This window comes from Schistocerca gregaria, chromosome 4 (genome assembly GCF_023897955.1).
Source record: "Schistocerca gregaria isolate iqSchGreg1 chromosome 4, iqSchGreg1.2, whole genome shotgun sequence".
Classification (NCBI taxonomy): Eukaryota; Metazoa; Arthropoda; class Insecta; order Orthoptera; family Acrididae; genus Schistocerca; species Schistocerca gregaria.
The window spans coordinates 177,536,656-177,608,744 of record NC_064923.1 but is presented as its reverse complement, the minus strand read 5'-3'; the positions used below and the strand labels follow the sequence as shown (position 1 = coordinate 177,608,744).

Sequence of the window (72,089 nt, the reverse complement as noted above, 5' to 3'; positions counted from 1 at the left end):
CTCAGTCCCCTACAACTTAGAACTACTTAAACCTAACTAACCTAAGGACAGCACACAAAACCCAGCCATCACGAGGCAGAGAAAATCCATGACCCCGCCGGGAATCGAACCCGGGAACCCGGGCGTGAGAAGTGAGAAAGCTACTGCACGACCACTAGATGCGGGCTGAGGAGTGGGATAATCTGGACCAACAGTGCCTTGATGAACTTGTTGATAGTATGCCACGTCGAATAAAGACATTCATCAATGGAAGAGGACGTACTACTGGGTATTAGAGGTACCAGTGTGAACAGCAATCTGGACCACCAACTCTGAAGGTGTCGCTATATGTTTTTACAACATGCAATGTGTGGTTTTCATGAGCAATAAAAAGGAGAAAATGATGTTTATGTTGATCTCTAGTACAATTTTCTATACAGGCCCTGAAACTCTTGGAACCGAGGCGATGAAAAACTTTTTTTATGCCTACCTTGTGAAAAGTACATAGCATTTTTCACTCAGAATTGAACCTCAAGGCTAGCAAGGAATCTCTAACTATGGGGTTTATTTTTAGAAGCTGCCAAAATAAATGTGGAATTAAGTTCAAATGAGAGGACATAACTGCAAAAAAGGAATACTACGTTAGGATTTTAGAGAAGAATGAAATCTGAGAATCAATGATTTACTTATATGGAACACACAGCGACAGTGACAGTGCAGAAGAGTACTGTTGAATAAAACTTCCATTTTATTGCTGTGCTTGCGGGCGGGTGTTATTGTTTTCATGCAGGGTTTACTTCTTACATACGACTCAAAAACCAAAATGCCTGTGATACGGTTGTTACTAGGTTTCTACTTGCATGGGGGACGAACCGTACAGTAACACTGGGTTCGGTGTGGCGGTGTGGGGCGGCGGTGGGGTGGGTGGTCTGCTGTGGCCTGTTGCGGGGTTGTGAACCACTGAGGGCTATGGTGAGACGAAGCCTCTTCGTCGTTTTTAGACCACCGGTTCAGTATACACACACACACACACACACACACACACACACACACAATAGTGGCAGCCGTAGGTCCATAGATAGGCTGCCCAGTGGTTCTGGCGCACACGGATACTACTCGGTTCCGGTTCTTCATCCTATATAGCGACCTATCACTGTCCGTTACGTTGTCCGATGTAACCAAGCTCGAGTTTATTTACCTGTCACTCAAGCGGTGCTGCACATACGTCTAACAACATGTGTCTGAGTTACCTGCCCGTAGTCTAATTATTGCCATAAACACACAGACTGTAATAAACACAGGACACCTGCACCTGAACACATAAATAATGAAGATTAACAGAAGATTAACGGAGGACTACGGTAAGGGTGCGACCTTTTACCTATTACGTACAGTAAATACTTACATGGCATTTCCACCAAATAATTACTCAGAATTCAGAAAATGAACAGTTTGCAATAAATCGTATATTTCTACATCTACATTTATACTCCGCAAGCCACCCAACGGTGTGTGGCGGAGGGCACTTTACGTGCCACTGTCATTACCTCCCTTTTCTGTTGCAGTCGCGTATTGTTCGATTGTCTGAAAGCCTCCGTGCGCACTCGAATCTCTCTAATTTTACATTCGTGATCTCCTCGGGAGGTATAAGTAGGGGGAAGCAATGTATTTGATACCTCATCCAGAAACGCACCCTCTCGAAACCTGGCGAGCAAACAACACCGCGATGCAGAGCGCCTCTCTTGCAGAGTCTGCCACTTGAGTTTGCTAAACATCTCCGTAACGCTATCACGGTTACCAAATAACCCTGTGACGAAACGTGCCGCTCTTCTTTGGATCTTCTCTATCTCCTCCGTCAACCCAATCTGGTACGGATCCCACACTGATGAGCAATGCTCAAGTATAGGCCGAACGAGTGTTTTGCAAGCCACCTCCTTTGTTGATGGACTACATTTTCGAAGGACTCTCCCAATGAATCTCAACGCGCCTTACCAACAATTAATTTTATATGATCATTCAAATCGTTCCGCACGCATAATCCCAGATATTTTACAAAAGTAACTGCTACTAGTGTTTGTCCCGCTATCATATAATCGTACAATAAAGGATCCTTCTTTCTAAGTATTCGCAATACATTACATTTGTCTATGTTAACGGTCAGTTGCCACTCCCTGCACCAAGTGCCTATTCGCTGCAGATCTTCCTGCGCTTCGCTACAATTTTCTAATGCTGCAACTTCTCTGTATACTACAGCATTATCCGCGAAAAGCCGCATGGAACTTCCGACACTATCTACTAGGTCATTTATAAATATTGTGAAAAGCAATGGTCCCATAACACTCCCCTGTAGCACGCCAGAGGTTACTTTAACGTCTGTAGACGTCTCTTCATTGAGAACAACATGCTGTGTTCTGTTTGGTAAAAACTCTTCAATCCAGCCACACAGCTGGTCTGATATTCCGTAGGCTCCTACTTTATCAGGCGACAGTGCGGAACTGTATCTAACGCCTTCCGGAAGTCAAGGAAAATAGCATCTACCTGGGAGCCTGTATTTATTATTCTGGGTCTCATGAACAAATAAAGCGAGTTGGGTCTCACACGATCTCTGTTTCCGGAATCCATGTTGATTCCTACAGAATAGATTCTGGGTTTCCAAAAACGAAATGACACGCGAGCAAAAACCATGTTCTAAAATTCTACAACAGATCGACGTCACAAATATAGGTCTATAGTTTTGCGCATCTGCTCGACGACCCTTCTTGAAGACTGGGACTACCTGTTCTCTTTTCCAATCATTTGGAACCTTCCGTTCCTCTAGAGACTTGCGGTACACGGCTGTTATAAGGGGGGCAAGTTCTTTCGCGTACTCTGTGTAGAAACGAATTGGTATCCCGTCAGCTCCAGTGGACTTTGAACTGTTGAGTGATTCCTGTTGCTTTTCTATTCCTTGGACACTCATTTCGATGTCAGCCATTTTTTCGTTTGTGCGAGGGTTCAGAGAAGGAACTGCAGTGCTGTCTTCCTCTGTGAAATAGCTTTGGAAAAAGGTGTTTAGTATTTCAGCTTTACGCGTGTCATCCTCTGTTTCAATGCCATCATCATCCCGGAGTGTCTGGATCTGCTGTTTCTAGCCAATTACTAATTTATCGTAAGACCAGAACTTCTTAATAGAACTGCCATTTCAAAATTATTTCATTACAGAAGCCAAAGTACCGGTCATCACAGAGAAATTTCAGGTTCGCTCCAACGTAATAATAGATTAACACAAAATAAAAGAGGTGTTACAATTTCAGCTGTTGGACTGCAATATTAGTTATGAATATGGAAAAGATGTCCCTTGAGATTTTTTATATATAAAATACATCTGTTTTTCTATATAAAATATAGATGGTTTTGTTATTGGCATTAAGGGTAGAGCCTGGCTCTAGTACATGCATGCACCTTTCCATCTTTAATTACGTATAAACAAATTTCGGTGAAATCTATATTCTGAAACACAGGTATCCTATGAAAGATGCCAGCGATCTGCATGTCAAGTTAGAACTTTCTAGGCACTTAGAGACATGTGGTATTCGTTTGTTAACACAAAAAGTATAATAGTAATTCTTTTGTTTTATGCGTTCTGCAAGTGTTCGCCTGTGCACGTATATTTTCTACTGGCTTTAAATAATATTAAACTTGAGAGTGACCTATTATGTTGTTGTTGTTGTTGTCTTCAGTCCTGGGACTGGTTTGATGCAGCTCTCCATGCCACTCTATCCTGTGCAAGCATCTTCATCTCCCAGTACCTACTGCAATCTACATCCTTCTGAATCTGCTTAGTGTATTCATCTCTTGGTCTCCCTCTACGATTTTTATCCTCCACGCTGCCCTCCAGTACTAAATTCGTGATCCCTTGATGCCTCACACCATGTCCTACCAACCGATCCCTTCTTCTAGTCAAGTTGTGCCACAAACTTCTCTTCTCCCCAATCCTATTCAATACCTCCTCGTTAGTTATGTGATCTACCCATCTAATCTTCAGCATTCTTCTGTAGCACCACATTTCGAAAGCTTCGATTCTCTTCTTGTCCAAACTATTTATTGTCCATGTTTCACTTCCATACATGGCTACACTCCATACAAATACTTTCAGAAATGACTTCCAGACACTTAAATCTATACTCGATGTTAACAAATTTCTCTTCTTCAGAAACGGTTTCCTTGCCATTGCCAGTCTACATTTTATTACCTCTCTACTTCGACCATCATCAGTTATTTTGCTCCCCAAATAGCAAAACTCCTTTACTACTTTAAGTGTCTCATTTCCTAATCTAATTCCCTCAGCATCACCCGACTTAATTTTACTACATTGCATTATCCTCGTTTTGCTTTTGTTGATGTTCATCTTATACCCTCCATTCAAGACACTGTCCATTCCGTTCAACTGCTCTTCCAAGTACTTTGCTGTCTCTGACAGAATTACAATGTCAGCGGCGAACCTCAAAGTTTTTATTTCTTCTCCCTGGATTTTAATACCTACTCCGAATTTATTTATAGAATCCTTTCCTCGAATTTTGGGTATGTATTCATTGACTGTTTTTCAGAATATTAAACGGCTGGAACAATGAAGTCAACAACAAATTGTTGGGAGACGTACAGTGTTCATTCATTAATTTGTCTTTGAACAAAATACAACGCAGCACTGAGATACATTATGGACCTGTACAGTATCTAGCAGTAATTTTTGTTCAAGATATACTGACAAAGTTTTGCTCACTGATCTCCAATCAGCGTTGTCGATCTTCAGCACCAGTCAGACACAGGCCCCGCTGAACTATTTTTAATCGATAGTGGTATAAAAAAGGAGTAGTGTTCTTATACAGTACTTGGTACTGAACAAATCACTTACTCGCACTTTCTTTTCGAAGCACGAACCACGTGCGATAACTGACTCACTAACCACTATAAAACGAAGTGCTGTTCTCCCGTGGCGATTGTTGTCTGCATCTGTTCCAGGCATGCAATTTCGTTTGATTAATTCAATTGAATCTTCTCTCTAAAAACTATCACTACTTGAGAGAAAGCAGACACTGGTAACACTGAGATGTTGTGTGGTTCAGAACAGTGAACTACAAAACAACGCAGACTACAAAAATTTTCACAAAGGAATGGCTACCAGTATTCCAACGTATGTAAGCGAATCTACGCCGTTAACTTAGAAATACAGACGGAGAATAGAATTGTTAAGGGAAGTTGAGGGCCGTATCCTCAGATGTGAAATACAAAACCATATAGTAAGAAAAGGACTTTATAAGGTATAAATGGAAGAAGAGTACAAGGGAGCTTAAAATGGCAACAACATATTAACAGAATTGGGGAAAACAGATTAGTTAAACAAACTATCAGTTGTCAAGACTGCAGGAAAAGAGATGTGGGACAACCGATGAGCAGATGACTTTGGTGAAGGAACAAGCTTTAAGCCCACTGCTTTTCTCACAGGCACCCGTTACACGTACACAGTTCTACCGAGACGAGTTACCGCTTGCAGTTGATCTGGCCGAAAGTCGCACTTGGAATCCTTCCAGGTCTGAACTTTGTGTCTCGCCAGGCTGCGCAAGAATTCACGTTACAGAGATGCAGCGCAAGAGTGTCTTCCACAAGTATGCGACATCCAGAGCACGGGAAACATGCTGGGGAGTGGTTTCTCAGTACCTTCATGTCACTGGTTTCTCACTACTAGATACACTATACTCACATTTCTTTCTTATTTTTTTCAAATTTTCCTATGGTTTATTTACAACTGCGTAAGTTATATAAGAAGCCTGTCTATATTTTTGTACGTTGGCAGTGCTATAGACTGTATTAATATAGCTGACAGCGCTCTGTGGTTGGACGGACTTCCAGTTAGCAGTTAGCGAGAGGACGATTTGGACGTGTGTCCTATGTGGAGACTCAATATTGGTAGGACATGCATTGTAAAATGAGGATGGACGTAGTTGGTAACGTTTGGGTAGTGGAATTATCGACAACCATATAATTTTTGGAACTGGATGTCCCATGAATAAGGTAAAATCTGCTAAATACATTGTTTACTCCTCAACAAAATCTTTCTTTTGCTAACCATAGGCATCCTAGTAGTTAGAGCCTATAGTAGTTAGATACTTTTTATTTAGCTGTCTGTAGTTGTTGGTTTCTGTAATTGCTACTGTTCGTGTTATGAAGATTTTCTGTGAGGTAAGTGACGTGTGAAAAGTGTGGGTTAATGTTAAGATTTCTTTCAATTCAGGGTTAATTATTTGAAGCCATATTGTTATTCTATAGCAGTTATATTGCGTTGGGCTTGTATATTGTGTGCAATAAATGAATATTTTTAATTTTTTTAATTTTACTGATTTATTCAACCTGGCAACGTTTTGCCTCTCTTACATCTAACAAGGAATTTTACTTATTTTACTTTCATATGTTTTAGTAGGCATGTTAAATTACCTATAGTGCGAAAAGTCAAATAAACAATTACGAAGGCACACTTGGAAAAATATATACATGTACAGTTTATATTCGTAGATGATAAGTACTGCTATAATTAGACATTATGAAAGAGAGAGGTTGTGGATAATAGTGCTAGCAGCAGGGAGTATGAGGTAGACTGGTGGTGAAGGGAGGAGAAGAATAGACACATAGTGAAACATAATTAAGGAAACATATAGGAAAAGAAGATTGAGTGGCTGATAGAAATAGACGAAGAGGAAGAAGAGAAAGGAGCAAGATACGAGACACTAACTTTGCTATTTGACAGAGGGGAGGATTGGCCTTGTACGTTAATTTTGTGGAAAACGTTATGAAGATGACTGTAGGAAATACTTCACCTTCTTCTTAAAAGCAGCATGGGATTGAATTTTGCGCAAGGTAAGGGACAGTTTGTTCCAGATGCTGACAGCAGCAGCTGAGAAGGAGTTTGCAAAAGTTTTTGTTTTGTGAATGGGCACATTTAGGATACCAAATAACAGTGACCTAATGTTTCGAATATGATGGCATGAAAGGTGTTTAATCTCTGAAGCAAGGTACTGGGTTACTTGCGCGACGGGCAGTCGGTGAAGTAGACATAGAGTGTGGCCGCAGCTACCCTAGCTGGTAGTATGAAGCACTAACATCATATTGTCGAATGTTGCAGGTGTAACCCACACAGGCATTCATGGTTCGTTCCAACCGTCTTTTGTTTTCACTTCTCATACCTTGTTGAATTACATCACTGTAGTGGAGGTTCGGTAGAACGAGTGCTTGCACGAGCTGGCGTTTCACGTACTGTGGAAATACGTTCCGAAACGTCTTCCGGCACAGTGCGACTGTATTCACTGCCCAGTTGAGATGCTCATCCAAAGTTACACCCAAGTTCTTAACTGTTATCTGGTATGGTACTGGAAAACCATCGAGCAGAATAAGAGGCAGCTGTTCGCGGAAATCTGAGCTTATTAATTTCTGATGGGCTATTAAGATTACTTGTGTCTTGTATGCATTTTGTTTAAGCCCCAGGCTTTTCACCCATGTCACTACTGAAGACAGATCATCATTCATCTGAGCGATTGGAGTATTTATATCTTCAGGTCTGACGCTTAGGTAGAGCTGGAAGTCGTCGGTATAGAAATTATATTTACAGGAGAAAAAAACCGACGAAATATTGTTGACACATAAAGAAAAGAAAGCGGTGCTAAGACTGATCCTTGTGGCATTCCCGAGGAGACATGTTTCCAGGAAGATTTTTCATTTACGCAGACAACACATTGGTGTCTGTCTTTTAAATAGCTTTCAAACCATCTCATTGTACTATCTTAGAAATTAATCTGTTGCACTTTTTGAGCAATATGTCAAAGTTAACAGTGTCAGAAGGTTTGCTGAAGTCTAGTAGGTCAATATTGTGGCCTTTCGGCTGTCGATGGCATATTTCAGATCATCAGTTACTTTAATTGATCAGTGTTTGCGCTGTGGTGTTTACGGAAACGGGATTGAAATTTGTCATGTAGGCTGAATCCATGCAGGTGTTCAGTGATTTGATCATGAACAATATATTTAAGAGCTTTGGAAACAGCAGGCAATATGTTAATTGGTAGGTAGTCACTAGGTAGTTGCGCGTCTTCGATCTTAGGGATGGGTCGAATTATATTTCTTTTCCATGCAGTGGGGAATATTACGGTCACCAGGGAAAAATTAAATGTTTCAGTTAAGACAGGAACTAAGATATCGGCAACGTTCGTAATCATGGTTATACTGATACTGTTATTGTCTATCGCATCTGATTCTCATTATTACTTTTCTTGCCGTATTTATGGTTACGTGTTTTAGATGGAAAGTATCGTTGTTAGTTATCCAGTTAGGGGATTCTTGTGGACGGTAATTATCAGCCGTATGGATATTCAGAGGTGCACAGAAGAATTCATTTAATTCGTGAGCTGACACATGATAATCAGTTTCCGATTTTGCTTTTCCGACCCCCAAGCTACGGAGATTCTTCCATAGAGTCGTGGGCGTCAGATTCCTGCACACAAGGGAGCGAGGTGCCTGATTTTAGCATCACGAATGCATTGTTTCACTCTGTTCCGTAGCTTTCTATATTCTTCGAAACGCTCGGGTTTCGGATCTGCCTTGGAACGCCCGTGGGCAGCATCCCTATTATTCATTATTTGAAGTAAAATAAAGCGTCAATCATGGAGCAAGATATTTTCTTACACGTATTGTGGATACAGGTGCATGTTTGCCATAGAGGGCACTGAGTTTATCACCAAGTTCATTAATTTTGCCATGGATTGTAGGTTCTCTAATTATTTGATGCCATGAGATTTCTGAGCAATCGGTTGCTAGAGCGTCAAGATCAATACGTTTCATGCTCCTACAAGTTATGTAAAGCGATTTGATCTTTGGGGTCGGCACAGAGTAGGCCAGGAATATTACATCATGTGCTGAGAAGCCTGGGGCCGAGGTTGGACCAATAACTCTTACTTTGTCAGTGTGTTTCGCTGCGATTACGTCCATAACAGTTTGACTGTGTGCCGTATGGTGTGTAGGTTGTTATGTAAGAATGCTCATGCTATTGGAACTAAGCTATCTTCTTAGGTTTATTGCGGAGGGAGTGTCTCTTAGCAGGTCTACACCCATTACGACGACATGTTCGTATTGACACTGAAGTGAATGTAATTCCGACTGAAAGGAACTCGAGGCTATTTTTGGCGGCTTGTAAAGTTTGTGTTGTCTTTGTCAGGGAAAATTTGGTAGGTCAGTGTTGAAATGATAAAAATAAGTCAAGAGACAGTAGGTTCAGTTTCACTCAGTAATTTCACCATAAATTTCATCTGGCAATAAAGAACAGAAGTTTCACTCAATAGCAGCAGTTTCAGTCAGTAGTTTCACTGACTCAAATACGTTTCACCTGTCAACCCGTCGTCAAGAATACTTCACCGGAATTTTCCGATTTTTCTTGTAGTTTGAATAATTAGTGCATGATTAGAAATTATTGTTTACTGTTAGCGCATAATTGTTTAAATGGAATTTCTTTTGTAGTTGTAGTTTCTATTGTTGTACAGTACCGTCATGAGCAAATTAGTTGTGGCATGCATGTGGATTTGCGCTAAGTATCTCGCAGTCGCTTTTGCAATTAATTAGATATTATTTTCAGTGCTATTTTAGAGTGTTTTCCTATTTTTGCTTTCCAAATTGTTATTTGTGCGTCATTTTGCAAAATAGTGTGATCATCATGGCGAGTGAAAAGCGTAAAACTAGGCTGCAAACCAAATTGGAAAACGACAGTGACGACTAGCGTAGCTGGTTAGCACCTTTTAGTAACGAACTAACAAATGTTCAAGACGATAATTTGGTAATAGTACATAGGGACACGCACGAGACAGTAAATAACGGTGTAGTAATTGAAGCAATCAGTGAATAGGGAACTATTCCCGATCGATCGATCGGTAACAATTCGCCTCAGGAATGTGAAATAAACAGAACAAAATCTAGCAAATACCGTTGGTTCAGGTTTTGCATCAATACACTTTTCTCAATCAAGTCGAGATACATTCTCTGCTTTTCAAAATACGAATATTGCGACGAAAAATACAAAGGAACAAGTTTCAGTCACTAATGAATTGTTATTGCAATTAATTCAAAAATTTGATCAAACAGAGAATAAAACACAGCAACAAATGGAACAAATTCAGGAACGAATACAGCAACAACTTCAAAAAGATACAATTACGAAATTAAACAAACAGTTGAACAAACACGTGAAGGTTTAAAGGCTGAGATACCTAAAATCGTATCGGAATATCAAAAAAATTCTGAAGATGTACAAACAAAAATTTGTGAGCATTTTGAACCTATTTTTTAGCGACATGCAAACACATGATTATGAAGCAGACACCTCGTAGGCTAAAACTGACTCTGCTGCATCTACCGATACGCTCGCGCAACTTGTAAAAAATCAGGAAAACTTAAAGGACACAGTAGATAAGATTACGACACAAATGGAAACTCTAAAACTTGGTTCAGAATAACACACGGAGGAAATCAGCACATTATCGGAAAAAGTAACCGAACTTTCATATCAGTTAATAATTTATCTACGAAGGTAGATGATGATTTGAATGAAACAAGACCGGTAACCTTTTCTGACACAGAGGAGTACAAAGAAATTAGGAAATCCAGAGTCAGAAACAAATTAATATGCAAGACAAAAGAGAAATGCGGGAAGTACAAGATCAGTTGGCACAGGTGATACAAGAATTACGTATTTCAGAGGATACTCGCGCTCCGACACGGGAAGAGGGATGAAATACAGAAAAGTTACAAAGTAATAACACATGGTATTTCGGAGATTTTGAAAGGAGTCGGCGGGGTGCACCGAGCCTTGAGATAGAACCGCCGACATGACGTAACAATGACCGATTTGCGACTCGGCGTCACGATGACTTTGACTATAAGCTCTTCATCACAACGCGTAAATTTAAAACATTCAAGAATTCTAGTAATGACATTCATCCAGAAGCCTGGCTTCATCCTCCTAACTGGTCATTAGAACATAGATAAGAATTTATGTGTGGCTGTTCACAAAATGAACCAGCTGTAAGAATGCGATCGGTTATTTGCGACTGTCGCTGTGGAGCCCGCCTTCTCAGCTGAGTGGCAACATGCTTGCTTCCCATGCAGCGGCCCCGGGCTCGATTCCTGGCCGGGTTGGGGATTTTCTCCGCTCGTGGACTGAGTGTTCTGTTGTCCTCATCATCATTTCATCCTAATCACCGGCACGTAAGTAGCCCAATGTGGCGTCGGCCGAAATAAGACTTGCACTTGTGGGCGGAACTTCCCCGAAAGGGGCCTCCCGCCCAACAATGTCATACAATCATTTCATTTGTCACAGTGAAGGAAATTTTTATCATGACTTCCTATCTGCATATTGTTCTCAGTCTACTCAAGATCGGGTAAAACACAGTATTATAGTGATGAAGCATTTCGAAAAGTCAGCCCTGTCAAATACGTTTAAGATATGTTACACAAAAATAAATATTTGCCAAACCAGTACAGCCCCTCGGAACTTATTCGCATTTGCTTAATTAATTTTCCTGAACACTTAAGACATATCATTTGGCTGGTCGTTGTAAAGATGATATCGAAGCTTTTCTGGACTTTTGCAAGAATTGGAAATCGACACGGACAATAGCATGACGCGAACACAGGAAGACAACAACAAATACAGGTCACATCCATCACAATTTCATAACGACAGAAATAATAACAGGACACGACAAGGCTACAGTTATAACGCATATCGTGACCAAAGCAGTCATCACCCGTATGACACCCATTGGCATAATAACTATACTGACAGAGAAAGATCACATTTCCGTGGTAATGGCTATGACAGACAAAACCATAGAAATAGACAACAAGGGAACCAGAATAATTATTATCAAGGAAGACAAAATGACTTCAGACGCAACAGTCCACTTCGTAATTACGATTCTTGGAGATATTCTCCTCCGCTTAATCGACAAGAAAAAAATTACAGAAATTACGTATAAGACGACAGACGCTATAGTCATGAAAACAGACCTGAATTTAATCAGAACTGGCGTGACTCAAATAGGGCACGGTCCTCTCGACAAGCTGAAATTTTAGAAATTACACCTCCGAATCCCAGCAACGACAGGCGACAACAAAGAGATAGTAGACAATGACTCCCACAGCAGGCAGCCACAAAACGTACTTATAAGAGGACAACGTAGATGACATGATTGTCAGTTACGTGAAAATGGAAGACAATAAGGATATTTTACGCCAAGAACATGACATGAACTAGAGCAATACTGCGTATCCTGTAATTCAAACCACAGCAAATGACATAAAATTTACGGCAGTACTTGACTCTGGCAGTCCTATTTCGGTAATTAGTGAAACAGCTTTCAGTAAGTGCAACAAATCGAACGAATGCCCCACACTTCATTTACGTAAAATTAAATTACGAGGTGCAATTTTTTGACAAAGTGTAGATGTACGCCAAAAAACTAACTTAGTATACTTTTGCTAAAGCCACAAATTTATAATGAATTTTCTTATTATTCTATTATTGTTGACGGAGATTATATTAAGTGTAGACTTTTTGAATGAGTACAAAGCAATTTTAAACTCTCACGTCACTGAAATAAGTTTAGAAAAATTAGGTAAGTCAATAGCTTTGAAATATGAAGATTGGCTTTCAAATCATCAGAAAGAAAGCAGTCGGCTTTACCTTCTGTCAGACCACAGTTTGGAATCTTTGGCGGAACTTGAGACTGATAATCATTTTGCAAGTACTAACATGGATGATATTGGTGACATATTACATAATAACCTTTTAATTCACAAAAAATTCAAACAATTGGAAACTGTAATAAGACTGATATCCAGGACCTTTTTGACATCTTGCAAGCATGTTCCACAATTTTTACTCACAAAACAGGAACAATTAAAGGATTTCAATACTAATTTCGTGTTTGTGAGCATACTAAATTTTGCGTCAGAGCACAAGTAATTCCGGCACATTATAGGGACCTTCTTAGAACGGAAATACTATGTATGCTCGACGAGGGCATTATTGAACCAGCGGTAAGCTCATACAATAATCTATTACATGTTGTTGACAAGACAAACGGATCGATCAGGCTAGTCTTAGATTCCTGACAAATAAATACCAGAATCATTCCTGAAACAGACAGACCGCAAACGTTGGAACAACTACAAAATTTCAGGGCTGAAAAATTATTGTCTTCTGTTGATCTCACATCTAGCTTTTATCAAACTGAACTTCATCCAGAATGTAGAAAAAATTCGGCTTTTCTTTGTTTCGGTGTTGGTTATTAATTTCGGAAACTTCCTTTTGGTTTGAATATTTCTTCAGCAGCATTCATTAGTGGGCTAAATTCTTAAAACGACACATCACCTCGTATGTGGACCAAATTTCAATAGCAGAAGCCTCTTGAGAACAACAGCATCGTATCCTCAACAGTTCGTGATGTATTTTTGCTGAATCGGGAATTACAATCAACTTGGAAAAATCTTAATTCGGTAGGACAAAGGTGAAGTTTTTGGGTAACATTATTTATGCTGAGGGCATTCAGACGGATCTGAAAAAGTTGAAAGCAATCAGAGTCATTCCTGTTCCATCCACAAAAAGACAATTCGCAGTTTTGTAGGTCTCGTGAGTTTCTACCGTAGTTTTCTGGATATGCAAAATCTAGTAACTCCCAAACTTTGTTCTCTTACTGACAAAAACACTATTTGGAAGTGGGACGAACAGGCACAGTTGGAATTTGATTCCTTGAAAGAAGAGCTTCTTAACACGTCAGTCTCAGCTCACCCAGATCTGTCACAAGATTTCTGCTTTAGCACGGATTCTCCTAAAATTGATCTTGGTGCCCATTTATTTCAAGAAGTTACAGAAAATGACATTACTGTTCAGAAAACCATAGCTTTTGCTAGCCGCGTCCTAACAAAATCAGAGAAAAATTATTCCGTCACTGAATTGGAAGCTTTAGCTATCTTTTGCGCATTTGACAAATCTCGCATCTTTCTTTCTGGAAAATATGTAAAAGTTTATAGTGATCATCGTGCATTACAATTTCTTATATCTTCAAAATTAAATCATGACAGATTGAAACGTTGGGCATTGTTTCTGTAAGAATTCTGCTTCACAATAATTTACATTCCTTTCACGGAAAACATTGTTGCGGACACACTGTCACGTACACCGGCTGGCCTTGAGAAAAGCAACACGGAAGCTAATCTTGAGAAAAATTTCTGCATTTTTTACATTCAAAAAGTAGCCTTTGAAATCCTCGTCACTGCATCTTCAAAGGACATTGCTCGTGAGCAAGACAAGGATCCGATTTGGAAAGATATTAAAAGTAAATGGCATGAAAAGACACACACCCTGATTAGTCATTATTATCTGGTTTAAAGTAACATGCCCTTCATACGTTGCACTGTTGATGACAAGCTGTGGGTACTTTTTATTCCTAACGACTATGTTAATAAGCTCACCTCGTACATTCATTTCAGATACGCACATTTTGGTCCATGAATGTGTTATCATATTATTCGGACGAGTTGTTATTTTAACAACATGAAAAAGAGAATTAGGAGAGTCTTGTCTATTTGTAATCTTTGTCAAAAAAATAAAAGGTCTACCATCTCACGTCATGCTCCATTGTATCCTATTATTCCTACTAGATTAAAGAAATTAGCTGCTGTTAGTCTTCTGGGACTCCTAGCGAAAACATTGAATGGATTATCGTATGTTCTCGTCGCTGTTGGACTTACTTCAAAATTTGTTTCTTTCACTCCTTTGCGCAAAATTCACTGAACGTTCTGTATCCAAAACCTTAGTTAAAAATTTCTTACGTGAAATTGTACACCTTGGCAAGGTAATTTCAGATAAAGGACCACAATTCAGAAGTGCTATTTGGTCACTCATGCTTCGGAATCGTAAAATCAAACCTGTTTTTATTTCATTGTACTCTCCACATTGTAACCCGTCTGAATTATGAAAGAAATTGCAAACTTCATTGTCACAGAAAGCATCACTATTGGGACAGATACAGTTATTTCAAAATGTACTGAATGAAATGCCTCATGACTCCGCTGCTTTGCCACCTATTCTTATAGTGAAGAATGAGCAATCGCCGAACAGAATCAGAGAGCTTGTACCTTTTCTGAGTACACGTAAACTTCAACATAAAGACTTAATTGATCTGGCTGTTAAAAATATACGTTATGTTACAGACAAAAGGAGGAAACTACACCGTAAGACAAATGCAAAGAAACTACGACATTTATACATATAGCATTTTACTTTTGTATATGACAAGGTAAGTACATTGATTTTTGGAGAACGTTGCTTATGAATGACGACAACTACGACACTTGGCACATTTTTACCGTTAAGAAATGACAGATCTTTTCTTACAGCAAGAAACACACTTTAGCGCAACTTGACAAGCATTTGAGTGATGACTTTTTGCACTCGAAACAGTATTAGAAATATTTTTGAACTACAATGAAAGAGAGAAAGTTGTCGGTGATACATTTCATTGCACAGTTTTAATCAGTAAGACCTGACGTATAATTACATTATCCCTCAAGGGGGTATACCTACTTTGTATATCATGTGTGTGGCAAGCACAAGGAGCCCTAGCTTATACAGTTTTGTACATCGGTACCGTTTTTCTCTAACACAGAATTACAGAGCTATGTGACATTTAACAGAGAGAAATAAACATTTTACTAAGTCTCTGACATATGTCTAGGTAATTGCACAGTTTGATTACTTCGCAGTTGTGTGTTGTCCGCATTTTGTGAACTGTTCACATTATATTTTCGGAATATTGTAACACTGCGAGAGTTTTGAGTGATGTATATTGTATGTGAACTTGACGTATTGCTCTGGTGCGCTGGGCTGCGTGCTAGCATGCGGTAAATACCCATTGTTGTGTTGCCTGTCGCTTCAGCTGCTTTTAAGCTCACTGCACTCCTGTAAGAGCTCGAATAACTGTAGAAAAGAGAGACCGTTGACCTTACTATTGACATTTCTTTGCAGAACACACCACAAACACGACGTGCACTATTACTTGTAAACATATGCAAAGCCTGTATACCTGCTAATTTTATTTGTATTATTATGTTCTTTACTATAATGCCGTTTTCTTTACATTTGTAATTGAATCTGTATACTATTAAATTCTAATTGTATAGACACCAGTTCTTCAAGTTAGGTAAATGGTAGGGATTCATTTTACTGTACACATTTGTCTGGTCATACTATACGTATAGAATCTCAGAGATTATATAACTGCGTTAGTGTTTGCACGTGTGTTGATGATTCGCAAGGGACTGGTTAACAGCATTGCTGGTTGTAAGGCTATTGCCAAAAAAATAAAAAGAGGGAGTGCACAGTGGTGGTTCATCGACTTGATATATTATCCTCAAGACTCTTCAGTTGTGATTGTGCACCTGCACAGTCGCAACGGATGGAATGCTGGCCACCTCTATAAGGACTACAGTGGTTTTGCACCTTTGGTGAACCATTGCTACCGTATTCTCTGCAACGACTACAGTGGGTCTGCACCTTTGGTAGCCCATTACAACCATAATCTCTACAAGGAATACAGTGGGTGTGCTCTGTTGTGGCTCATTACCAATCTTACGATATCATCTGAAATCTTCATGTCAAGAGCCAGCACTGTGTTTCTGTGGGGAGGACAACACCACTTCTTCAAGACTGCATGGCAGTCCTCTACTTACTCGTGCATTTTCATATACTGATCAGCTTTTGTGCATAAAATTGGCGTAGACTTCTCTTCTGTTTAAATTTTATATTGTGGGTATTAAATGAACAGCTTATGTTTGTGTTGTCTTTGTCAGGGAAAATTCGGTAGGTCAGTGTTGAAATGATAAAAATAAGTAAAGAGACAGTAGGTTCAGTTTCACTCAGTAGCTTCACCAGAAGTTTCATCTGGCGGCAATGATCATACGTTTCACTCAGTAGCAGCAGTTTCACTCAGTAGTTTCACTGACACAAAGAAGTTTCAGTTAGAGCAAATGAAGAAGAGCAGTAGAGACCAACGACTTGCTTAACATCGTGAAAGGTAAGGAAAGAAGTAAAAGAACTGTATCTAGGAAGCGGGATTATACAGAGAACCGAAGAAAGAGAGATATCAGATGAGAATACACAATGTATACGTTTCATTGTGAGAGAAGCTCCTGCCACGACACACCGCTATGTTGACCATGCTAACACCGCAACGGTAAACCCTAAAAGGTCCGCTTACCTCGTGTCCTCTGTAGACGTCCCAAAACCCTTCATTGGAAATTGGGAACTGGAACTGTTTTATATTAAAAAACTAAAAACCCGCTCGATTGCGAAAAAAAGAACCTAGTGTTAAGTATTAACCCAGGTTTCGGCGTAGATAACTACACCTTCTCCAGGATGACAATAAAACCCACAAATGCCGAAGAAGACCTTTGTCAATGATTAAAAGAACACCATAGCTATACATTTATGAACGAAAAAGCAAAGGTAAACACAAACAGTACATATGTACAAAGTCAAAACCACTACTTCACTTAATGGTGTACGCTCCACCTGTTTGTGTTAACACTTAACACTTAACACTAGGAGCCTTTTTCGCAATCCAGGCGGATTTTTAGATTTTAATATATTAACCAACGATTGCTGACACGCTGCGATATTGAAGGTTCTGGAACTATTTTAATTTATTTCTAGGGCAATGACGGTCAGTTTCCCTGCCAAAAGTTAATTAAATTTTCTACTATGTGTATGGACGTTTATATATACATATGAATGTCTGTTGTGTGTGTGCATGCATGGAGTGTTCTGACACATAGATGGCCTGTATAATGTAATAAAAGGGATATTTAGAAAAGCAACTACGATACAGTTCCTGCAGCAGTGAATAGACAGCTCTTGTTATTTGATTCTCATCCCACAAGCTGTTCTGCATATACTGAAATATTTCATGTATTCGCAGGTACGTAGTAAACTGCCGCCTATAGGAAGAAGGTTAGTGTGTGGAACTAATGTCAGCATTGTTATCGGACAGCAACGAACGTACGAAAACGTGTGCAACTTTGTTAGCGCACAACAAGGCACGTACGATAAAGCGTGGCCGGCCAGGATGGCCGAGCGGTTCTAGGCGCTACAGTCTGGAACCGCGTGACCGCTACGGTCGCAGGTTCGCTCGCTCTAGCACCATGAAAGTTATTCCCTGATGTCTTAACAGATGTCCTACCATCCTGTCTCTTCTTCTTTTCAGTGTTTTCCATATATTGTAAGTAGGCTGTTTACTTTTTTTATTGGTAACGCCGCCGCCACGTAGCGCTCTGTATGAAAATCACTGGCTGTGCTGTGTGCAGTCTGTGGCTGGTTGGCATTGTTGTAATACTAGCCATTGTAGTGTTGGGCAGCGGCAGCTGGATGCTAACAGCGCGTAGCGTTGCGCAGTTGGAGCTGAGCCGCCAGTAGTGGTGGACGTGGGAAGAGAGATGGCGGAGTTTTGAAATTTGTAAGAATTGATGTCATGAACTGATATATATATTATGACTATTAAGGTAAATACATTATTTGTACTCTATTAAAATCTTTCATTCGCTAACTATGCCTATCAGTAGTTAGTGCCTTCCGTAGTTTGAATCTTTTATTTAGCTGGCAGTAGTGGTGCTCGCTGTATTGCAGTAGTTCGAGTAACGAAGATTTTTTGTGAGGTAAGTGATTTGTGAAAGGTATAGGTTAATGTTCGTCAGGGCCATTCTTTCGTAGGGATTTTTGGAAGTCAGATTGCGTTGCGCTAAAGATATTGTGTGTCAGTTTAAGCACAGTCGTGTATAAATTGTTCTAAGGGGGCGTTTCATATGTCGACCCTTAGCCGAGGATACCTCACTGGAATCTTCTGATTTTTTCTTGTAGTTTGTGTAATTAATGTAGATTTTTTTTATTGCTAGCGTGTAATCATAGAGATAATTTCCTTTGTAGTTGTAGTCTTTCACTGTTGTACAGTAAAACAGTTATGGCATGCATGTAGAGTTGCACCAAGTATTTCGCAGCTGCGCTTGCAATTAACTAGATATTACTTTCAGTGCTATGTTAATGTGTTCTCTTATTTTTGTTCTTCAAATTGTCTTTTTCTGTGTTGTTGTGTGAAAAATTGTGACAATAATGGCGTGTGAAAAACGTAACACTAGGCTCCAAAGTAAACTGATAAATGACAGTGAAGACGAAAGCAGTATGTTAACGTCACCATGTAATGAATTCACTAATGTTCAAAGTAGTAATTTGGTAACAGCGCATAGGGAAATGGAGCGGGCTGCAAATAATGGTGTAGGCAGTGAAACAATTAGTGAACAGGGAAGCATTATCGATCGATCGGTCGGCAACAGCTCGCCTCAGGATTCCGAAATGACAGGACACAATCTTGCAAATACTGTAGATTCAGATTTTGCGTCCTCACCGTTTTCTCAAATAAATCAAGACACATTTTCTGCTTTTCAAAATGCGAATATTGCCGGTTCAAATGCACTGCCGAAAAGCACTGAGGAAAATGTTTCAGACACCAGTGCACTGTTATTACAGTTAATGCAACAAATTGGACAAAGGCTACAAAAGTTAGACACAACGCTTGAACAAAATCAGAAACAAATGGGACAAAATCTTCAAAAGTTAGATACAATGGAACAAAATCAGAGACAAACACAACAAAAGCTTCAAAAGTTAGACATAATGGAACAAAATCAGAGACAAACACAACAAAAGCTTCAAAAGTTAGACACAATGGAACAAAATCAGAGACAAACACAGCAACAGTTGGACACAATGGAACATAACCTTTAAAAGTTAGACACAATGGAACAAAATCAGAGACAAACACAGCAACAGTTGGACACAATGGAACAGAATCTTCGGAAGTTAGACACCACACTTGAACAAACACTTGAAGATTTAATTACTGAGTTACATAACATTGAATCGAATTGTCAAAAAATCTGTAATGTCGTAAAAACACAAATTTGTGAGCATTTTCAACCTATTTTTTCGCGGCATGAAAACTCATTACAGAATCACGAAGCAGCCATAAAAGAATTGCAAACTGTTGTTCGTGAAAATCACGACACCTTGCAAGCTAAAATGGACTCAGTTGCATCCACCGATTCGGTTACGCAACTTGCAAGAACTCAGGAAAACTTAAAGGACACAGTAGCTTCGATTTCAACACAATTGGACACTCTGAAACTTGGTTCAAAAAAACACACTGAGGAAATGTGTTCACTATCGGAGAAAGTAGCCGAACTTTCGGATCAGTTCACTAATTTATCTACGAAGGTAGATGATAATCTGAATGACACAAAACTGGTAGTCTTTAATGACACAGAAGAGTTCGAACAAATTAGGAAATTCAAACAAAATCAGAATCAAATTAATAAGCAACACCAAAGAGAAATCCGGGAAGTACAAGATCAGCTGACACAGGTAATACAAGAATTACGTATTTCAGAGGACACTCGCACTCCGATACGGGAAGAGGGACATAAAAATACGGAACTGCCACAAAATAACAACACAGGACACTTTGGAGATTATGAAAGAAATTGGCAAGGTGCACCGAATTTTGAAATGGAACCGCCGACACGACGTAACAATGACCGATATGCTACTCGCCGACATGATTTTGACTATAAGCTGTTCATTACTACACGTAAATTCAAAACATTTAAGAATTCTGGCAACGACATTCATCCACAAGCGTAGCTCCATCAATTCTCTCATTGTTTTCCTCCCAACTGGTCATTAGATCACAGATTAGAATTTATGTGTCGCTACTTAGAGAATGAACCAGCTGTAAGAATGCGATCGGTCATTCACGATTGCCACAGTGAAGGAGAATTTTACCATGCCTTCCTCTCAGCATATTGGTCCCAAGCCACACAAGACCGAGTAAAACATAGCACCATATTGATGAAAGATTTCGAACAATCTGAATTTTCCAGTCTTGTGAAATATTTTGAAGACATGTTGCACAAGAATCAGTACCTGTCAAACCCATACAGCCCGTCAGAACTCATCCGCATTTGCTTAATCAAATTGCCTGAACATTCACGGCATATTATTTTGGCAGGCCGTTGCAAAGACGACATTGAAGCTTTTCAGGGACTCTTACAAGAATTAGAAATTGACACAGACAGTCGCGGGATGCGAAATCAGGAAAACAATCACTACAGGTCACATCTGTCGCAAATCCGCGATGAGCGAAATAATAACTGGACATTACAAGTCTATTCTTACAACGCAAATCGTGACCAAAACAGACACCACCCGTATGACAACGGTTGGCAGGTTAGTAATAATTACAGAGAAAGATCGCATTTCCGTAGTAATGAATATGACAGAGACAATCATAGAAACAGACAATATGGCAACCAGAACTATTATCATCACGGGAGACGGAATAACTTCAGACGCAACGGTCCAGCGCGCAGTTACGATTCAGGGAGAAATTCTCCACCACGTGACCGACAAGAAATTAATTACAGAAATTACCGACATGACGACAGACGATGTGATCGTAACGACAGACCTGAATTGCATCAGAACTGGCGGGATTCAAACAGGGCAGGGCCTTCTCGTCAAGGTGAATTTGTGGAAGTTAGGTCTCCTAATCCCAGTAACGGCGCGCGCCAACAAAGAGACAGACAATGACTCGCACAGCAGGCAGCCGCGTGCGCCGGCTGGCTCAGAGAAAAATAACATAGACGCTAACCTTGAGAAAAATTCCAGTATTCTTTACCGACGTATACCGCATAATAATTGCGTTCAAGTTAACTCTGAGCACTAGGAAGAGTAAAAGATTGCACCACATTTCACATGTAAAACCGGTTACTGAAATTTAATCTGCTTTTTAACTTTGTCTTTGCCACAAAAGATTGCACTTTACATTTCTAGTATTCTTTGTCACACTGAGAAACTGTTAACATGCAACAATGTTTTGAAGTTAACTATCCAGCCTAGAACCTAGGGAACATTTTTAAACAGAAATTACGAATGCATTGTTATAGTGAACTGACGACACAGTGTTGTTATTTGTACATTCTTGCTTGTTAGTTGCACGATTATAAGGCTTACATACTTAGTACATATACTGTTAATGAGATTTTAATGCAACATTTTGGTTCAGTTGAAAAGACATTCTTTATTTGAAGTAGTTTCTGTGAGATTAAAGATGACTTAGCGTTTGGTTTCTTTGATAGCTACACGATTATATCACGACGCTACTAATGTGTGACACAATTTACATTGTGCTTTTGCGGTGTATCTATTTTATATCTGCACAGTTTTTCTGAATTCTTCTGGAAAGGAAAACATGTTTTAGTAGTGACTTTGTGGTATAGCTACAATGAGACAGCCTTTTCTGTAGCACAACAATACGTTATAGTACAGTACTTACTTCATCACGGCAATAAGCGTAGTAACTACGACATCTATACACGAAGCATTTCAATTTTGTTTATCATGAGGTCAGTACATTGACTTCTGCAGAACATAGCTTTCGGAGGATGATAACTACGACACTTCCACAGCACAGAGACTATCTTCCAACAAGACGCACAGTTAAGCACTACAGTACACGTATTTGAGTGATTAATTTTGTACTTAAAACATTTATTTTTAAAGATATTTGAAGTACAATGATACAAAGGTTTTCCGTGATACATTTCATTCCATTGCTGTAATCTGTAACACCTGAGGATATAATTACATTAATCCTCAGGGGGGTACACGCTTACTTTGTGTACCATGTGTTTGGCAAGCACATGGAGCCCTAGCTAATATGGTATTTGCTTATACAACTTTACACATCGGTACCATATGTCTCTAACACAGAATTACACAGCTACCTGATTATTTAACTAAGAAACAATTTTTTTTCTACGTCAGTGACACTTATTTACGCAATTACACAGTTGGATTACTTCACACTTACGAAATTGTATTTTGTCTGTACTTTGTGAACTGTTCATAGTTTTTCAGAACCATTGTGATACTATGAGAGCTTTGAATGATGTATTTGGTATGGGATCACGATTTTTAAAGTACGTTTGAGGCAGATGACACTTTTGACATGAGCAGAGAATTTTTTTAGGTTTTGAAATTATTGGAGGAAGCTACGACGATTTTGAGAATTTGACTGAGGTGTTATGATATTATTACGATGACTATGTGTATTATGCTGTTGCAGTATGTTTATGATCAATAAGCTGCTGCTATATGAGTTATTTGATTATGCTACGTATGATGAAATATTGAAGAAGTGTCGACGAATAAGGTAAGGAATAATGAGTAGTGGTTAGGGACTCTGGTTTGTGAAAAAGGTTGTTGGAAACCAAGAATCGTTCTTTAAGAGTTATGAAATGTATGTAAATGCTTGAATGTATTACAATGCCGACGAAAACTTTTTGGACACTGTTATATTAATATAATTTTGTTTCTACAGATGTGTAACGCAAATTCTTGACCAGTGAAATTTTTTATATGAGACTGCCACTATAGCGGAAACTGGTGTCATAAATATTTCGGTAAGAAAGTTAAGTGACCACCAACACGTAATGCGTCATGGGCACCCAGCTGGGCGAAAGCCACCTGGAAACAAGCCATTAGTGTGTGCCATTCAGAGGCACAGGTGGAGAAAGAAATAAAGAGGCCATTATCCTCGCTATTGACATTCCTTTGTAGAAAGCATCGCAAAAACGACACGCTCATTACTTGGAAAGATACTTTCTTATATCTGCACACCTGATAATGACAAGCGTCTTTCTACGAGAGTTAAGAGAATTTGTACTAACTTATGAAATGTCACATGACTATTGAATGATATTTTTATGCTTTGCCTTTCATAGTTGCTTGTTTCATTTGATATCTGTTTTCCAGCTGTGTTACCGCATTGGTTTTACAAAATAAAATTAAATGAATTTGCTAATGTGAAAACTTTCTGTCAACAGATATGTTAAATAATAATTTTATGATCCACATTCTTCAAAAAAAGGAGCTCTTGGAATGGAAAGAGCAATAAGAAGCGACTAATAACAGTAACTGTATATATAATTTTCTTTCCAAGTACTTGGTAATTTGTTGTAGCATTAGTTTTTGTGGTGCACCACGTTAATTACATAGACATTAAGATGTGATTATAACTTTCCCTAATCTGCATTGTTTTCTTTAGTATACTCTTTTTTCTGCTTGTGGGTTTTTTCATGTTTAGATATAAGTTATTACATTTACTGCTGCTTGCTTTGCAAATCTGCATTTTTTTGGGTCATTGCTGTTTGTGTTAATTTGTTTTGTGCTGCTGCATTGCGTCGTCCCTTAGATTAGCATCTGAGCTCAGTAGGTTTAAGTTAGCTTAAGAGGGGGTAGACTATATAAAAAACTAACTATGATGAATTGGAAGAAAAGCATTGAGAAGCTATAAGAAAATGGTTTGGCCAAAAAAGTAGTGTACAGTGGAGGAAAACTATTTTTGAAAGAGGATGAGAATAGAATACAGAAAGCATGCTTGGATAGGATTTTTTTTGGCTGGAGCAAATGTTGAAATAAGAGGGGCGTTCTATGGAATGATGTTTTTCGTTGGACTCCAGTACCAAATGTTACCCTGAAAACAAACCGTGTCCTTTCCTTTTTTGTTACCTCACTATGTGTTTGTGTACCCTTGTGTATTTATTTTCTTCCTGTCTCTGTGTACCGTTCATAGAATTGTTTCTCTTCTAATACGAAGCTACATTCACTATGATGAGGAATACTGTTGTCCTCAAATATAATTTGCATTAATAACATGTTATTTACTTAGTAAAGATGTTTACATATTATTTATTCTGTTTTATTTTAATGCTCATGTGTGAAGTTGATGTTTCGAAATTCATTCTAATTTTTTATGTATGTGCTCCTGTCACAATTCCTGTAACACTGATGTATTTGTTATTTCGATTCTTTTGTAAAGCCTGTATTACTGCAAATGTTATCTGTGCTATTATGTTCTTTAATGATATATTTTGTACCTTTGTTATAGTATTCTTATGTTATAAAATTGTAATTGACACCAGTTCATCAAATTAAGTAACTTGTAAATTACATTTCACTGCACACGTTTCTGTTGGTCATAGTATATGGACAATATGTGAGAAGTAGGGACTGATAGTGTTTGCACGTGTGTTAATAATTCAGTAAGGGACAGGATAACAGCATTGCTGGTTGAAAGGACATTTCAAAAAATTTGTGAGTGCACAAGTGGTGGTTTATGGACTTACTATATTATCCGCAAGACTCTTCAATGGTGATTGTGCGCCTGCACAGTCAAACAGATGGCTGCTGGCCATCTCTACAAGGACTACAGTGGGTCTACACCTTTGATGACCCACCAATACCATTATTTCTACAAGGACTGCAGTGGGTCTGCATCTCTGGTGGCCCACCAATACCCTAATCTCTACGAGGACTACAATGGGTCTGCTCTGTGATGACCTAAGTAACAATAGTCTTCAACTTAGACTGACTCTGCTATGGGTTTGCTCTGTTGTGGCCCATTACCTGTCTGCATGTCAAGAGTCAGCACTGTCTTTCCATTGGAAGGACAACACTACTTCTTCAAGACTGCATAGAAATCCACTACTTCCAAGTGCAATTTCTTTTATTGCTAAGACTTTGAAAAAAACCCTGCAATTTTACTGTGACAAACGATCAGGCCAGTCTTTATGGACTGTGAGAAAATTTTAGCTTCTGACCAACATTGTATCAATAATGTGTGCATTTGATATCTTTGTTATAGTAATTATGAAAAATTTTATCAAATCATTATTGGCCACTGCCCAAAACAATTTGTAAAAATTTTTTGTGGGGAGCATGGGGGCTATGTAAGTAAGCTGTTTACTTTTTTTATTGGTAACGCCGCCGCCACGTAGTGCTCTGTATGAAAATCACTGGCTGTGCTGTGTGCAGTCTGTGGCTGGTTGGCATTGTTGTAATACTCGCCATTGTAGTGTTGGGCAGCGGCAGCTGGATGCTAACAGCGCGTAGCGTTGCGCAGTTGGAGGTGAGCCGCCAGCAGTGGTGGACGTGGGGAGAGAGATGGCGGAGTTTTGAAATTTGTAAGATTGATGTCATGAACTGATATATATGTTATGACTATTAAGGTAAGTACATTATTTGTACTCTATTAAAATCTTTCATTCGCTAACTATGCCTATCAGTAGTTAGTTCCTTCAGTAGTTTGAATCTTTTATTTAGCTGGCAGTAGTGGTGCTCGCTGTATTGCAGTAGTTCGAGTAACGAAGATTTTTTGCGAGGTAAGTGATATGTGAAAGGTATAGGTTAATGTTCGTCAGGGCCATTCTTTCGTAGGGACTTTTGGAAGTCAGATTGCGTTGCGCTAAAGATATTGTGTGTCAGTTTAAGCACAGTCGTGTATAATTTTTCTAAGGGGACGTTTCAATATTCCTTTCCTCACCGATTCTGTGGAGAAACTCCTCGTTACTTACCCTATAGCACCACATCTCAAATGCTTCGATTCTCTTCTATTCCGGTTGTTCCACAGCCCATGTTTTACTACCATTCGTAGCTGTGCTGCAAACGTACCTTCTCAGAAATTTCTTCCTTTAGAGTACGGTCTGTATTTGATGCTAATACACGTCTCTTAGGCAGGAATGCTTTTTTTTTCCTGTGCTAGTCTGTCTTTTATGTCCTCCTTGGTCCATCCATCTTGGCTTATTTTCTGCCTAGGTAGCAGAATTCCTTACCTTCCTCTACTTCGTGATCACCAATCCTGATGTTAAGTTTCTTGCCGTTCTCATTGTTGTTGCTTCTCATTTCTTTCATCGTACTTCGATTTACTCTCAATCCATATTTTGTACTCAGTAGACTGCAATACATCCTGTAATAATTCTTCACTTTCACTCAAGATAGCAATGTCATCAGCAAATCTTATCATTGACTTCCTTCCACATTGAATTTTAATTCTACTCCTCAACCTTTCTTTTCTATCCTCCATTGCTTCATCGATGAATAGATCGAACAGTAGGGGCGAAAGACTACTGTACGTCCTTGTCTTACACCCTTCAAAATCCGAACACTCTTAAATTGTTCCCTCTTGGGTCTCGTACATATTGTACATACCTGTCATTCGTTGTAGCTTCCCCCCCCCCCCCTCATTTTCATATGTATAACAATACTGAAGCTGACGGTGATGATAATGAAGGTGGTGTTATCCAGCAGTGAATATCATGTTCACTATGGTGAAAGTTTTCAAAATTCATTGCTTGTTGCTTGCGTGGATAAGTATTAACAAGGGTTCCAAGGACCATGGGTGAAATAAATCAATGTTCAGTGATTAAATGAAATAAATCAACGGTCAAACCTATGATCAGTATCACCTCTGATATATATATTTCTTTTCTTTCTGTCTATGATAACAAAACTGTTAAAAAAGACTGCCGGTTTCGGTCAGCGATGATCATCTTCTGTTCTGCAGCAAAACATGAGAAAAAAGAAATAACTAGTGGACTGTCTACATCTTAAAACTACAGTACAGGCCGCAGTGAAAAATATTACCCACATACATGCGGAAAACGTGCGCTTAAACTATGACAACGCATATCAATTTTAAAAAATGTCCTAATATAGTAAAGTCACAGCGGCATCGTCAAAAGATAGAAAATCAGCACAGCATAGGACACGTATTTAAAATATGATATACACTAGGCCACATTGTCAGCGAAATGGTCTTGTCAACAGTGCTACACTTCTAAAACTCTGAATTTTAGCTGTAGATGTATTTTTCATAGCTTGTACATCTGATAAGCCCACTATAGACTTTACCTGTCCTATTTTTAATGCAACTTGCACAATTTTATAATTTACGAATATGTGTAACCTTACAGTAGCGAATTCTAACTAGCTTACGACACAAACATTTTGTAGTCACTTTACAGCATTCTGTCATAAACAGTAGCGCTGTTAACAAGGTTATTCCGCAGACACTGTGGTCTAGTATAGGAGTATACCATATTTTAAATATGTGCTACGATGGTGTGCTGATTTTGTGTGTATCTTTTGACGATGACACTATGATTTCATTATATTAGGTCATGTTTTAAAAGAGGTATGTGTCATCATGTTTTAAGCGCTTGTTTTCCCCCATGTATGTCAGCAACGCTTTTCATTCTGACCTTTCTTATTGTTTTAAGATGTAGACGGTCCACTAGTTGTATTTGTTTTTTTCTGCGTTTTTCTGCAGATCTGAAGATGGTCATCGCTGATCGAAACCGGTAGTCTAAGGACCGAACAAATTTGTGAACATTAACGGAAACAAATTTATTCTACACTTTCTGGACGTCTGTTCTATTCGCGACCAATATGCAGCTTGTGAACCACTTTCAATTTTTGGAGTATATGAAAAATTCGTGTTTTGGTGGGATAAGGCACTTCCGAGGTCGAGGGAAGACAGTGCTACATACTCTTCAGTTTGGCCATGCCTGGACAATGATATACTTTCTTCACTGTCACCATCCCTCATGAAGCACTGTACTTATGATGCAGATTCAGTTAATGTGGTAATAACACCTTAACTATTGAAACAACGTATCACTTACACCATAACTCATGTTTCTCATGGTCTGAGGTCTGTCACTCCATTATTAAAAACAAATCTTGTACGACTGTGTGTCTTCTGCAGACGAGTACCAGAATCGATTTATGGGGACACGCTTCGTATATTCGTGAGAATATTGTGCAATACGAAAGTGCAATACGCTGTCACCAATAAAAAGTTCGACGACTGCAGTTTGAGATTACCATGTCATCTGCCACAAACGCGTAAATATCTGTGTACTGTGGACCGTAGTCGTATGAGTATGACAAGAAATGTTTCACAGGTATCACTAAGTTTCACTTTAATTATCAATTCTGTCGCGAAGTATGCGTCTCGTTTGTGTCATAACAATACTAATCGTTCGGTGATTTATTTCTCTCACTATTAGTCAAGTGAGGCGTTAATATAACTCATTTTTCGTTTTCATTCTGTCAAATCAGTTGTTTGTCTTTCAAGAATAGTTTATTTAAATTCTAGCGTAGGTCCATAGTGTCATTTGTGTAATTACTTCTCCATATGGACACCACTACATATGATGCAACAGGGTGTAATATCGTAACCTCTTTTCTCCTACCGTAGCTCAGTCAATAATCAGTGTCCTATTTCTAGCACACTATTTCTCTTTCGTTTCATACAATGCATGTTCCTCATGGACGTTGAGATCCACGTGAAACGCCGCAATCTTCACGTCAGATAGATTTTCCCATGCATTTTTCGAGAGGGAGAGTAAAATAGATACAAAAAAAGAAAGATGTAGTATAATCATACAAAAATTATTGTCTGTGTATTTAAATAATACATCTACATACTTCACTACATGACTGATATGTAAGTCGTTTTGTTGTGCAGTGCTTCATTACTTCTTAGAAATGGTAAGACCTGAAAAAAATAAAAAGAATTCTTGAGCTGAGCGGTAAAGTGACATTATAGCATAGCAGCAGCCTCAGTGACGCTGCTGAACGTCATCCACAGTCTGGGGCGGTAATCGTCTTTCCGTGCCGTTCAGTTTTAGATTCGATTATATTTCCATGATTTCTTAGGCGAACGGATGGGCCTATTCCCTCCTTAACACTTTGCAGCCGGCAAAGAAGTAGTGCACAAAATTTTTTGAAGGTAGAGACTTACTAATAGTGAAAATTAAAATGTATGTCGCACTTGGAGAAGTACCACTTACGCGTACTGTCGTCCTCCCCACCCATAGAACGGAGCCTGTCTTTTCTGGGACTGTACAACTGATGGCTGCTGTGGTCCCGCACTATACGGATACTGAGATTGCTGAGAAGCCGGCCACTGCTGCCACTGATTCCACTGTGGCCACTGATTCTGCTCGTAGTATCCGGGCCAATATGAACTTGGTGGGGCTGGCTGGTAAGGATTGTTTCTCAGAATATGGTTCTCCTTCCCAACAGTATCACCCACGCCATAAGCATTATTTCCATGGGCAATGTTAGGTTGCTCTGCCTTTTCCTCCACAATGAAAGGCTTTTCTACCTTCACATTGCTCCCCTCTCTCGTGCTCGTTGAGCTACCAAGTGAGTCCACTTTGGCAGTGTAGCTGGGCAGGAGACTGACATATGTTGGGGAAGGTTCCTCAACCTTCTCGTCCACTGGCGCGTCCTTTAGTGCAGGCGTCAACTCTTCGCGGTCACGTTTTGGCTCTGAGGTGCATCCACCTTGGATGGCTGGTGCAGCTGAGCCGTCTGCACCTACCATCATCCCCTGAATCTGAGGCTGCCACCATGGGTATGGTGAGTAGTCAATTGGATAGCTCTGTAGAGAGGGCATAGGTGCAAAGGGGTATGAGCGATAAGGCCGCAGGTAGGATGGTTCGATCGCTGGCCACTGATAGCTGGGATACCCTCCGAATGCGTACGGGTCATACGGGGAGGGATATCGCGCCAGCGGCGGTGGAGGTGGAGGAGAATAGTATGGCAATGGAGGTGCGTACGACATTGGAGGTGGATACATGCTGCCGTATGGTTGTTCGTACATTGAGCGGTAAGCACGGCTAGCATCGGCATAGGAGTCAGGCTCGACGATAACTATGGGTGACATTTCAGGTGGAGGGACCGCTGGGAGTTGAGGCTGGACAGAAGCAAAGAGTTGGGGATCCGTTTGTACAACGACTTGTGGGGCGGAAGGTGGGGTCGCTTCGGTGGCGGTAGTCGCATCAGTGGCGTAGTCCTTTGTTGTCGGTTGTGGGGTTGTGGATGTGTGGAGGTGATGATGCTTCTTAGAGTTGTTCCTGGGCCGAGATCGAGGACGAGGCGTTGACTCTGGGGTGGGCGGTGTGGAAGTCGTCGTGCTTGGTGAGCCCGTCGTTACAGTTGAACTTTTGGAGGGCGTAGCCTCGGTTGTTGTTGTCTTGTTCTTCAGCAGACCCACTTCCCAAGGCCATGCTCCAGACACTTGAAAAAAAAAAAAAAAAAAGAAATTATGCATTGTACATAAGAAGTAGAAAATGAAGTATAAATATATCTTAGTAAAAACACGCTGGGTCCGTTAAGCTGAAAATGATTTATGAATACACAACATAAAAGCAGAAGAAACAATAGATAGACGTGTTTTGAGAAGGAAAGCTGTAAATTTAGAAAAATTCCAAGACAGAAGTAGATGTAGGCAATCTGTGAAGCGGTCTGAAGGTAGAAAATAGGAACACATTTAAAACATGAAAGAATATTGGAGAATATTAATCAGAAGGAGATGAAATTGTCACCATATCAATAGCTGTCTAGAATAAAGGAAAAAATATCTTGTCAGTATGGACGCTAACTTTTAAGTAATTCATGGCAACGCAAACCCTGAAACGTCTTACTGCATCCAATTGTAACAGTATAACCGGAAGAGTGACACTGTATGTATTGCATTAACACATGTGACATGACGCTGACCTTCTTCCAAATGCTGATGTCTTTTATTGAAGTAAATAAATAACCCCAAAACAAGTTACAAAATACCAACTACATACTAATCTATAGCTGCCACATCGCGTTAGTTAATAATGTGAGCGACTGGTAACTTGAGAAAGAAACAAATAGCATACGCTATTCATTAATAATTATAATAGTTTATGGTTTGTGTTTATTTTTCGAAAGGGATATGAAGAACCATCAACTACACCGGCCAGAAAAGAATCAGTACAATCGGAACGAAACGTACACGATGAAAGTCAGTGGGAAGGGAACCCTAACTGCGGAGTCAGCTGTTCAAAGGGAAACTGCAGATATTACACTGTTCATTGTTCATAAATCCACAGAAGGACACCCTGATCAGTGAGTGCCAAGACTCTACCGTGACTAGTGGCACACGACGACTGCTGTGACTACCCAAGATTATGACTCTACAACGAGCAACGTGCTCGGTTCAAGGCTGGCACAGGACATTCTCCGTTCGCACATCTCTCGTTTCAGTGCTGCAGTGCAGTCTCCTGATCTCTCGTGACTAACTCTTCTCTCCATTTCACCATCTACAACCTGATCCCTAGAACTAGGCAAAGTCCCACTGACATACCGGATGTAACAGTGATTCAATCCTGATCGTAAACTTCACCACTCCGTCGTTTTCCTTGACAGTCAGTGGCTTTTCAGAGGATTCTAGAGATTTTATGACGTTCCATTGCTCCTGCTTTGCCATAAAATGCTTTTATTAAGACCTAACTTAACTACACCCGAACAGGCCATGAAGGCCCAATGGTACTACATGCCGCTGTGTCATCCACAGCCCACAGGCATCACTGGATGTGGGTATGAGAGGCATGTGGTCAGCACACCGCTCTCCTGACCTTACGTCAGTTTACGAGACCGCAACCACTACCTCTCAATGAAGTAGCTTCTCAGTTTAACTCACAAGAGCTGAGTGCTCCCCGCTTCCCAACAACGCGCGGCAGTCCGGATTGTCACCCATCCAAGTGCTAACCCAGCAAGTGCTAACCCAGACCGACAGCGCTTAACTTCGGTGATCTGACGGGAACCGGTATTACCACTGAGACAAGGCCATTGGCTTTATGGAGACATAGCTTTATGAAATCGTAAATGAATGATACAAAAAGTTAGGCCTTGTTCTGGACGCCACTGTAATAGTGTATCTGACGAGTCGCCATGTGCACGTTGACATGAAAGGTCTTAGCAGCAACAGGCGTTCGTGCATTGTACAGGGAGGTTGTAATTAAAATTTCGCTGCTTGAACAGAAAACTATTTATCTTACGGATCCTCAACATTGTATGGATGATTCTCAAACTGTACACTGTCATTAGCATAACTTGCCGTTAGGCGCCGGTAGTGGTATGGCGACGGGGGACATTCACAAGCATCAGTGGTCATTACAGTTTCAGACAGTCAACACGGGTCTGGACGAGGTAAGGCTGTTTTATCAAAACAACAGCTATAATATTGCTGCCCTTGACGAGTGTCGATGCGTTAAGGGAATACGGGGTCGAAGAACACGATTAGGAAATTTGAATTAATTGGCAATTTGGGAACTGCATGCAATCAGTTGCGCCACAAACAACTGAAGAAATTACTGCTGCCGAGACTAATAATTTTGGGCGCAATATGGGATCTTCAAGTAGTGCACAAGCTGGGTAACGATAGCTGAACATTCCATGGTCCATTGTCCGAAAGGTGCTGCTAACAGCTGTGAAGTGATAGCTGTAGAAACTTCACACTGCTGACCAACTTTTGCCAAGCGACTCAGACATTCGAGTACACTTAACTCTTGTCGTTTCCTTGCAAGATCTGAAGTTGAAGACATGTGGCCTTGGAACGTTTTGTGGAGCTATGACGCACACTGTACGCTCAGTGCAGCAGTGAACACTCAGAACTGTTGAATCTGGCAATCCTCAACGCCAAAGAACGTAGGTGATGTTCCCCTTCGTAGCGAACGCGTCACTGTGTGTTTCGGCTTCACGGGTGACTCCATTATGGGTCCATTTTTCTTCCAAAAACTTGGGAGCTCGAGGACGAAGGGCATGCAGCGTGAACGGGCCACGTTCCTGTGACCAGCTTCGCCAGAATGTGACCCACGCCCTTTCGGGAGAGAGCTCCTTTGGACTCAACTGTTTCAATGCACGATAGAGCTCCACGTCGCATTGCTCAAGAGGTCGGCTAGTCCGTAGCACTTTTCGAGAAAACCTAATTAATATCCGATGGTTAAAAATTTCGTGGCCTCCAAGATCACCAGATTTGACCCTGTGTGATTTCTGGCTGTGGGGTTACCCAAAGGAAAGGTTTATTAACGGGACACTAACACCCGTTGGAGGTTGACGATGAGCATAGTGACTGAGGTAGACAACATCCCAACTGAGGCGTTTCGGGCAGCAGAAGAACAATTTCTGGCGAGGTTCCAGGATGTCATGGATGCATGTGATCATCAAACCATCTATAACTTGGAACGTACTGCTGTTTAAAAAAGGAAAGTAAAACCCACGATCAGTACCTGAAGACCATGAGATAGTCGACCGACCGCCGTGCCATCCTCATTCATCGCACGAGGGGCACGAGCTCAGCACACCGCATTCGCCGCCGTTGTTGACGTTTCGATCACGTAGACGCCCCTTCTCAATCAGGTAACTCCTGAGTTTGCATCACTAGGGTGAAACCAACCCGGGAAGTCCTGTCGCAAGAATTCCTTGCAGTACCAGGAAAGGAACCTGTCCCTCTGCAGGAAGATTTGTCGCGTTGAGCATCGGCTAAGAAGGTGGACGTGCATCATTTCATTGAAACGGAGTCACATACGAGGGCGTGCTGAAAAGTAATGTCTCCGAATTTTTTGTTCGCTTGTCAAAACCCGATGAGGTATTACATTTCATATATATATTACTCGGTCCACTGTCCCGCAAACGAGGGCTCAAAATTGCAGAAACTAATATGGTGGTGTGTTGAGTAACTGTGTCGGTGTGTGAGAAATGGCGTGCTGTAATCGAATTTCTAACCGCAGGAAACATTCTTCCACATATGAGACACGCTTTCCTTCAACGTCACGATGCCAGACCACACACGAGCGGTGCGACATTTGCAGCGACCCAACGCCTTGGCTTCTCTCTCATAACTCGTCTTCCATATAGTTACCAGAAAATCAAAAAACACCTTCGAAATCTTCACTTTGATAGCGGTGAAGCAGTGCAAGCAGGGATAATGTCGTGGCTTCATCAACAAAGACAAATATTCAACAGTGGCGCTATCAACAAACTGGTCTCTCAGTAGGAGAAATACGTAGACATGAAGGATAAAGACGTAGAATGTTAATGAATTTCCTTTTATTTCAGAAGCTCTACGAGTTTTCGCTAAAAAAATTCGGAGGCTTTACTCTTCTGCACGATTTCTTAGCACAGGGTCAAAATCATCCGATAATCTCTCAGGAAGTGTCCCATTAAGTGTCTACACATTTCAGCGCGGAATAGTATGTGAATCATGTATGGAACAGAGGGAGGCCTGTGGGGCCGGGCTATAAGCATGGAACATTATGATTATCGCGCCATCGAGGCCAAGATTATTAGAAACGGACAAGAGGCCTCGTTAGCAAACACCTGGTAAGAAAATTACCTGTAGAATTTTTTTTTTAATTTCACAACTGTGATCTCAATTTTGTTGCGTCCTCAGATTACCGGTTTCGGTCAAGAACGGTCATCTTCAGAAATGTTTTAAAAACAGACCGAAACTGGTAATCTGAGGACATAGTAAGTATTTAATCATGTTGCTGTTGTGGTCTTCAATCCAAAGACTGGTCTGATGCAGCTCTCCATTCTACTCTATGTTGTGGAAGCCTCATCATATCCGAAAAACTACTCCAATCTGCATCCTTCTCAGTCTCCTTAGTGTATTCATCTACTAGCCTCTCTCTACGATTTTTAACCACCACACATCCCTTCAATACTAAATGGTGATCCCTTGATGCCTCAGAAAGTTTCATACCAACCGATCCCTTCTTCTAGTCAAGTTGTGCCACATATTCCTATTCCTCTTCTCTCCTGTTCTACTCAGTACCACCTCATTACTTATGTGATCTACCCACCTAATCTTCAGCATTCTTCTGCAGCACCGTATTTCGAAAACTTCTATTCTCTTCTTGTCTAAACTTGTTATCGTCCATGTTTCACTTCAATACAAGGCCACACTCCATACAAATACTTTCAGAAACAACTTCATGGCACGTAATTCTATAGTCTATGTTAACAAATCTCTCTTCTTCAGAAACGCTTTCCTTGCCAATGCCAGTCTAAATTTTATATCCTCCCTACTTCGACAACCATCAGTTATTTCGCTTCTCAATTAGTGAAGATCATTTACTACTTTGAGTGTCTCATTTCCTAATCTAATTCCCGCAGCATCAACTGATTTAATTCAACTATATTCCAGTATCCTCGTTTTGCTTCTGTTGATGTTCGTCTTACACCCTCCTTTCAAGAAACATTCCATTCCGTTCAGCTGCTCTTCCAGGTCCTTTGCTGTCTCTGACAGAATGAAAATGTCGTCGGCAAACATTAAAGTATTTATTTCTTATCCATAGATTTTTTCCCTACTCGAAATTTTTCTTTTGTTTCCGTTACTGCTTGCTCAATATACAGATCGAAACACATCGGGAATAAGTTACAACCCCCTTCTTCACCACTGCTTCCCTTTCGTGCCCCTCGACTCTTATAACTGCCATCTGGTTTCTGTACATATTGTAAATAGCCTTTCGCTTCTTGTATTTTGCACCTGCCACCTTCAGAATTTGAAAGAGATTGATCATAGATGTGAAATAATGAAATCTGGGTCACTGTTCCATTCATGTGGCAGTTTGTGAAAATTACCTGTGTCCTTATGAAAGGATGTTGCCAGCGTGATGTTCCCAGTTACCTAACCGCGAACACTGTGAGACCCTGAATAAGGTCCCAGCAATGTGGTCCAAACGCCGACGGTGTAGAAGAATCTGTAGATGGACGTGACGCGGCCTAACAGCCTGGAAGATTTGGCTTCAAAATAATGTTTAATCTTAAAATTATTTCCTTTCTTTTTTCACTTTTACAGAAAACAGACAAGGATATAGTAAGCTAATACTGCGCAAAATAGAGTATACTAACGTCATCAGCTTTAGACCACATGAAACGACTTACGGGAGTTACGTGTTCAGTTTTAGTTCTGTCGCAGCATATTTTCCCATATACTTCCAATAATAAATCAATTCACTCGATCTTTCTTGTACTGCATACCGTTCCATTTGACTTCCGTGCTGCGGAAGTCGGGTGGTCGAAATAAAAATTTAGATTATTCTTCAGGAGCGCAGGGTTCAGTTTTGCAACGGTGCATCGGTAATGTTTGTCTATGTATTTAACACAACCATGCGAATTTGAGGACTGTGTTTCCATTTATGTTAGATGTCTTGCTCTTGTGTTGTCAATGAGTTGCTTCCCGGACTATTTTTAAAGCACGACAGTTATACATAATCAGCAGACCAGTTAAAATTTCTCAGTTTACACTGAAACGAGCGTTTTCTCTGGGTCGCTACTGTGTTCATCAGTGGTACAGACTGATGAAAAATGCTGCCCAGTTCACCTCCACCCCCGCTAGACACACAAGTCACATGTGGTGTGTTACTCTAGACCTTGGGCGGCATTCCTCATGTTCGGTTTGACAATGACAAAGATTGACCACATTATTCATCAGGTAATCAATTACGGTCAACGATGACCATCTCCAGACGAAAAAATAATAAACATAGAGAGGTAGCTTGATGTACAATGTCTCCAAATAACATAAAATACAGAATCGAAAACCATTATTAGCAAACACGATGACATATCCGGACCTGAGTAAATCCGGTTTACTACATAATTCGTGTCATTGTGCATATGGACCGTACAGTTAGTAATCAGGTGTACAAGGTTTGTCACAAAGGGAAAAAAAATTGACTACCATGGACATCATTGCGCCCCACGCGTTGACATTTAGACATGACAAGTGAAATATTGTCATGTTCTTTTGTAATAATTTTTGATTCTGTGTTCTATGTAATTTGGAGACATTGTACATCAAGCTACCTTGTCATGTTTATTAAGGTCATGACTGACCGAAATTAATCAAGTGATTAATAAACTTTTGTGATCCACGACTCGATTAATAACAAAATAAATATTACCTGGATCGCTGTGCAACATTATTTCGAGTATATCGCAACTCGTGAGAGAAGATGAGAGTAGCTCAATACTGTGTTGGTTTTATAGAACAGTAACGTAGATCAGAAAAAGAAATACACATTGATCGATCAAATTACTATAACCATCTACTTAATAGCTTGTTTTGTAAAATAATATAGCAGCCATTCTGAGTGCAATGGATTCTAAAAGCAGTGGTTAGGTTTCTAGGAGTAGGCGGCACCAGATGTCTACATTCTGGTCTCGCAATTCCCGTAAGTTACAGGCCGGTGGCTTGTGGGCCCTGAGCCGGCTCCCGCCATCGATCGATATGTCTTCCATCGGGTTCATATCAAGCCTACAGATCAACAGGATTCTGTTCTTGTAACAATAACTACACTGCTGGAAGACACCATCGCGATCGGGCAACAGATCTAAGGTGAATGGGTAAAAGTGGTTCACAATAAATTTGACGTAGATAATAGCTGCCATGGTGTCTACTAACACAAGCCCCATGGAAGCTCAGATGACCCCACCAGTGTCCCTTCGATGTGCATTACAAGTCTAGAGCAACCGCACGCTTGAATGACAGCTTTTTGGGAACGTGCATTACGTGTCTAGAGCAACCTCACGCTTGAATGACAGCTTTTTGGGAACGTGCATTACGTTTCTAGAGCAACCGCACGCTTGAATGACAGCTTTTTGGGAATGTGCAATACATGTCTAGAGCAACCGCACGCTTGAATGACAGCTTTTTGGGAACGTGCATTACGTTTCTAGAGCAACCGCACGCTTGAATGACAGCATTTTGGGAACGTGCATTACGTGTCTAGAGCAACCGCACGCTTGAATGACAGCTTTTTGGGAACGTGCATTACGTTTCTAGAGCAACCGCACGCTTGAATGACAGCTTTTTTTGGAATGTGCAATACATGTCTAGAGCAACCGCACGCTTGAATGACAGCTTTTTGGGAACGTGCATTACGTGTCTAGAGCAACCGCACGCTTGAATGACAGCTTTTTGGGAACGTGCATTACGTGTCTAGAGCAACCGCACGCTTGAATGACAGCTTTTTGGGAATGTGCATTACGTGTCTAGAGCAACGGCACGCTTGAATGACAGCTTTTTGGGAATGTGGAATACATGTCTAGAGCAACCGCACGCTTGAATGACAGCTTTTTGCGAACGACCATCAACTAGAAACTAGTGTCGTTCAACCAGACGACACATTTCCATTGATCCGCAGTCCAATCTCGATCGCTTCATGTCCACTGAAATAATAACTGGCGATGTCCTCGTGTCAGTGATGGTAGACATAGGGTCGCCTACGGTGGTGGACTATGTTCATCAATTTGCGCTGAACGGTTTGCTCCAAAACTGTCGTGACTGCCACCCGCTGCCTGCGATGCGTTATGGAGCGGGTTATGCCTCTGCTCTCCACATTCTGTGACGATGCGTGGACGTCCCACACCTTGTCGCCTAAACGTCGTTTCACCGCCTTTCATTCACTTTGCACAAAAGCTCGTGGAAGCGGCACGCGCGCTGCCGATCGCCTACACCGTTTTTAAAATTTTCGTTCACTGGTATCAAGCCATAACAACGGGCCTTTTGTCGAAGTTCCTTCCGTCATTCTATCATCGCTAGAACGAATCTCACTTGCCTCTGCTCCGCTTATAAGCTTTCCCTGCTGTATCATATGCTCGCAACACCAGCTGGAGACATTCTGTGCAGCAGTGGGCAGTGGTAACACTGTTCCGGCTCGTCAGCGTATTATTACAACCCAGAACCAGTACGAGGCTTACGTCTAATTAGAACCAACAACAAATCAATAGCTTACATGATCTGAAGTAATCGCCACATGCCCCGACTACAATGCCGTCAATAAAAACCTGAAGAAATTTAGACCTGTCAGGTCCTAAACAAATTATAACAATGACTTATTGCAGAAAGAATTACTAAAATAATAAAGAATACACTATCGTCCTCGGTATTCAACATTGTAATGAAATATCTCAGTTGAATAATTTTTATTTCTCTTTCATGCCCGTATCACGACGCACGGTTTCGAGAGATAGAAGATAAGTATGTGGGTCGCGATTAAACGATTTATAGTTCTGTTATCGGACTGTGTCCTTAGACGTCTTGGACGATGCACAGTAAGGCGTGAACATTTAGCACCAAAAATGAACTTGAAAACAGATATGAGAATTACTCGTGTTCCACAAAGAAGAGTTAAAAGTTGGAAATAGAGAGTGAGGTAAATATTTAAGACACATAAAACACGTTTCGAGAACTGCAATAGTGTACTGCCATTATTTACGTTTTCAGGAATCTTTTCAAATGGAAGTTGTTTCCTATGGAAATATGACCCAAGCATTAACAAACTGCTCTTCCTATTAACTATGGTAGCTTTGTATCTTAACCGAATAGACTTAGGAATGTGCAATGTTCATTTAGGACATATTAAACTTTCAGAACTTTAATAGCATTAAAGTGAGACTTCTTTTTGTTTCTTTTTTTCCTTCCTCTTTGAGTACAGCTAACGTAGGCATTTCAGCACATGTCCTATGTCCTACCTACCGATACCACCAACACGTACCGTTATTTGTACGGAACAGTGATGTAATCACTAGACGTGCATCTTGGAACAGGTTAGTATAAATTTCCGTACAAATTTGTTGATCCATGTATAGTTTTCTCAAATCGCCTGAGGTGAAAGGTGGGATCCTTCCTTCGAAAAACATTCTCCGAGTTTCTTGCCCATCCTCCCCAGTCCATACCAATACTCCCTCTCTCATAGCTTTGTCATCTGTGCATTGTGAAAAATTACCAATAATAATAGAATAACATCGTAGCACCTAACTAATAAATATATTGCGTTAATTAGCCTTATACTGCCCACCTTCACTTACAGAATATTAATTAATGTAACTGTTCTTCCATCCCTTATGTTACAAAAAGGTACGGCCAAACTTTCAGGAAATATTCCTCATACACAGAGGAAGATATGTTATGTGGACATGTGTCCGAAAACGCTTACTTTCCATGTTAGAGCTCATTTTATTACTTCTCCTCAAATAACATTAATCATGGAATAGAAACACACAGTAACAGAACGTACCAGCGTGACTTCAAACACTTTATTACAGGAAATGTTCAAAATGTCCTCCGTTTGCGAGGATACATGTATCCACCCTCCGTCGCATGGAATCCCTGATGCGCTGATGCAGCCCTGGAGAATGGTGTATTGTATCACAGCCGTCCACAATACGAGCACGAAGAGTCTCTACATTTGGTACCGGGGTTGCGTAGACAACAGCTTTCAAATGCTCCCATAAATGAAAGTCAAGAGGGTTGAGGTCAGGAGAGCGTCGTGGAGGCCATGGAATTGGTCCGCCTCTACCAATTCATCGGTCACCGAATCTGTTGTTGAGAAGCGTACGAACACTTCGACTGAAATGTGTGGGAGCTCCATCGTGCACGAACCACATGTTGTGTCGTACTTGTAAAGGTACATGTTCCAGCAGCACAGGTAGAGTATCCCATATGAAATCATGATAACGTGCTCCATTGAGCGTAGGTGGAAGAACATGGGACCCAATCAAGACATCACCAACAATGCCTGCCCAAACGTTAGCAGAAAATCTGTGTTGATGACGTGATTGCACAATTGCGTGCAGATTCTCGTCAGCCCACACTTGATGACTGTGAAAATTTACAATTTGATCACGTTGGAATGAAGCCTCATCCGTAAAGAGAACGTTTGCACTGAAATGATGATTGACACATTGTTGGATGAACCATTCGCAGAAGTGTACCCGTGGAGGCCAATCAGCTGCTGATAGTGACTGCACACGCTGTACATGGTACGGTAACAACTGGTTCTCCCATAGCACTCTCCATACAGTGACGTGGTCAACGCTACCTTGTACAGCAACAACTTCTCTGACGCTGACATTAGGGTTATCGTCAACTGCACGAAGAATTGCCTCGTCCATTGCAGGTTTCCTCGTCGTTCTAGGTCTTCCCCAGTCGCGAGTCATAGGCTGGAATGTTCCGTGCTCCCTAAGACGCCGATCAACTGCTTCGAACGTCTTCCTGTCGGGACACCTTCGTTCTGGAAATCTGTCTCGATACAAACGTACAGCGCCACGGCTATTGCCCGTACTAATACATACATCAAATGGGCATCTGCCAACTCCGCATTTGTAAACATTGCACTGACTGCAAAACCACGTTCGTGATGAACACTAACCTGTTGATGCTACGTACTGATGTGCTTGATGCTAGTACTGTAGAGCAATGAGTCGCATGTCAATACAAACACCGAAGCCAACATTCCTTCAATTGGGCCAACTGGCGGTGAATCGAGGAAGTACAGTAAATACTGACGAAACTAAAATGAGCTCTAACATGGAAATTAAGCGTTTCCGGACACATGTCCACATAACAACAGCAATACCTGTACTACCTGTTACAAGTATCATACTCAATATGTAAAAGTCTATCAAAACATATATAAATTCATAAAAAAGCTTACGATCGTTATGGTAACCGGAAAAACTACGTAGTCAGCATGTCCTCTCGTGGAATTATGGGTGCCAGTCTACAATAAGGGACATGTTGCACTGAGGAATGCTTGTCAAAAGTAGAGGAGGTATTGGTCATGTCACTCTGGATCTAATTACCACAACATTAGGCATTTCATTTGCATTAACAATGCAACTTAAATTAAATAGTCTCTGGGGCACGTGAAATGACAAAATTCGTAATCAAGTGCTGTTACTCCTCACCGGGAATTTTAAGGGAATCTATTGGTATTACTTAGAAACCATGAACATTAACCTACTGATTAACGGAAGCTATTTTGATTTCCCTTTTTAGACTTAGCGAGGATCGGAGATCTGTTCAGCACTTCATCACTCGCCGCGTATGCAAGACCTTGGACTGGAGAGTCAACTGCAGTCCTGTCTTAATTTTAGGATCCAGAGGTTCCTTAGCTGCTTTCAGTGTGGGTTTAGTGGATACAAGTCTATTAACGATAACCTGGACTTTACGGATTCGGCTCCTCAATAGGAGTTCCGATGTAGGCATCCCCTAACGAATATTTTTTTGACCTTGAGAGGGCTCATAATACTACTTGAAGAAGTAATGGCTGGACAGCCTTACCTGTCGGGCTTTCAGATTGGCCTTTTTTTCCTTTTTTTTAAGTGTATTCTTTAGCGCTTTGTTACATTGAATATCGAGTCAGTACTATCGTAGATTATCGTTGTACACAGCAGAACTGAGCTTCTCAAAGTAAGTGAGAATGGAGGGAAGAGGCCATATGTGACTCTCAAAAGTAAACAACAAACTTTCGCTAATGGAGAGACAGTGATTAGGGTTGCACTCTAACGAGGCAGGCAGCACAACCTGTCAGAGATTGGTCACGTTTTCACTAAGGCAGTGCGTCAAATATTGCATTAACTATTGCATAAAATGCTGTTTTCGGTCTTCTGTTCTAATTTTCTTTGTTAACTGATAGCCGTTAGTAACACTTAGTTTACGATTTCCATTAATATGAAGCTTATTTTCTGTGTCACTCTTTTCAAGTGGAAGCCAGTAGTGATTTAGAATTCTACGTCAGATTGATCCACATGAACGAAATTAAATTCTGGTATGGCATTATTGTCAGGGAGATCACTTCTGGGGTTGTTCAACCGCCTATATAGTCCCGGTTTTTAGACATATGTCTGTTAATCCCGTCAAGATGTTGAAGACCAGCACAACTTTATGAAGAAACGAAAATGCGAGCCGTATCTACCAATTTCTATTTGAATTTTTTTTCCTTTGTTACTATTCATTTACAGTCTGTTAGGTAACAGCGCAGTAGGATTATCTGTAAAAAAAGTATTTGAAAATAAACTAAAACATATAAATACATCATATAAGAACAAAAGAAAAACGCACTTACAATTAATAATACGTCCCGTCACCTACTGCGTCGACAATTGCTTGGCATCGCAGAGTAATGCCTGAAACCGAGCTTTCCACGTATGCACGTGGAAGAGACCTCCAAATGAGTCGAATTTGCGTTAACAACTGTTTTAAAGTGAATTTCGCTTGACGCAGTGCTAAGAATGGGTTTCTCGAAAAAAGGTTGGTAACAATTTTTTCCACTTTTGGAGTCACTTTACCCACTGAGAGGCGTTTTCAGAGTCGTCCACGTTTTTTACCAATTCATAGCATGTTACCCATTTTTGTAAAAATGACTGAATCTCCCATAAACTTGGACGCCACGGCATTGCTCATTTTCGGACCTTTAGGATGTCTACAGAAAAACACAGCGACGCATAATCTGCACTCACGTCTCTTCTTGTATGTTTCAATCAAGAATGAAAACAAATTACTGGTTTATGGTAATTGCATGGAGGACAAAGACACCCTCTATTGGGCTGTGAAAGAACTGAGGCGATATTTTGTACTATCTGTGTGTAATTCATGCACTTACATAACGGATTATACATCCAAACTGTAAGAAGAACACTAATTTTCAATTACTGCTGTAATATGTTTTGAGCTGTTTCAAATTTTACTCCGATCCACTAATGAGGATGTGTCCGTTATACCCATTAAAATTAACTTCACATGACAAAAAGTGATTATTATCGGCCTGCCGCTGTGGCCGAGTGGTTCTAGGTGCTACGGTCGCAGGTTCGACACTGGGGGACACTGCAGGAGCCTCCACGAAGATTGCGTTCACCACTCGAACAACAAGCAATCGGGCGTCCCCTGGAAACGACCTAGTCGGCCAATCCTGCAAACACCGGAGCACCAAAACCAAAGATGACAAAACAGCTCTCCGAAGAGCCCCAAAAACGGCCTTTATCAAGACCATCACTAGTGACAACTTCCTGCAATATTGAAGGCTTAGCTGTAAATAAAGAAATTTTATTATCTGACATGTGCAAACGAAACAACTGTGATGTTTTAGTGTTACAAGAAACACACAGGGCACCAACTAGACATAGACCAAAAATACAGGGCATGAAATTAGTTCTTGAGAGACCACACGAAAGGTACAGAAGTGCTATATTTGTGAAACCGAACTTAGACATATGCTCCTGTGCTCTGAACTGCGAAGAAAATATACAAATTTTAACTATTGAGCTACATTCATGTACTGTAACATCCGTGTACAAACCACCCAGTGCGAGGTTCAAATTTACGGAGCCTGAAAATTTCCATTCAAAAGACATTAAAGTTGTAGTAGGAGATTTTAACTGTCACGGTCTCGCATGGGGTTATAAAGAGACAAATGACGATGGCGAAATGCTGGAGATCTGGGCAGACCAGACGAAACTGAAATTGATACATGACCCAAAGTTGCCTGCATCATTTAACAGCGGAAGGTGGAAACGAGGATACAATCCAGATAACATCTATGTCTCCGAAAAGGTATCCCTGCAAACTGTAAAGCAAATCGAGGACCCAATTCCAAGATCGCAACACAAAGCAATAACTTGCTGCATTACTGCAGTAATGAAATCAGATGTAATGCCCTTCAAGAGACGCTTCAATTTCAAAAAAAGCTCATTGGGAACTTTTCACAAAGGAGCTTGATAAGGAGATCTTGGAAATTAAACCAGAGATACAATCATATGAAACTTTTATAGACCTTGTCAAGAAAATCTCTCGACGGCGCATACCTAGAAGGTGCCGCACCCAGTATATCGCTGGACGCCATGGTAGCAGCAAGGAAGCTCTGAAAAAGTATGAAGAACTGTACAATAAGGACCCCTTCTCAGAGGAAACGATCCAGGGAGGTGAGGAACTGATGTCTGTTATCTCCGAAGCGAGAAAGGAAAAGTGGTGTAACCTCCTACGAGAGACGGACATGAAGCACAGTAGTAGGAAGGCATGAAAACTGGTCAAAAGTCTCAACAACGACCCAAGAGAACCACAACCAAATTACAGTGAAGTTACACCTGATCAGATAGCTCACCAACTACCCATGAACGGAAAAACTAAAAGGAAGATCAAGAATTGCAAAATTAAAAGAAAACTGAACGAAGAGATTAGCTTCCTAGCTCTCCCGTTCTTCATTCAGGAGCTACAAGATGCCTGTTTCATTCTTATGTGTCTTCATCCGCATCGTCACCACAGTGTTTTTGTATTTTAAGTTCCGCAGCTTTCTGCCAGTTTACTATTATTAACAAAGCCACAGTTTTATCACCTTTTTATTGTTTTTCTCTCACCATTGTTTGTTTAACTTTTCTCTCGGCTGTAGATCGGCGTAATAAGCTGCTGTCAGCCCACCCCTCCCCAGGTGGGGGGAAATCTCAAATCAATAAAGGAAAAAAAGATACTTTTTATGAAGCTTAATAGTTTAATATGACTTTCTCTCTCTATAGTGACCCTGTTTGTGTGCTGGATTTCGCGTCTGAAATTACTGGACTGCACTTTCTGTGGCAAGTGGGTACATACAAATTGCAATGCCTTTGACGCTGTAGAAAACTACGTTTATGACATTTGTGAAACAAGACAGATGTAGAGTTTAAGGAATCTGGAAATCTTATAGCTTATTGTTATAATTTGTAAAATAGGTGTGCAAGGAAATAGCGTAACATTAGTTGCTGTTCATTTATTTCTAACTTTATCTCAGTTTCACTATTTACATTCTGCTAGCCAGTAGAGCTGCAGCCTTGTGTGTGTAGCGCCGTTCGCTACTTTGTTATTACTGTTTTCCATTTTTAACTCTTTATCCGCAGCACTGAACGCACGCCCGAAACGAAGACCACAAAGTAGGCTGGAACAGAGGACAATAGTAAAGCAGAAAATTCCACGCGTGTTCCTTTCAGTCGTTGTCAACGTGGTTAAAATTTTCTGAGAAATAACATCGCAAATTTTAATTATTTGGCTAGAAAATTACGTGTCTTTTACGCCTGAAGGATCTGAAAAACAAGTCGCTGATAACGCTTTCTATGTTAAAATGCAGCGTACATTGTACATGGTGGGTAAGGGAAGTCAAGCCCCTGCTTAACTCTATGATGGCTATGTACGGCCCAGGCTTCATTATAAACGCAGCCTCTCTGTGTCAGACGATCATGCTTGGCAGTATTTGATTTTGTCTGCAAAGCTATATTTGGCACAGGAACGTTTATGATCAGTCCTGGTAGAAGTTGACGGATGTCACTTCTCATCACGTTACGATTCCACATGGTGCCAAGCACCTATGAACCATACTTTTGCTCAGCCACCCATTACGAGCCTTTGTATGTGAGTGCAAGCATTTCTATTTTGGGAGTATTATGGTGAAAGTTAGTTTCTTACAGCAATACTAGGAATACTCTCCATTTCGACTTTTCGTAAGTTATAACATTGTTTTTAACTGACTAATTCAACATGATAAACCGCTCTAAACTTGATTTTGAATCCTTTTTAGGATCCTGTGCCTCAGTCAGTAAAAAGGAATCCATGTAGAATCGATAGAAGCTGAATAAATTAATTAAAATTTGTGCCAGGGTGGAGAATTGAAGCCGGGTTCAAATTCCGCTCGTGGCACAAATTTTAATGCATTTATTCAGCTTCCATCGATGTCGTATTAAAGTTGGGACTCTTAGTCTCAAGGAAAATTTAATTATATACCGTATAGAATCGCTTTGTTGTCTGTCTGTCTATCTGGTTTTCTGTCTGTCGGTCAGATTATTAAGAACCGTTTTTCTCTGGAATGAGTATGTTAGAGGCGCCATGTCACTGATTGCGCAGCCACTCCCGCCGGAGGTTAGAGTCCTCCCTCGGTCATGTGTGTGTGTGTATTGTTATTAGCATAAGTTAGTTTATGTAGTGTGTAAGTCTAGGGACCGATGACCTCATCAGTTTGCTCCATTAGGAATTCACACACATTTTAACATTTCTGAATGAGTAGGCGCACCAGGTTGACACTTTAAATCACATAATAAAATCTAAGATCCTGCACGGTGTAAAAAATTTAAACTTCTATGTGGTGGTGGTGGTGGTTAGTGTTTAACGTCCCGTCGACAACGAGGTCGTTATGGAGACGGAGCGCAAGCTCGGGTTAGGGAAGGATTGGGAAGGAAATCGGCCGTGCCCTTTTAAAGGAACCATCCCGGCATTTGCCTGAAACGATTTAGGGAAATCACGGAAATCCTAAATCAGGATGGCTGTAGACGGGATTGAGCCGTCGTCCTCCCGAATGCGACTCCAGTGTGCTAACCACTGCGCCACCTCGCTCGGTTTACACTTATAAGTCAACGCAATCAGTAGAGACGGCCACGTACATCATTTATTTGAACATACGCAAACAGAGTCAACAAAATCTGTGGGGTACTTTCCGTGATCCAGCCAAGAAACTTGCCAAGGTGCAAGATTTCACAGTACAAGTAAAGGAAAAAATTTCGAGAAATTTGTAATTATATCGCACGAAAAAACATTTTTGTCATTTTTTATCCGCCTCTCTGTCTGCTAAGAACGCTTTGTAGGCGTTTCAAGTTCAGATTTGCGTCACATATTAATGTCTATCGCCCCTTAGGGGTGTCAAAAGTTTAAACTTCTAAGTGAATGCAATTAAGATGAAGCCATTTATGTTTTGATATTCGCAAACTCACCCATCAAAATATATACGTTTTTTTCCATTAACCTATAAGGACTAAATTGACAAACAGCGAGGCTCCACATTTAAAGTAAAGGGGAAAAATTCGAAAATTTTAATCATGTTATATAAAAAGTATGTCTTGCCATTGCAACATACACTGCATTCATCATTCTTAAAAAGATAACAAGCAAATATTACTGCAGGGAAATATAAACTGTAAGTAGTAGTGATGTTGCACTAAATAAATATAAAATATTTGATTATGTTTGTGTCTGCATACATAAACTTACACCCCCCCGGTTGCTTCCATTTGTGTATCTGGGCTACTTTCCTTCACTACTGTAGAGATTTTGATATGGTCTTTGAATTCCCAGGACCGATATCTTGCCAATATCTATATTGATAACGGCACAAAATCGTCAACATTTTCGATATCCGAAATTGATGAACAATCTATAAAATAATTACGTTTGTTCAGAACCCTCAGTGCACGAGTCCTGTTCGCACTTGTCCAACTTTTTATAATGAAGTGAGTGCCCAAAAGTAACAGGAAAGGTTGTTCCACTTGCCGTGTTAAGACGCTCGAATATAGCAGCTATACTCCGTTCATCATAAGAATAGAACTGATGTATACATACACAAACGCGATGATTGGTCAGAAGCCGTAGCACACGTACACTGTTGTCGTTACGCTCCTGGAAATAGGTCCTACTTAAGTATACGATTTACTATTACTAAGTTACGTTAAATGAAACTTTAAGGCATTCAGATGAATTAACAGCCATCAACGTATTCCTTAATCACACTTGAGCTGTGTAGCTTTTATTTCAAAATCGTGTACAGTCGCAGTCTCTGCACTGTTGTGCTATGATTGTCGCGCTGTTAAAACGCAGTATGAAAACGCCTGATCTATGGAACTCGATTAAAAATTTAAGAGAAATTGGTTGTTCTCAATGTTTTTTATAAATTCAAAGAGATAACCGGCTTTGATGTTTTTCTAGAATAGAGTAATTCCCATTGGATATATAGAGGTGTCGGCGGTTTAGTATAATGGTAATTTACTGCAGTTGCTGGTTCGCTGCTTCAAGTCTTACCACAGTCATTTTTTTCATGTTCAATTTGAAATACCTACATCTCGTAGATGTAAAACTCATCATCAGTTTTTGAAAGATTATTAATGAAGGTTGCTTAAATTAAGAAAACATAACAGTTTAATTTTTGAAGGCAAAAATGATAAACCAAACACTCTTTATTTGGACTTAGTCCATTATTTTATACCACAGATGTAGATAAGTGTCGAGAAACATGGAAAACAATCACATTCTCACCTTCGAGCACACCATACGATTGCTGCATTTTTTCATTTGCCACGGTACCATTACAATACGAACCCAACAGAACTGATCTGGACCCAAGTTAATGGATCAGACCCGATAAATAACAACACAGTTAAGATGCCAGACATCCTGGAAATAACGAAAGCAACTTTTTCACATGTACTGCCCAACGCTGGTGGGATATAGAACGGCACATCATAAAAGAAGAGGAGAAAATACAGCGCCGAGGTGGCTTCGTGGATTTGGTTGTCGATCGACAAGTTATCAACGTAGCAGATGACAGTTCCAGAACTGAAACGTATTTCTCGGATTCGGATAAGGAAGGAGCTAAGAGATTACCTGACGACTGACTGTAATTAATACCTTCAGTGACTTCAGTATTCAACAGTACGGTGAAATACCTGCAGTACGCTTTTGCATCACAAATAGCTCGCTCACAGAAATTATCCTGTATTTAAGTTAGAAATTTTCATCACACTTGTTTCTAATTAGAATACTATGTAAGGGTAGAACGAGAGCATTTTATGCATTCAGTCTGGTCACCTAAGAAACGCGCAGTAGTGCTGGAGTTTTGCCAAATATTATTTCATTCTTTTTAAAAATTAAATGACGTTCGAAGCTATACTCTTTCTCTGCTCACCTCTTTTTACATCTGAACTGCAACTGATCACACCATGCAGGTTAGTTGGACCGCCAGCTGGCCAGTATTGTCAAAATTTAATGCACTATTAAAGCTGTTGTCCCGCATTACCGTCAAAATGGTTCAAATGGCTCTGAGCGCTATGGCACTTAACATCTGAGGTCATCAGTCTCCTAGAACTGAGAACTACTTAAACCTAACTAACCCAAGGACATCACACACATCCATGCCCGAGGCAGGATTCGAACCTGCGACTGTAGCGGTCGCGAGCTTCCAGACTGAAGCGCCTAGAACCGCTCGGCCACACGGGCCGGCTCATTACGGTTCGATCTATGTGCTTGTAGCACAGAATAAAACGTATACCTATGATCGTACTTGACTGTACTTGTCACAGCTTGACTTCCGCTCCACGTGAAACGAAGTCCAGTGAGATTCGGGCAAACGCGGAAGAATACATGGTGTTACGTGTACATCAAGTTTATTCTTATGATGAACAGAGTACAGACTCGGCGTGTTTCGCGAGAGGAGACACGGTATCTGAGCAGTCTGTTTCAGCAGGTGAATAGTGAACATGAGAGCTCGTCGTGAGTTTAACAACTTTGAACTTGGGTTGATAATCGGTGCAAGACGCATGAATCACAGAATATCTCAAAATTACAAGAGAATTCGAGTTTTCGAAGTCATCGAATTCTAGGGCGGATCTTCATGTTCCCCGAGAAAATCTTTACACACTCATAAGCCGCTCCACAGGATGTCCACAAATGTGGGACTTACTGACACCGTGTCGCATCTACGGTCACATACAGGGCGATCACAAATTTACTGTGAGAGCACCGAAATCTTAACTGTTCTGTCTGTTCCAAACGGGGTGGAACTTCATTGGCTCCTTAGTAGACACGTTTAACGTGTGTTCTATTTCACCTGCCACATATATTGACAATACACTGTGCTGTATTTAATGCGAACTTGAATGTGCTGGACCACATGAGACGACATCAAACAAAAAAAGGTTCTTGTTAGCTAATGGAGCACGTAAACAGTGACGTGGATGGACCTTCAAATGGTGATTGCAAAGTAGATAACGCGAAAGCCCCAGGCAGATACGTGAGCTGTTGCCGAATTACGATGGCTGATCGTATCGCAAGATATTACGCTTGTCTGCCATGTAGAGTTGCGTCTTTGTCCGCTTGGAAACAAAATCAAAAGCGATTTTTTCATTACAAACTATCTAGTAAACTACTTCTGTAAGTTAGTCCTCGCCATAACGCATCAATTATTGAATTACGTTGCAGTTTCGCGTGTCGGTAATTTGATAACAGGTCTCAAGGAATACAACGTTGTTTAGAATTAGTAGGTTAACGGTCGCCGATCGAATGAATTCCGTGCCTTGTGAAGGTAGCATTTGTCGTTAAAATAAAAAACTCAGAATGATGCTTCTCCACAACATTATGTTTCCTCTCATGCCTTTTTCAAGCCATCAGTTATTCGAGTAGCTGAATAATTTCATCTACCCTGTTTTGAACAAATACTTCTGCCTACTCAGAGATTATAGCTTATGTAGGAAATAATTTATACAGAGATATTCGGATAAGACGTTTGTCTCTCTAGCTTGCAAAATAATAAGTGAGAGAAATACGCATTTACTTGAGCAAACGTAAGGAACGTAAATTTCATTTAAAGCAAAGGCAGTTCTTTATCGGCCAATCGTGTTTCGCTTGATTTATTTGTGAAGCATCTTCAGCAGCCTAAATATTACACTCTTTGCAGAGATATGAACACGGCTTATTTATTTTACGGAGAGTTACAACAAGGAATTATGTTTTATTTTAAAAGAGTATTGCCGGCCGCGGTGGTCTCGCGGTTCTAGGCGCGCAATCCGGAACCGTGCGACTGCTACGGTCGCAGGTTCGAATCCTGCCTCGGGCATGGACGTGTGTGATGTCCTTAGGTTAGTTAGGTTTAAGTAGTTCTCAGTTCTAGGGGACTGATGACCACAGCAGTTGAGTCCCATAGTAGACAGAGCCAAGAAAGAGTATTATTATTTCTATTATGTATTTGACGTACTTAAACCAACTAAATACAAAAAATTTAAAGCTCATTTGTATGATTTTTGTTTTTGTTGTTATTGTTATTGTTGTTTTTGTGTTAGCAGAAGAGCCAACACCGTGTTACGAGTGGAGGCCGAAATGCACTCGTTTTATCTCACGCAGGCTGCGTGAGGAGGGAAGAACCATACTGACGTGAGGTCTGAAACATGACAAGGAATGAGAATTCAAAAACCAGGCCGTAATTAGTTTCATACTTAACTTTAATCCATTAATGATGAACGTCGCTCTTGACGGTACATGATTCACAATATTATCTGTTCAGAAAATATTCTTCAAGTAATTATAGTAACTGAATATGGCGCCTTGCTAGGTCGGAGCAAATGACGTAGCTGAAGGCTATGCTAAACTGTCGTCTCTGCAAATGAGAGCGTATGTAGACAGTGAACCATAGCTAGCAAAGTCGGCTGTACAATTGGGGCGAGAGCTAGGGAGACTCTCTAGACTAGACCTGCCGTGTGGCGTCGCTCGGTCTGCGGTCACTGATAGTGGCGACAGGCGGGTCCGACGTATACTACCGGACCGCGGCCGATTTAAAGGCTACCACCTAGCAAGTGTGATGTCTGGCGGTGACACCACAGTTGTCTTCAGCCTCAAAACTGGTCTGACGTAACTCAACGCACTTCAGAGTTGCGATCAGCTGAATTTTCATAGAGCACACTCTGACATACTGTTTAATTTAGGAAAGTTTGAAAAGAGCGGAGATTTTAGCGCTAGCTGTCTTTGCATTTGTACATCAGGACACGCAATTGAAGCGTTTGAACTTGAAGGGTCCGCAGCTCGTGGTCGTGCGGTCGCTTCCCGCGCCCGGGTTCCTGGGTTCGATTCCCGGCGGGTTCAGGGATTTTCTCTGCCTCGTGATGATTGGGTGCTGTGTGATGTCCTTAGGTTAGTTAGATTTAAGTAGTTCTAAGTTATAGGGGACTGATGACTACAGATGTTAAGTCCCATAGTGCTCAGAGCCATTTTTTTTTAACTTGAGGGTTAACGGAGAAGTACAGATGCAATGAACTTTGCTGCCGTTTCGTACTTACTTGTGACTTGACAAAACATTATTGCATGTTTAAATTCTTGAATTTATGAGCACTCTACGCCGTTCACTGCTTGCTTGGCTACGTAAAACTTCATAATTTGGGCATTCTAAAGGAGTTGAGGAGTAAATCGTACAATTAGATGAAGGTCTATCCACGTAAGTACGTGGATGTTTCAGTCATTGAAGATTCTATTTAACTAACTTTCTACGGTGCTGCAGATTGACCAGTTTCATTAAAACACATTACTGTAGTGTGTTCCTTTCCCTACAGTTCCATCATAGGCAAGAAATGTTATAGGCTATGTGGTGTCTCCGCCAGACACCACACTTGCTAGGTGGTAGCCTTTAAATCGGCCGCGGTCCGGTAGTATACGTCGGAACCGCGTGTCGCCACTATCAGTGATTGCAGACCGAGCGCCGCCACACGGCAGGTCCAGAGAGACTTCCTAGCACTCGCCCCAGTTGTACAGCCGACTTTGCTAGCGATGGTTCACTGACAAATTACGCTCTCATTTGCCGAGACGATAGTTAGCATAGCCTTCAGCTACGTTATATGCTACGACCTAGCAAGGCGCCAGTATCCGTACTATTGATATTGTGAATCATGTACCATAAAGAGCGACGTTCGTCATTAATGGATTAAAGTTAAGTATTCCACCAACTACGTCCGTTTTTCTCAATTCCAATTCCCTTGTCATGTTCCAGACCTCACGCCAGCCTACGTGAGCTAAAACTCGTGCATTTCGGCCTCCTTTAACCATACGGTTGGCTCTCCTGCCAATCACAACATTGGCGACGAGGCAAAGTCGCGTTCTTATCGATATTGCCCTGATTTACTTGTGTAATGGCTTCGCCACCATCTCTAGATGTACTGTCCGAATTTTGTCGCTTACAGAATCAGCAGACGCAGGCCTTACTGGATGCCATTGGACAGCTCGTCCAGGGTCAACGTGCGATGCAAAACGATGCGGCAGCAGCCACTTCACCGCTAACGCAGCCAAAACAAGCTGTTGCACCAACTTTTCGACCTTTTCATGCTGCACTGGAAAGCTGGACGTAGTGGTCACGCCAATTTGGATTCCATCTCGCCGCCTACAGAATTCAAGGTAACGAGCGGCAGCCTTTTTTATTATCGTCGGTCGGCGTGACCACGTACCGTGTGATAGTCAAATTATTTCCCCGACGCGACGTAGCAACTCTGTCCTACGAAGAAATTTTGTCTGCATTAGATGCATGTTTCAAAGAATCAATCAATATAGTTGCCAAACGGTATACCTTCTTTCGTACAAAACGTACGGCAGGTCAGACTATTCGGGAGTGGGTTGCAACCTTGCAAGGTCTTACTAGGGGTTGTGCTTTTGAGTGTTAATGTGGACTCCCTTATTCAGATACTATGTTACGTGATGCAATTGCACAGAACGTTTCTGATGTTCGTATAAGGGAACAGATTTTAAAACTAGTAAATCCCTCCCTTCAACAAGTGATGGACATATTGTATCGGCAGGACACACTTGACTTTGCTCAGGAATCATTTGAAACTTCGCCAACAGTGTGTCAGGTTAACCGGCCCGCCGGGTGAGCTGCACGGAACAGTAAACAGCCCTCGCGCGCGGCCGCGCCGCTGCCGGCAGGCTCTCTTCCACGTGTGCCGCGCCGGTAAGCTAATGCAGTGATCAAATCACGCCCGCGGTGTGCTACTAAACATTCGCGTGAGAATTGCCCTTCACGCCAAGCTATTTGCTTTTATTGTAATAAAAAAGGACATGTTCAGAGTGTTTGCCAGTTAAAGCTCAGATTGGAAGCTCAAAACCATTCCAGGCCCTTTGCTTCGCGCCGGAATCGGAATCGAACCAAGGATACTCAGGCTCACGACACTTCGCCCATGAAAATTCATGTAGTTCATTCCACTCCGCCCAGTGCCACTCTCTCTAACACTGACTGTGTTCGTCCCAAAAATAGTGTGCGTCGACATCGCCGGAACTCCCGTCAAGACGCAAGTGATTCTGTACCAGTGTCAGTTCACGTTGCACGAGACAGTCGCCCTTGTCGTGAGCAGGACAATAAACTTGTTGTAGACTTGGTCATTAACGGCAAAGTGATACCATTCCAGCTCGATACCGGAGCTGCAGTTTCACTGATCAATCAAGACACTTACAAACTGCTGGGCACACCTCCGTTGCGTGCCGCAAAGGTTCAGTTAACAAGCTATTCAGGGCAACGTATCCCTGTGTTAGGACAGTGCAGCCTTCTTGCAACATACAAAGGACAAACAAAACTTGTGTCATTTTACGTCCTTCATTCTTCTGCTGCAGTGAACTTGTTTGGTTTCGATTTATTTCAGTTGTTCAATTTGTCTATATAAAATCAGGTCTTATCAGTGAACCAGACTGTGCTTTCAGACAGTGTTTCTCGTCTATGTGAAGAATTTGCAGACATTTTTGCACAGGGCCTCGGTTGCGCTAAGAACTATAAAGCACATTTTGAACTGAAAGTAAATGAGCAACCGAAATTTTTCAGAGGGCGCAATAGTCCCCACGCATTGCGTGATGGGTTTCGCAAAAACATTCACTAATTTTGCCAAAACGTTCCGGAAAGTTGAGACTTTGTGTGGACTTCAAGGCAACAGTGAATCCACAACTAGTGATTGCAACTTTTAATTTACCCCGCCCGGAAGATGTTTTTTGACGAACTGTGCCCGGGTAAAATTTTTTCGAATTTGGACCTCGCAGATGCGTACTTGCAAATACCGGTGGACGAAGAATCCCAGCGCGTTTTGGTGGTTAACACGCATCTTGGGTTGTATCAATTCAAACGACTGCCATTCGGGTGTGCATCCGCCCCTGCATTGTTTCAGCAATATCTACAAACTGTTTGTGCGTCGGTCGCTACTGCAGCAAATTATCTGGACGATATTGTGACCTCTGGAAAGACGGAAGAAGAACATTTGGCCAATCTCAGAACATTATTTCAGGTCTTGCGACAAAATGGTCTTCACTTGGGAAACGACAAATGTGTGTTTTTTGCTCGGTACCTGCCATATTTGGGACATGTACTCCATGTCCAAGGCATACATCACAGTCCCACGCACCTTCAGGCCATACAAGACTTGCCGTCGCCGCAGAATTTGAAGCAGAAACAGAGTGTGCTGGGAAAAATTACGTATTATAACCGCTATGTTCCGCATGCCTCTTCCATTTCAGCTCCGCTTCATCGCTTACGCCGTAAGGGTGTTCCGTTCGTCTGGACGACGGAATGCGAACGCGCCTTTCGCCAGTTGAAATCAGCGTTGCTTTCCAATACTTGCCTTACGCCATTCGATCCCCAGAAGCCCCTCTTGTTGATGGTGGATGCATCGGATTTCGGGATCGGTGCTGTACTTGCGCACAAAGATGGATCGCACGATAGCCCTATAGCCTTTGCGTCCAAATTGCTCTCGTCTGCTCAAAGAAATTATTCTCAGATCGAGAAAGAAGCATTGGCTCTCGTATTTGTTGTTACAAAGTTTCATGATTTCTTGTATGGTCGTCACTTTACCATAATCACAGACCACAAACCTTTGACATCGCTGTTTCATCCGACCAAGCCTGTACCTCCACGTACAGCGCAGAAATTCATTCGCTGGTCTATTTTCCTCTCACGGTACCGCAACGATATCTTGTATCGGTTCACTAGTAAGCACAGAAACGCCGATGTGTTGTCCCGCTTGCCTGTTGCTGAGGATAGGGCATTCGATTCCTCCGAACTTGCTTGCATGTTCATTGATGCGGAAACCGATAACGTGGTCGATTCGTTTCCGATTGATTTTCGTCGTGTAGCTACAGCTACAGCTGCCGACCCTGTCCTTGCTACCGTTCTGCGTTTTGTTGCTACGCAATGGCCCTTGTCAAAGTCACGGATCGGGGACCCGTTGGTTCGCCGATTTTTTGCTCACAAGGAGAGACTTTTTGTACGACGTGGTGTTTTGCTATTGCGTTCTGATAATCATCAGTCCAGGGTCGTGGTACTACGTTCGTTACAGTCCTCTGTCTTACACCTTCTCCACGCAGGACATTGGGGTACATTGAGAACGAAACAACTTGCTCGTCAGCACTGTACTTGGTTCGGAATCGATGCCGTGATTACGAATATGTGCTCTTCTTGCATGGTGTGTGCCGAACAACAGTCAGCACCACCGCGGAAATTCTTTCCATGGCCAAAAGCCACTTCCCCTTGGCAACGCTTACACATCGATTTTGCTGGTCCATTCTGGAATGTTCGATGGTTGGTTGTAGTAGATTCATTCAGTAATTTACCTTTTGCTGTCCGGATGTCTTTCACGACGTCATCTGCCACCATCCAAGCGTAATCCGTTATCTTTTGCATTGAAGGTCTTCCACAGACTATTGTTTCCGACAATGGCCTACAATTCATGTCCGCAGAATTTCAGTCATTCTGCAAGGCCAATGGTATTCAACATCTGACGTTCGCGCCGTTTTCGCCACAGTCAAACGGTGCCGCTGAACGCTTGGTCAGGACTTTCACGTCATAGATGTTGAAGTTGAAAGAGTCGCATTCTCGGGAGGACGCGTTATTGGTCTTTTTGTCCTCGTATCGCTCTCAGCCCCGAGATGGTCGCTCGCCGGCTGAGTGGCTCCACGGTCGTCATCATCGAACCTTAATGTCTTTGCTACATCCGCCACATCAGGTTTCTGTGCAGCGGCAGAAACCTGATTTTGCTCCAGGCGACGTTGTCTACTATCGCCACTACCGAGGTTCACGGCGTTGGCTCGAAGGGCGCATTCTTCGTTGCCTCGGACGCGCTATGTCTCTGGTTTTGGGGGCCTCTGGTGAGGTGCGTCGGCATCTCAATCAGCTGCGCCTCTGTCGTCGCACGGGATCTGCCGCTCGCCGTCTGCTTTCAGCGACGGTGCCGTCTGGTGTCTGGTCAGCGCCCCGGGGACCCATCTACTGGCTCGCCGCAGCCCCAGGTGTTACCGACGCTGCCTTCCATTTTGCCCCATGGCGACGCGTCGCCGCCGCCGCCGCCGCCGTTGCTGCCGCTTGTTCTCCCGCTGGCGACGCTCGCAGTGGACTCGTCGCTGCAACCGCCGGACGCCTCCCTGGGTCACGCGCTGCCGATCGCTTCCCGTGACCAGTTGTCCTCCGACATGGAACTCTTGCCCGGTCCGGACCATATGTCGTCTTCGCCCGTCGGGTGCTGCGGCCCGATGGCGGTCGACCCTTCGGCCCCTCCTGTCTCTCTACGGGCGCATACACCGCATGTTGGCGTGCACCCTGGAGCAGGTTTTCAGGCGTTTCCTCGCTCCCCGCGGTCCGAATGGCAGGGTGCGGGTAGCACAGCCTCGCTTGTTGTTAGGCTCCCCACCTCGTCGCATACGTCAACATACGGTCCTCCCCACGGCGGGCGGAAGCCTTATACCACAACCGTACACTGATTTGCGGGGGAGGAATGTGGTGTCACCACCAGACACCACACTTGCTAGGAGGTAGCCTTTAAATCGGCCGCGGTCCGGTAGTATACGTCGGAACCGCGTGTCGCCACTATCAGTGATTGCAGACCGAGCGCAGCCACACGGCAGGTCTAGAGAGACTTCCTAGCACTCGCCCCAGTTGTACAGCCGACTTTGCTAGCGATGGTTCACTGACTTCTACGCTCTCATTTGCCGAGACGATAGTTAGCATAGTCTTCAGCTACATTATTTGCTACGACCTAGCAAGGCGCCAGTATCCGTACTATTGATATTGTGAATCATGTACCATAAAGAGCGACGTTCTCCATTAATGGATTAAAGTTAAGTATTCCACTAGCTACGTCCGTTTTTCTCAATTCTAATTCCCTTGTCATTTTCAGACCTCACGCCAGCCTGCGTGAGCTAAAACGCGTGCATTTCTGCCTCCTTTAACCATACGGTTGGCTCTCCTGCCAGCCACAACAGGCTATGTATTGTCACATCTCAGCGGAAAAACCTCGTGACTGCAGACATTTACATACATACTCCGCAATCCACCATACGGTGTGTGGCGGAGGGTACCTCGTACCACAACTAACATCTTCTCTCCCTGTTCCACTCCCAAACGAGGGAAAAATGACTGCCTATATGCTTCTGTACGAGACCTAATCTCTCTTATCTTATCTTTGTGGTCTTTCCGCGAAATGTAAGTTGGCGGCAGTAAAATTGTACTGCAGTCAGTCTCAAATGCTGCTTCTCTAAATTTCCTCAGTAGCGATTCACGAAAAGAACGCCCCCTTTCTTCTAAAGACTCCCACCCGAGTTCCTGAAGCATTTCCGTAACACTCGCGTGGTGATCAAACCTTCCAGTAACAAATCTAGCAGCCCGCCTCTGAATTGCTTCTGTGTCCTCCCTCAATGCGACCTGATAGGGACCCCAAACGCTCGAGCAGTACTCAAGAATAGGTCGTATTAATGTTTTATAAGCGGTCTCCTTTACAGATGAACCACATCTTCCCAAAATTCTACCAATGAACCGAAGACGACTATCCGCCTTCCCCACAACTGACATTACATGCTTGTCCCACTTCATACCGCTCTGCAATGTTACACCCAAATATTTAATCGACGTGACTGTGTCAAGCGCTACACTACTAATAGAGTATTCAAACATTACGGGATTCTTTTTCCTATTCATCCGTATTAATTTACATTTATCTATATTTGGAGTTAGCTGCCATTCTTTACACCAATCACAAATCCTGTCCAAGTCATCTTGTATCCTGCTACAGTCACTCAACGACGACACCTTTCCGTACACCACAGCATTATCAGCAAACAGCAGCACATTTGCTATCCACCCGATCCAAAAGATCATTTATGTAGATAGAAAACAGCGGACCTACCACACTTCCCTGGGGCACTCCATATGATACCATCAACTCCGATGAACACTCACCATCGAGGACAACGTACTGGGTTCTATTACTTAAGAAGTCTTTGGAACCAATCCCATATGCTCGTACCTTACTTAGGAGTAATCCGTGATACCCTATTTTGGATTTGACATTCTATTTTCTTACTGAGAGCACTTTATATTTCCGTTTAAAAGCGTCATACGTACAAAAGTAAGCTTTTCTATCAACAATGCCTCTGGCGTAAATGGAAAGTTTTGCACTATCAGCAGCTGATTATTGGGTGTTTCTAATGCTCCTGGAACTTCTCAGGTGGAGTTCACCACACAGCATGCATACTGGACAACATGCAAGGCTTATTGTCGTCTTTCGGACGCACGCAGAGTTATCTGTAGTGCCGTCACTGCTGAACAACAATATAGCGCCAAATGTCCTTTCAGAAGGACTAGACCACGAGAAGTACGTAGGATTGTTCGACTAGCTCTGAGGAATGGAATATGGGCAATGAGTCACCGCGTAGCGTGGGGAACAGATTACTGGGTGCTGGATTGAGGTCTAGAGTGTTTACCGCTGACACTATACCAGAAACAACAGATATTTGCTCGCAATAGAACCTGAGTCAACGGGAACATTGAGCCGTCGACGCGAACGTGTCAGTGGACGATCTGCTGAAAATTCGGCCCATACCTCTCGAATTCATGGGATCTCGATGTGAGGAGCAACTGGAAATGACAGCAAGATCGATTTGATGACTGTAGCTGCATACTCGCCAGTAAGTGGGATGAGTGGTAATCCCTGTTGTCGTACCTTTCGTTACCAGAGTATCAAATCGCATTTTCCAGCAGAATAATGCAAGACCCGACACCACAAACGGCCTGATCAGTACGGATACAGTATGTCTGAGATGCGATACCACCCTCCGGCCAATCAGTCTGCTTTAAGAGGTTTATCTATGAGAAGAAATTTCTCCGATTTGCATAGGGCTGGAAAAGGAGTCGGGGAGTGGGGAGTGACAGCTGTTTGCTTCCACTTCACAGTCAAATGCAAGAGTGAATTTGTGCAAGTGGGATCAAACCTCATATAACAGTTGATGATCGATATCAGTTCTGAATGAAATGAAAGTTTAATCATTTAATACCTTTTATGTAATTAGCGGCTTAACAATGATAAATATCATACTGACACATTGTTTTTTATTTATTTTAATTGTCGTGTAGCAATAACAGCAAACATTGACAAGTTTAATTTTACATATAGTTAAGTTTTAAATTTTGGCTAAAATTTTAGACACATTTCTAAATTGCGAAAATTACTAACTTAATATTACTGACTACTTTATCTGATATAATTGCAAGTTAAAAAAACGACAAATACATTTAATAATAATTCAATATCTAATGATTGAAGCCAACTAACACCTTAGGGAGTACCATTAATAAAGTCACTATATGGTCCAGTATACTTTCTGTGAGGACAGTCTCTAGCAATATGTTGAACTGCACTACCGGCAGCCATACTAAATTAGTCTCTCGTGGCTACTCAAGACAACAGCACAAGAAAACTGATGCATTGTGCTATAAAGTTTCCCATTTCCGTAAGTATATGTGTGGGTCGCTGGGTAACGTAACATGTAAAATCTACAGCCAAGCAGTGGTAGGATTCGATTCCGTGATCCTCGTACAAGACGTGATTTTTCCGCGAACATTCAGTGATGCACAGGGAACAATATAGTATGAATGAAGAAGGGTCCAATACCAAATTTGTGAGCATTGGGCCCACGAAAATCTGCCCATACAGAGCTTACCATTATTTATTGTATGTGTGACAAATGTTTCACTGTAGATTCCACTAATAAACGGAATCACGCCTATTCTGTTCCAAACATTAATAACTTTATTATGAACTATACGTGTGATAATGTCTCACTAACGGTTAAACAATACCTCGATTTCGGCGTTTTGTGTTCAAAGCTTTAGTAATTTTGATGTAATTTTTGCTTACCTTAGTGAGCTTTCTCCCGCAACGAAAATTTAGTACTAAGATGTATATAACATCCAATGAAAATTTTTTGAAACAGAATAGTTCCATGTCGAAAACAAATCTCAAAAAATTTAAACCTTTATGGTGGTAGGGATGAAAAAGATATTTAAAAATTTCACGAACTTATTTTATAACTCTTTTTTTTCGAACGTCACAATGCATTGCAGTTGTTAAATATGTACAGGAATTGGATATCCTCCATCTACCTCCTTCTACCCCGTCTCTCTGCCCATCTCCTCGACCACCTCTTTTCGTCCATCTCCTCCTCCCGCCTCTCTCTGTGGATACCTGATACCCCTTTCTCTGTTCTCCTCTTTCTCCCCACTCTCTCTCCACCGCCTCCTCTCCTGTTTCGCTGACTATCTCCTCCTTTTCTCTCTGTTCTCCCCTCTCTGTCCGTTTTCTCTCGCACTCTCTCTTCTCTTCCGCTTACCGCATAATCCCTCTCCCTGACCTTGAGCCTTGCTTATTGCTATCTCAAATTAAAATTCCTTAGTTGATTTCTAATCATAAGCCGATGAGCCATAAACAACACTTTCCCTTTTTTTGTGAAAACCAATTGCGAAGAAGAAAACAAAACAGCGCATTACTGTGTATACAATTTTTCTTTAGAAATATGTATAGTAAGAAAGGATTTCTATGGAAGAAACAAATTTTCTGACGATTCAAATGCACTGCTATCGTCGCTAAAACTGACTGTAAGAAAGAAAACATAAAAAAGCACGTTTTCAATCAGAGAATTCTCTTTCTCGATCGGTTTTAACAGAAAACCTGTACGTTGTTGTAACCTTCGTCCGTTCGAATGTTTATGTTAGAGTATCACGTGTAAATTAGAAGTAAACAGGTCAAGAACTTTTCAGGACTTTTGCTAACGACGTTTCACCCTTGTACACTGCTGTCTAAAATTAAAGCAACAAACGGAAATTGTGCAAGTTGGTGTTTATTTTGCAACAAAATAATATAAACAGGTGATAGTAAAGTAGAAACAATGCAGGGACACAGAATTTGAACAACTGCGACATGCATAACTGTAGACAAAAATTTTTTTCATTTTGTTCCAGCTTAACAGATTCGCACACACATTCCGACAACTGGTTAATGTGCTCAGTATGGGGTGTGACCACCTGTGGCAGCAGTACAGGGCAGACAACGACGGAGCACACTGTGAATGACGTCATCAATCCCATGTTGAGACAACAACCCCCATACTTCCTGCAGAACTGCTCGCAAGTCTTGGAGAGTGGTTGCGGATATTGACGTGATGCAGCCCGTCACCCTAGTGCGCCCCACACATGTTACAGCGAGCAGATCCTCCGTTTCCAAGGAAACATCAATAACCTGTGCTCTACGACGTCGAGAATTATCGTCCATGAGAACGAAATCTGGGCCCACAGCACCTCGCAACAAGTGCAGATGAGGCCCCAAGATTTCGTCACAATACCTGACAGCAATAAAACCTTGCTGATTCATCCGTATAATTTCTTGGAGAGAAGTTCGAGTGTCCAACACAATCCCTGCCCACACCATTAGGGATCTTGCTCGACATCGGTTTTTACCTCCAGAGGCGAATACCTGGAGGACCACTCTTCACACCAAATTGGGTCTCATCTGTGGAAAGAAAATTGGCCCACTGTTTGATCGTTCAGGTGACATGTCAACGACTCGAATCTAGTAATTGCCTGGTGCAAGGACGCGTCAGAGATACACATACAGAAGTTCTCCGACAATAAAGGCCACTCTGCACAAGCTTTCTGTGCATCGTTTGCCTCGATGCAACACGTCCAGTGGATACTGCGAGGCCACATGCCAACTGCCACGCCGTACTAAGACGGATCCGTTGTGCCCTTACAGCCAAACAACGATCCTCTCTTTCTGGTGTCACAAGTGGTCAACCCTGCCTTGGTCTTCGAGGTACAGTGTCGAAACATCCGAGAAACAACGGAACGATTCACATTAAGCCACCGGGCCAAAAGAGTTTGCTACTGTCCTCCTTCCTTTCTGTCTGTGGCACTCCACCACAGAGTGTCTGGTAGGTGTCTTCCCTGTACCATACTGCACTGCCTGTGATTGTAACAGCAACTGAGGATGTGGGGCTACCCCGGAAACATAACCCTGTTTGGTAGGTGTCCTGACGTCGTCGTTGCCGTGACTGTCCGTTGACTGGAATACCATCTTTGGTGCAGAGCAGGATCGTACGGACATCAGTTACGTGATACATTTAGTATTTTATATGGGACACTTGGATGGTTGCGCTTTGCTCAGATGTGCATGGCTAGCGATTCCTGTTTGACAGAGATGCTATATCAACATCTGCTCTAGATGTCCTTGAAAATGCCGGCCTGAGTGCCCGAGCGGTTCTAGGCGTTACAGCTTCCCAATCCCGGGACATTTCTTCCCTATCAGATTAGCATTAATGCACTTCGTTGTCTTTTCTACTTGGAAGGGAAGACCGAGGAGAAAGGGGCATGTAAGCTATTTCGAAGTTATGTTTTCCTGTGGTTTACGTTGGAATATTCTTCGCACTAACAATGCCGAGAAATTGTTGAACGTTGTTACCAAAATTTTCAAAAGTACTTGCCGAATTTACATAAGTTCTTTACATGATACTCTAATGAACAATCGGGCGGACTTAGGCTAATGGCTGACCGCTGTGGCCGAGCGGTTCTCGACGCTTCAGACCGGAGCCGCGCTGCTGCTACGGTCGCAGGTTCGAATCCTGTCTCGGGCATGGATGTGTGTGATGTCTTTAGGTTACTAAGGTTTAAGTAGTTCTAAGTTCTAGGGACTGATGAGCTCAGAAGTTAAGTCCCATAGTGCTGAGAACCATTTTTTGCCCTTGAGAATGAGCCGTCATGGGAACTAATAGTGCTTCAAGAGGTACAATTTCCACGTACAGCCTGGTTGAACGACGTCTTTCTTCAGATTTGTCGAGACTGTGATGCCGACCCTGAAGCAGCTTCCGATTTTGTTTCCAGATTATTTGTAGCTTAATTAATTTACATTTCATGAACTGACTGCAATAAGGTATGTGATATTAAAGACACTGCGAGAAGGGGACTGCTGTGCGTATTTAAGGGGTGGCGTGGATGGTCAAGAAGGGTAGTTCGTCGGCAGTGTTTGAAGGCAGTACCTATAACGGTATGTGCATAGATTCCGTCCGACAAGTTTTTGGTCTTGTGATTATTCAGAGTTGCGTTCAGTTGAATTTTCGTAGAGCACACTTTGATGCACTGTTTAATATAGGAAAGATTGAAAAGAGCGAAAATTTTAGTGCGAGCTGTGTTTGCATTTGTACATAAGGACACGTAACTGAAGCGTTTGAACTTGAAGGTTAACGGTGAAGTACAGATGTAATGAAGTTTCTTATATTGTGAATTACACACAGGACGGTAAAAGAGTGGTTTGTCGCTTTAATTTTGGACACCAGTATGTGTTACACGTATATTTATTTATTATATGCATTCATAACATTAGCCTAAATTGCTTTTGAATACATTATGGAAGTGGCAGTGATCAATGTCTTACAAATATTTACTACTAAAAACAGTCGTGATCACGATTTATTTATCAGGGTGACCGGTTTCGACCCCTACTGTGGTCATCTTCAGACCATTGAGTAGGAACCTCTTTCTGTTTGAGAATCACTACTCAATCACTACTGTGATTCTCCAACAGAAAGAGGTTCCTACTCAATGGTCTGAAGATGACCGCAGTAGTGGTCGAAACCGGTCACCTTGATAAATAAATCGTGATCAAGACAGTTTTTAATAGTAAAAAAAATAGCCTAGATGGTTCAAATGGATCTAAACACTATGGGACTTAACTTCTGAGGTCATCAGTCCCCTAGAACTTAGAACTACTTAAACCTAACAAACCTAAGGAAATCGCACACATCCTTGCCCGAGGCAAGATTCGAAAGTGCGACCGTAGTAGCAGCGCGGCTCCGGAATGTAGCGCCTAGAACCGCTCGGCGACAGCGGCCAGCCATTAGCCTAAGTCCGCCCGAATGTTCATAAGAGTATCATGTAAACATTTTATGTAAATTGTGCAAGTACTTTTGAAAATTCTCGATAACAATGTTAACCAACAGTTTGTCTCTAAACATTAGTTTAGTTTCAGACTAACGTATCTCGACATTGTTAGTGCGAAGAATATACCAACGTATACTACAGGAAAACATAACTTCGAAATAGCTTACATGTCCCATACTGCTCGAGCTTCAAAAAATGGGTCAAATGGCTCTGCGCACTATGGTATTTAACATCTGAGGTCATTAGTCCCCTAGAACTTAGAACTACTTAAAGCTAACCACCCTAAGGACGTCACACACATCCATGCCCGAGGCAGGATTCGAACCTGCGACCGTAGATGTCACGTGGCTCCAGACTGAAGCGCCTAGAACCGCTCGTCCTCGATCTTCCCTTACAAGTATAAAAGATAACGAAGTCTGTTAATGCTAATCTGATACGGAAGAAAATGTACCGGGACTGAAGAGCTGGTATCATGTTGTAGAGAGCAATGCAGACCTATCATATCCAGGTGTATACCTCCGATAAGAAGACTATTTCAACAAATGCGTTACGAATGAAAGGACGATGAAGCGGCTAGTGACTGAAGACAGAAAGGGGCCTCAGGCTCACCTGTGGGCAGAGAGCAGCTGAACAGGACGGCGCACAGGCAGCAAGCTAGGGCGGCGCGCGTCGCGACGGCGGCGGCGGCCATGGCGGCGTCTGGCGGACTGAGAAGCCGACTTGGCGCTGATAAAGCGAGCGCCTCCCGCCGCGCCTCTGGCCGCTGTTTGCTCTGCCTATCTCGCCACAGATAGCCTGCAGGCCCGCATCTCAATCGACACCATCTCACGATTCTTTTCGTTATTTGGTTTTTCTTCCAAAGTACAAGTCCAGCGTTTGTAACTGTTCCATCAGACAAGCTCTACATTCAGCACTTAACGAGACATCTGGGGTGTCACAGCCAGACACCACACTTGCTAGGTGGTAGCCTTTAAATCGGCCGCGGTCCGTTAGTACGAGGGTCGGTCAAAAAGTAATGCCTCCCATTCTTTTTCTACTTAAAAAAATTAAGTGAAAAATTTGAATTTGGCGCCATTCCTCAAACCTTCTTCTGCAATCCACTGCAGTAGTAACTTTCTGTGTCAACAGGTGGCAGCACAGCAGAAGTTTGTAAGATGGCCGACATCGATGTTCGTTTGAGACAGCGTTGTGTGATTGAATTCTTGAATGCAGAAGGTGAAACGCCCATACGCATTCATGAAAGACTGAAGAAGGTGTATGGTGTTGTGACAGTGGCTGTCAGCACTGTTAGACGATGTGTTCGTCGTTGTAAGGAAGCTGAAGGGCAAACACCGTTGACTGACGAAAAGCGGAGCGGCAGGCCGGTGAGTGCAGTGACTCCACACAACATTCAGCAAGTTGATGACATCATTCGTGGTGACCGTCGGGTGACTGCAGATGAAGTGTGTCGCATTATTTCTCTTAGTAAAGGCAGTGTGATCACGATTATTAAACAATTGGGGTACTCAAAAGTTTGTGCACGGTGGGTTCCAAGAATGTTAACCGATCAGAATAAAGAGGCAAGGAAAACAATAGCCTCCCAACACTTGCAGTGCTTCCGTTTGGAGGGAGATGAGTTTCTGAAAAAAATTGTGACCGGGGACGAAACATGGGTGCATTTTTTTGAACCCGAATCAAAGAGGCAGTCAATGGAGTGGCGTCACACAAGCTCGCCGAGGAAGAAAAAATTCAAAACTGTGCGATCGGCAGGGAAAGTTACGGCAACAGTTTTCTGGGATACAGAGGGTGTGATTCTGGTTGATTTTTTGGAGCAGGGATGCACAATAAATTCTGTTCAATACGTCACAACCCTCAAAAAACTTAAAGCACGTCTTCAGCGAGTTCGCCCAACAAAATCAATGGCAGATGTTCTTCTTTTGCATGACAATGCAAGACCACACACCAGTCGTCACACCTCTGACGAGATTGTCAAAATTGGATGGGAAGTTTTGCCTCATCCCCCATACAGCCCTGACCTGGCACCATCAGACTTCCATCTGTTCGGGCCACTAAAAGAAGCTCATCGTGGGATTCATTTTGAAGATGAGGAGGCCGTCAAAACATCCGTGCGCCAATGGCTTAGGAAGCAGAGCTGTGATTTTTACCGTGCTGGGATACATGCCCTTGTTCAAAGATGGACCAAAACTGTAGAGATGGACGGAGATTACATTGAAAAATGACAAAATGATCCTCAATGTTGTGGTTTTCAACCTATGTAGTTGCATTTAAATTTCCTGACAATTAAACGTAGAAAAAAATAGGAGGCATTACTTTTTGACTGACCCTCGTATATGTCGGACCCGCGTGTCGCCACTATCAGTGATTGCAGACCGAGCGCCGCCACACGGCAGGTCTAGTCTAGAGTCTCCCTAGCTCTCGCCCCAGTTGTACAGCCGACTTTGCAGGCGATGGTTCACTGACTACATACGCTCTCGTTTTCAGAGACGACAGTTTAGCATAGCCTTCAGCTACGTCATTTGCTCCGACCTAGCAAGTCGCCATATTCTGTTACTATGTTTTCTGAACAGATAATGTTGTGACACATTTACCGTCTCAGAGAGACGTTCATCATTAATGGATTAAAGTTAAGTATCAAACTAATTACGTCCGCTTTCTGAATTCTAATTCCTTGTCATCTTCCAGACCTCACCTCAGTATAGTTCTTCGCTTCTCACGCCAGCCTGCGTGAGCTAAAACGCGTGCATTTCGGCCTCCACTTGTAACACGGTGTTGGCTCTTCTGCCAACACAACATCTCCACCTACTATACTAAACGGTACTCAAATACAGCTGCGGGTTGCCTATCTAACGGATGTCAGGGGCAACAAAATATGGAATTTCAGATTATCATGTAATCTTACGGACCGAATTTAATAATGTAACGTGGTATCATAATCTACTCCTCAAGAGATGTAATCTTACTTAAAGATTTAACGCAATAATTAATATCAAAAATTTTCTTGAGAGGGAGTAGCTTCTGTCTACAGATCAACACGGGTTTAGAAAGAGCTGCTTTAGCGAAACTCAGCTTGCCCTTTTCTCGCGTCATATACCGCGAATTGTGGGTGAAGGGCAACAGGCGGAGTCCATATTTCCGGATTTCCGAAGGCCTTTGACACAGTGCCACACAGAAAACTGGTAGCGAAAGTACGAGCATACAGATATGTCAGCGCCTCGAAGATATCTTGAGAGACAGAACCGAGTATTTTGTCCTCCAAGGCGAGTGTTTATCAGATGGTTCAAATGCCCCTGAGCATTATGGGACTTAACCTCTGAGGTCCCCTAGAACAAGCAACTACTTAAACCTAACTAAACTAAGGACATCACACACATCCATGCCCCAGGTAGGATTCGAACCTGCGTCCGTAGCGGTCGCACAGTTCCAGACTGAAGCGTCTAGAACCGCTCGGCCACAGCGACCGGCGAGTGTCATTCACATACAAGGGTTAGCGTCAGGAGCGCCCCAGGAAAGCATGATAGTATTGTCATTATACATAAACGGTCTGTCGGACTGGATGGGCACCAATCTGCTGTTTGGTGATGATAATGTTGTGTACGGGAAGGTGTCATAGTTGAGTGACTATACGAAGATACAAGATGACTTACGTAAAACTTCTAGTTGGTGTGACAGATGGCACCTAGCTCTAAATATAAAAAATATAAATTAATGCGGGTGAATAGAAAAACCAAAAAATGGTTCAAATGGCTCTGAGCACTATGGGACTTAACTTCTGAGGTCATCAGTCCCTAAACAACCTAAAGACATCACACACATCCATGCCCGAGGGAGGATTCGAACCTGCAACCGTAGCGGTCGCGCGGTCCCAGACTGTAGAACCGCTTTGCCACTGCGGCCGGCTAGGAAAAACAAACCCATAAAGTTTCGGAGATAGTATTCATAGTGTGCTGCTTGACAAAGTCACATCGTTTAAATATCTAGGCATACGACTGAAAGGCAATATGAAATGCAGTGAGCACATAAGAACTTCAGTACAGAAGGTGAGTGGTCGAATTGGGTTTGTTGGGAGAATTTTAGAAAAATGTCCTGTGAGATGGAATTCCAAATTTTCGTGACTGGTGCTTCCATCTTTGCACCGCTACGTGGCGAGAGCTGCATATCTGATGAGTCAGTGTGTGGAGTGGCATTCAGCAGGGAGGAAGTGTTGCATGTCCACAGTGATTTCTGTAATACTGTGTGTTTGGTGCGTGGCGGTTTTACTATGGATCCGCAAACAGAACAACGCGTGTGTATCAAATTCTGGGCTAATCCCGGGAGAAGTGCTATGGAGACCCTTGCAAAGATTCAACAAGTGTCGGGTGGGGGGAGGGGGGGAGGGAGCATGAGCCATACGTGTGTGTTTTAGTGGCATGCTTGGTTCAGGGCTGGCCGTACAGACGTCGAAGATGATGCTCACACTGGAAGGCACATTGGCCACACGACGCCAGATATTATTGCCAAATTTCAACAACTGGTTCGTGTGGATCAACGTCGAACCATTCAAGACCTTGCGGATGAAGTGGGTATTGGTTATGGGACATGTCAACGAATGTTGACTGATGAATTGAGCATGCATCGTGTCGCCACAAAATTTGTGCCAAAGATCTTGACTGCCGATCAGAAGGCACAGCATGTTGACGTGTGCATGGACCTTCGTCACACCGTATCTGATGATCTGACCTTCTTGTCACCGGTTATCACCGGTGACGAGAGACGGATTTACGGTTACGATCCAGAGATAAAGCAACAATCATCCCAGTGGAAGAGCCCGGGCTCTCCAAGACAGGTGAAGAGCAAAGTGAAGAGCGTGATCATCATGTTCTTTGATACTGAGGGAATTGTGCACAAAGAATTCGCCTCTCCCGACCAAAGAGTGAATTCCACGTACTGTGACGTTTTGCGACAGCTCTGTGAAAACGTGTGGCTACGACAGCCCGAACTTTGGCGTCCAGGGAACAGGCTGCTGCATCACGACAATGCTCTCTGTCACATGTCCTTGCTCAACAGGACCTTTTTGACAAAAAACAACATGGTGATTGTACCCCACCCACCGTACTCGCCAGATTTGGCACCTTGCAACTTCATGCTATTCCCAAAACTGAAGTTGAAAGCCTGTCTGTTCCACACTCTAGAGAGGATTCATGAAGCATCACTGGTGGTGATAAACACCGTCAAAGAACAGGTCTTCCAGAAAACGTTTGACCAGTGGTAGAAGCGCAGGGACTGGTGTGTACATGTGGATAGGAGCTACTTCGAGGGAGATGATGACGATTAGTCCAAAGGTAAGGTTTTCAACAGATGGCAGCACAAGTCCTGAAAAATTTTTATAGCACCTCGTATGTTTCTTGTTAGGTGAGAAAACATGCACTCATCCCTAGTCTTGAAATATGGCTATATGCACATGTGTGGATAGAGCAACGTGCATGTTTCAATGCCCTCTCAGTTCTTGCATGAACAATGAATCAAATTATGTGGCTGTTTCGTTTCTCCACTGTTCGTGCTCAACGATGCTACAGCTAATATCTAGCTGAATGTCAGCCGAAGGCAGTGTTTACACAAAATTCCTCCTTTGTATCGTATACAGTCTGATGCGCCCTGCTCTGCACTTGACGCTGGTT

General features: G+C 42.0%; 1 protein-coding gene across 1 annotated transcript; it reads right to left on the bottom strand.

The window, feature by feature from the left end:
• Positions 1-29,433: 29,433 nt before the first annotated feature.
• Positions 29,434-67,133, bottom strand: LOC126267977 (uncharacterized). Its single transcript, XM_049973324.1, has 3 exons — positions 67,045-67,133; positions 29,854-31,087; positions 29,434-29,558 (listed from the first exon to the last, which is right to left on the bottom strand). Exons 1-3 carry the CDS (start codon positions 67,124-67,126, stop codon positions 29,543-29,545), a joined length of 1,332 nt encoding a protein of 443 aa, XP_049829281.1. The 5' UTR covers positions 67,127-67,133; the 3' UTR covers positions 29,434-29,542.
• Positions 67,134-72,089: the final 4,956 nt, after the last annotated feature.

What these genes read in the sequence shown, in the direction of transcription:
- LOC126267977 (XM_049973324.1), bottom strand. Translation starts at nt 67,126, where the DNA reads ATGGCCGCCGCCGCCGTCGCGACGCGCGCCGCCCTAGCTTGCTGCCTG. An exon ending in CAGCTGCTCTCTGCCCACAG is followed by an intron (nt 31,088 to 67,044) that starts GTGAGCCTGAGG and finishes TTTTTTTTCAAG; the next exon opens with TGTCTGGAGCATGGCCTTGG.